Source organism: Saccoglossus kowalevskii, chromosome 1, assembly GCF_978046115.1.
Source record: "Saccoglossus kowalevskii chromosome 1, keSacKowa6.1, whole genome shotgun sequence".
Classification (NCBI taxonomy): domain Eukaryota; kingdom Metazoa; phylum Hemichordata; class Enteropneusta; family Harrimaniidae; genus Saccoglossus; species Saccoglossus kowalevskii.
In genome coordinates, this window is record NC_140641.1 from 43,789,721 (window position 1) to 43,850,668 (window position 60,948).

A 60,948-nucleotide genomic window follows, 5' to 3' on the forward strand; every position below is an offset into this window, starting at 1 on the left:
GTTATGGCTTTGTTATCATAATTAAAGACTAAGACTAAAGACTAAAAAAACACCTGGATTAGGGGATAACACTTTTGGCCATATATGCCATCACGCAGGTTAAATAAACCAGGAATCTACTGTGGTAAATGGTTACGTACTATGTCATGTCAGTGGATGGAAAGGTTGTTTGTTGTCAGTTGGATATACTTCAGTAAGCTCATACAGTGCCGGATCAATTTGTTTTTGTATAATATAAAAAAACTTAGTCTGGTGATTTTAAAGTTTGGACCCCCCCCCCATAAAAAAATCCTGTATCCGCCCCTGTCATATAGTTTCAATAAATGGTTAACAAAAACCTCCCCGGAACTTATTGATTGGTGCACATCTAAAAGTAGTACCGCGAACATAATTTATTTGTCACAAAATGATTCTTTAACACAATACCTCCCAGATCAGTGATACAACGCTTTGCCTGTTGATCAAGCAATAACAACATATTAAATGTAATATTTGTCTGCACTGAGGGCTAGATCACTTATGAATGACAAATTTGGAAACAAATCAGTCCTTATAGAGTAGTTGGTATTCGAAGTGGAAAACTGGATCTTTTGGCAAGTAGGGTTGTGGTTCAATCGGATGCAATGGAAACTATGGTTACCAATGTTGAATGTGAATGTCTAATATTATAGGTAGCGACATTTGTGGATTTTATATGGTGAAAAACTGAAATTGTTCAAAGCAGATTTTGGCGATTCATACTAAAGTTACATAAACACTGCATCCAATTTGACTACCAGAGGAGAACCTTGAAGAGTTACAATCTGCAGTTATAGATCATTCAAAGTTATTAAGTACTTGTTTCGTCTATTATTATCTTTGTCGTTTGCCTCACAAATCCCATTTGTTCCTATATGCAGAAGCCGAAAACAATTGTGGGCTTTGGAAGTAAAAATGTTATCTTCAGGAATGAGCGATGCTTCGCATATCCAAAGAGTGGATGCCAATTAGTTTGTTTACCTGTTTACCTATTTACATATGCTGTTCAGATATCAGCGAATAGCATGCTAACTTGGCTATATGTGAAAAGCTAGTTCTGTATTTGAAATGCAAATTTGCGTTGTTGCTTTCGAATTAGAAAAATAATATAGATCAACTGTCACAACAGTATCAGTATTTTCTGCATTTTAACCTGTGTTATGAATGCAATTTATATATAATTTGTTCACTGTATTGACATAAGATGTGATTGTATACCTAAGTGACATGTTTTACACAAACAAATTTGTATTTAATCCCGCCTGGCATGTAATATATCAGTAGATACCAAGAAAAAGACAATTATGAATTCAACTAATAATATGCATCACATCAAATAGTTTTATTTGCCTAATAACATGTATCCTTTCCATGGTTCTCTGGAAATTGACTGATGACAAACACTGTATTAATAGAACACAGATATAGTCATGGCGTCTGCAAATGTAGTATCTGAAAAATACAATGGGAACAAATAAAACCGTTATCTGTATCTGCACATTCACCATTTCAAGTAACACAAAAATCCACATTTTCTTAGTGATGTTTTACCTGTCATGCTGTTCCAATTCGAAGCCGTGTCTCTTGTACTATACAGAATAGTTGGTCTATTGACTGTCCGGTTTTCCCAATCACAAATATCTAATACATTTTCTATTATCACAAACCAGCCTGAATCATGTTGACAGTTTGTTGTGTTCTGGAAAGCTGAAAATCCATGGTCACGTCTAGCAATAGAACACGCAATGTCAATGTTCCATTTATGTTCACCTTGAACAATGTCTTATTCACATGGCAACTCTAATTCACATGACAGTTCTAATTATTCTCCATATATTTAAAATAGCACACTTCTATGCATGATGGAAATGGGGATCAAAACTATACCATATGGGGATGTGAATAACCAACCCATTCAATATATATGATTAAAAGCTGTAATATTAATGGTGTGAATGTTAAGGGGGTTGGTCATTATTCAAATTAAAGAAAGGTTAAAAAAAAGAGGAAATTCTAGGGATATATATGGAAATATTACAGAGATTATACATATTGCGATATTAGTTTTAACATACATTTAATATTGCAGCAAAATTACATTAACTACTCTATACATCATCACCTGCACCGTAATAACCACGTTTTAATGCACCGTAACAATAACCACGTTTTAATGTACCGTAACAATAACCACGTTTTAATGCACCGTAACAATAACCACGTTTTAATGCACCGTAACAATAACCACGTTTTAATGCACCGTAACAATAACCACGTTTTAATGTACCGTAACAATAACCACGTTTTAATGCACCGTAACAATAACCACGTTTTAATGCACCATAACAATAACCACGTTTTAATGCACCGTAACAATAAACACGTTTTAATGCACCGTAACAATAACCACGTTTTAATGCGAACAAAAATACTTTTCCAATACTTCTTCACTAATTACTAAATGACAACGTTTTAAAGCATTGATACTGTCAATCACGAATGAATTTTACTTGACTCTGTAGAAGTGATTTATGTTATTGCTACCTGAGACCACGTACCACACCATAGCACAATGCATGATAGGATCTGCAACACCTTTACTTTGATTTGAAATCTATCGTGATTGTCAGCTGTCCATATGTGTCAATGCAGGCAGGGTGAGATACGTAAATGAAGAAGAGTTTGATTTCTATTTAAATTTCACTTGCATTGTGATTTTGAATTTGATTGAATTTTGATTTTCATTTGCATTTTTTAGTTCTGAATCGCATTGACCTTGAATTGTTATTTGACAATTTTACAATTCGTTTACCTCTGGTTGCGGGTGTGATACTTGAACAATAATGAACGAACGAACAGCCAACCCATAATAGACACGCATAAGCTGGTATTGATAATACATAGCAAGTCAATAGCTAGCAGTCGGTGAATTTTATGACTTCGCGAATACTTTGTCACCAACTGACCGTTGATGAATATAACAAGATGCCATGCTATATTCCAATATTCCAACTTTCTGAACAATGGCTGCAGTTAAGGGGCGGTGGTCGTTGCGTTGCGCATGTGCAACATTTGTGTTGATAAATGTTGATTTCCCGCAATCCAATACGCTCTTCTAATGGAAATCACAAGTATGACGTTTGACCTGGGCGCGACTTGTACTAATTACCACCAGTGACTCATTCGATACCTTCTAACCAGCTAAAATAACTAGTTAAAGTTTGGTAACGTCTCAGTTTGTATACAAAATCTGTGTTACCAATCTTTGTTTATATGAGACCCTTATATCTCGCGCATGCGTGGCGCGCCGACTATCGCCCTTTAAGATGCGCTGCATTTACTGCTAGTAGCCACCGAGACAAAAGTGTGATCACTCCATTATTTTGACGTTGAAATACATTTATACGGTTATGGTAGACCCATGGACTCGCGAAATATTACGAAGACATCCAGGTTAGAGTATGTTGTACGCTGTTTTCACCACTACTCTATGTCTATCCAGTCCATTGGCGGATCTGGCATACGCCTACTCGCCGACCTACCTACGCCTACTCGCCGACCTACCTACGCCTACTCGCCGACCTAAACTTGGTAAGTATTCTCCAGACTTTCAGTGGCGTGACAAATATTTCAATCCTAGTTGTTATTTAGTTGCCAACACCCGAATTGCCAATGCTGCTAAGGAGGAGGGGATGATGTAGCCAGTACGACGAGTCTGACACCCATCACTTATTAGTCGTCCGTTCACTGAAAAGTTAAACGGCGATAATCGTCGCGCCGTGTGCTGTTCGATATGGAACTCATATCGACGTACACAGCGCATGTAAAATACATGAAATTCGAACACTCGCTACGCGACGACCACCGCCCTTTGAACGCCGTAAAATTAAAATTATTGTCGTATGAATGTATCGAATCTAGTTTGTGATCTGTGATTGAAATTACATTATTGAAATAAATAACGTAACTTTATTACACAACTTAACGTTCTTGGGAACAGTAAGGTAACTATAGCAATCAAATGTAAAAACATAAACTCAAAAAGTGAAATGAAGGAATACAGATAAGTAGTAAAATCTGTCAGTTCATTCTGACATTTTCTCTCAATGTTTTGTTAAAGGTAATGACATTGGTAATCCTGCTTTAAAATGTCTGACACATAATTTAAGTCTCACAAGTGCACTTTAGTATATGGGTTGGCGGTTTGTCTATTATTGCTGAAGTATTACGTCCGCATGAAAACACGAATATAAATGAAAGTAAGTGCCAACAACTCAAAATTCAAACTCGCTTACCCGTGACGATCTCCGACATTCATAACAACTGATGAGTTTTGTTGCAAATCAAGCCATGTAGAAGTAATTATTCGTTCAGAAGTATACCAACTATTCTTGCTGCTACCATTAGCATCAAATACAATAGAGGAAACTTGATCGTTATTTTTGAACAAGGAGAGTTTCACCTATTAATGCAACATGTAATACGAATGCTAATACACATTTTTAAATATCGTAACATTTTATTTTTCCACAATCTACCACTCTCACATATTGTTATCTGTCGGACGATTTTTTGTATTATCGTTTCTTTCAACTTGTACTTGGTGAAATAGAATAACATCCCACCCCTACACATATATACACGTTGCAGATTACCATATACTTCCTAACCGTTCCAATGAATTACGTTTGCTGATTGTTTCCGATGACATACTGGTGAGTTCGATTAATTTGTTTATTTGAATACTACTTACATATTGAATATTCAGCGAATCCCACTCCTGTACGCGGACGCTCTTATAATTTCCTGTCCCATTTATAGATTTATCAGATGTACTACCCGTGGAGTCCGTACTTAACCATAGTTTATGTAGATTCACACCACTCTCAGAAACACCCCTAAATAGAATGTCCCATTCTATATATATATATCGCGAAAAAAAGTAAGAATTTACATTTTTGTTGAGATATGAATTCGGTGACACAAACAATAAATCATCATATCAGAATGAATGTAACATATATTTGCAACATTTGTGGAAAAAAAAAACTAGTTATTGTATATTAATAAATGAATACACTTTTACAATGAGTCGCCCCTTGTCGGCACCATGGCGTAAAAAATGTCGTTCAAATGGAGAAATCTGTATGTCTGTTTAGTTGTTCTCATTTCTCTTTATCATGCTGTAAATAGCGTCAACTATATCCATTTACGTTGCTAGAGGGCGTTAGTTGGTAATGAATGGTAGAGCATGTACCTGTTATGTCTGCGTATACCTGTACTTCACATAGAGACATTACTGTCTCAGTTTCACTAAATTTCTGAACACCAACATAACGTCCGAGCATTCGTTGACAGTCGAATAAGTATGTGATATTAAATACGTCAATGGTTTCGCCACACTGTCTATTTTCTTTAATTGTGGTTGACAATCCAATATGTAATTCACTATCTAGTATACGATTATCTGCAATGATAAAATGGGAAGTGTTAAACACGCACTATATATATATATGACTGTATTATGACAAACTATTTACCACATATTTTCCTAGGAAATATGACTTGCAGAAACAAAAACTGATATTATAAGTATTAGTCGTCTTAAGTTCCATGCAAGATAATTTCACATTTTAAATGTCCGATGCTCGTCCATATCATAAATGAACAACCAACTGAACATATGAATACTTACTTATCTTATTGGCACTGTGCATTCTATTTGTAATGTTTACCCATTTAATAATATAAACATCTTGTAAGTCTACCATCCACCATGGATTAACAGTTTTATTCGTATGAGTGCATGATGTATTTGGGTAATTAAACCATTGATAGGTATTTCCGTCAATTGCATTCTTGGCATATCCATTCCATCTCCAAGCTGTATTAATCTGATGAGCTGTTTTACCTTCGGCAACTTCATTGTATTCTATCACTGTAAATGTTGGAAATTATTATTAAGTTTATTGCGAAACATAACGGTGGGGTTAAATGCAATGGTCTATTTCATCAACAATAAGATATGAACTCGTAGTTCACTACAGGTAAAGCTACCTATCAGGCATGACTTGATTCCTAGCTATGGTGTGTTTGCTACTAACACTCGTACAATAACGCAAGGTAAGTTACGATGACATGCCATAACCTAACACTAGTGTTTTATGAAAGACCATGTACCTACGGGAGATACATATCATCATCTGTCGCAACATAAATCATATTATTATACATCCGTCACCGTAAAGCCATAAGTTACAGCGTGCCGTAATTTTGCGGTATTTCACGGGGTATTTTAATCCTACCATTTTAGGAAATGCGAATTCCAAATATGGAATGATTACGCGCGTAAGCGTCCTCTAATAAAAACAAACATGACTGCCACCAGAGTTTGACCGGACTCAACAAAATGAAGTTTGCTGATTCTGTTCTAAACTTTTTTGAATTTCGGCATTCCCATGGTGTATCCTTGGTAGGAAAAGATGTATAATAATAAGGTTATTACGAGAATGCATCAAAGTATGCACTCAGACAGTACGCCGCGCATAATCAGCTGTACTGTCTTCGTGCATAATTTGAGGTATTATATTATTGCCATTCTGTCTATGAGTTACTCACTGTTATTTGACTTACCTATATCGCAATTCAAACCACGGGTACCCTCGGGACAGTTACATATGTATAATAGGTAATCATTGGGAACAGAACACGACTCTATATGGGCATCAGAACAGTGTCCTCCATTCAAACATGGTCCACTTGAACAACCTCTTTGATACAAATTAGCCTATAGAGTATAACACAACGGAACAATCCCTTTAACATTGACAAGATAATAAAATAAAAACCTAAACTTAAAGGAACAATCTCTTGGTAGTGGCTAGTTAAAAGCAATTGATAGGAACTCAACATAAAAGAAGAACCAACTTGATAGTAGTTAATTGATAGACGTTGATAGAAACTAACTTATGGAAACAATATACTTGATAGTGGTTATTAGAAATTCATAGAAATTATTACCAGTTAAAATGTTTCTGCAGGAATATGAGCTACATTGATAATGCTGTATTGTCTCCTAATTGTTTTTGAAAAAGCCATTTCTGGTAATACATTTTACCTGTCAAAATTCTGAAAGTTAGGCGTATCATGGTCCCTAATATTCGCGGTGAGGTATCAGGTGTGTATGTAATAAGGTGTCTTAGTCCACGCCAAAAATAAAAAAAAAACATGATCAAAACAATAAGTTACAAACTGACTTGCGCCCTAACAATGCAGAGAAATAATTCTCAAACAAAAACCATACAAAAAAATATAAAAGCATCATTCTTGAACTTTGAACTGAGATGTGATGGTTATGTCAAAGGCATAATATTAGACGTTCACGCTCAAAGCCAAGTATATTGAAACAGTATGACATAACTCTCATGTAAATATCATTATTGCAATATAATAATTGCAAGAAAAATATTGTACACATATTGTCATTTTCAATTAAAATGTATTTTGTATGTAAAGCAATGGACATCTTGTGTTGTAGCATCTTTAATAATTGGGCTAATCACAAATGGTTGCTTAGTCTATGGTGTACGGAATACTGACTGTAACATAAAAATATTCGTTGTGAACATACCTCATTATAATCGCTTTTAATATCCAGATAGATATAATCGCTATCGTTGTACAGTTGTATATTTTGGTTGACAGTCACACTTTCGTCATTTAACTCACATACGCCTTGTGTTAAATGGTAATTTACAGAAATGCATCTTGGTAAATTGGAACAAGCAAGTCCACAACTCAGTATCGTTCAAAGTCTCCGTCTTTGAAACACATGTCCAGAAAGGTAGTGACCATCGCTTTCATACTGTGTGTATGGGGATTCCACCTTTCTCTCTGCTGATGTAGGATATGAAGACATTATGTTTTATAAAATATTTGTTGTTAAAAAAGAAACAAAACGACACATAACCTAACATAACTGAATCGCTTTTATTGGCAGCAACCGTGTCAATAAGACAACTATTATAATAACTAATCACATAGGGCTGACAATTTATACAATCTCCCGTCCAAGAAAAAGAAGCTTGCTAAAACAACGTACAAAATAGGGTTAATTTTGTGCACTGTGCAAATGATATAGACATACGGGATAGGCCATGTTGTGATCTCAATCATTAGTTAAAATACTAAATATGCCCATTTTTGTGATGTATACCATAGTGCAGTCATTGATGATTGGTGCCGCTTGGCTTTACTTGTTTCGTTGGTACAGATTCATGTCAATGAAATAAAACAATTAATAAAGATATGATCCCAAAATTATCCCACACAATCAGAAGGTCACGTCCTAATTTCAAGAACATGGAACACGAGTCTTCGTGATGGGTGATATATATATATAATATCAGGTATATATTAAAAAAATGGAAAATATATATTCAAAAAAATGGAAAAGTATGTGATCTAACTAACAATGAAAAAATCACTGTTGGAAAATTATGTGAACGACAACAATAAATGTAGTAATATTGGATGCTGTATGGAATTGGGCATATTAGCATTTTTATCAATTGTGTATTACAGAGTAATAAAATAACAACATATTATTAAAAGAGGTTAAAAAATGTAAGTAACTTATTATTGAAATTAAACTGGCACCATATTTAGAAAATCAACTAAACTTTATGATATTAAAGTAATTAAGCCTTGGTTGTCGCAAACTATAAAGTGAAACATGAAGACATGACTGCCACTGCTCGGTCAAAGGCTACGCAAAACGTGTAGAATACTTGAAGATGTAAACCATTTTATTATTTGTGTGTTGCTGAACTTTAAAACTGTATTAATTGTATTTGTGAATTTGTATTTATTGATTAATTATTTGTGATTTTGTGGTTTTCATTCCATTTCAACAGGCATCCTTTCTATCAACTACCTTGTCACAAAAGTAGGCAGTCAAAATGGTATTGGTGACAAGTTTATAATCAATTTAGACTTAAGGTAGAGATGCAGGTGCGTGGACACTTGGCTATAGACTGTTACAATTTTGTAAAATTGTGAATAGTGGAAGATACTCAAAAAACGATTTTAAAATATAGATAACAGGTGCAAACATTCTCTCTTTTGAATGCTTAGCAAGATTTAGCAAGACCGTACATAAATAATAAAAAAAGAAACATGGTGAAAAAAGAAACGATGGGATCTCCATATTTGCACTATATTTAACATTTAACAAAAAGATAATAGGTTTAAATTTGGAACTGTTACAGCCATTTTAATTATGAGCATTAGCAAACTTCTTACTAGGTGAATTGTTATGCAAATTAGCATATATCTCCTTTTAGTGCACATCCCAGAACTTTAAAACAAAAAATAGCTCCTAGATGATTTGACTTTTTGTTTTGAAATTTTCACAAATGATTGACAATGTGTTTATCTTCAAAACGCCGTTGGGGCATTGTTGTTGGTTGAACAGTGTTACAACAATCGTACAGACAACTAGCCTGGGTGTAAATTTATGCATAAACTTGAAGTAGTAAAATTTGAGCTGCTGCCCTGCAAAATTGACAACTGGTAGACAGTTTTCAAGACGGCACTTTCTTCATAGTAAACAGATGTACCCATAAACCAATTTTGACAGGAAACAGAAGCATGGTTTAGAAGCTATTTTTTTTAAATCACTTTTGACCGAAAAAGCACATAAAAAAATACTAACAAAATTTTAAAATTCATACAATAAGCTTCCCGAAAATATATAGTTTTGTGGACAAGGTAGGTCATCTTGGTTTCCTAATTAACTAATAAAAATACCTGTCAGGTAAACTGCATCTCTACCTTAATTGTTTTGTCTTCTCATTTGCTATTTAACATACCCTTTTGATCAACTGGCCAATACGTATATGAGTAACATATTGGTTGGATGTAGTGAGGCGTGATGCGAGTCATTCTGCCGAGACAGTTTTCATCTAGCCTATGTCTCTATATTAAACGTTTTGACTAACTAAAGTCATATAGTGTGGTTATTTTCGCGTGAAAGTCCATGCATGTGAGATCTATGTACAAGTCAATACAGTTAAAAAACAAATATATACATGTAATTGAGATCTACTCACCTGTTGCAATAGACACAATAACGACAAGCGTTTGAAAGAAAAACCACAGCGACATTGTGTCCACTAGCATGGACGTTTTCCAGTGAACAAATCTAATCAGTGCATTCAGTTTCCTATTAAATGTTCAATCAATCTGATTGTCTCCTTGTTCGGAAATTACGATTGTTCAAGGCAGGATATTGAAAAAATAATAAACCAACAAACTATGCATATTTTAGGTATAACTACACATAAGTTGTAATATTGTGTTTCTTATAAGATATTATATGTTACTGAAAAAACGAGAACATATTTAAAACATATTTAAAATTTACCTCAAATGTATCAAAAATGTAGTTTTTGTTAAAAATAGTTGGATGTTTATACAAGTGTATCAATAAACTAGTCAAAATGCAAATTAGCATATATATTTCTAATGAACGTTTTTACATTCACAATAGACCACTGATTATTTAGAGTTTTCAGAGTATATCTACTACTGAATTTATTTTTCTTTAATGCATAACTTAATGTGAAATATAAATAACAGCATGTAAACAGCCGTCAAAAGAAATATACATTTTCCACATAAAAAAAACCTCTGAAGCAGTTCTATCACAACATTTGTCAAAGGCTCTATCACAACATTTGTCAAAGGCTCTATCACAACATTTGTCAAAGGCTCTATCACAATATTTGTCAAAACCTTTTTCTATAGTCCTTGTTGAAAATTGAATATATTCTTTATAAATAGGGCAATTGATGCTAGATAATAATACACTACATACTGAACAAATAACTTTCAAAATTCCTTCTTTTGTAATAACCAGTGTGTTCATTTCTGTCAAAAACAGTGATACAATGATTACTGGAACCCACGTTACATAACTAAAAGATGTTTGGAAAAGAGTTGACCACATACTGTTCAACATGTGGCACTCACCACATATCATTCATAATGAAATGTTATCTGTAAGGAGTCCAAGGTTTGCATAAAATAATTGACATTAGTTAAATTCACGACTGTGACTCAGACATGGTGGAGCAGGATGTGCTCACTCTTTTCGAAACACCTGACATCACCTCTTGGCTTGTGCCTTGAGGTCCATGTATCTCTCTCACTGATTTGACAGTGTGTTGTTTTTTTGTTTTTTTGTGTTCCCTGTGTGTTCTCGGATTTGTAAATATTGCCTTTTAACATTGGTTGTTTGGATTATAGTTGGGTATTGTTGCTTGGATTTTCCATATAGAATAATTTATGTTCGAGTGTTAATTGTAGCCGTTCCCTACTTTTTTTATCACATAGTGTGGTAGAAAGCTGGCCCTTATAGTCAAATTTCACCACAAAGATCTAATGTCAAGACATATTGTGGACTGTAAACGGAAGTATGGTATGAACTGGTGATCTTTATTCGGATTGTGACATCGGGAAGACGAGTCTATAGACGGAGTATAAAGTTGTCCCTGGGCGTTGGCCAAACGACCAAGTCTAGAGATCATACAAGTGAACTCAGTAATATGTATCTGTGTGTATTTCTGAGTCTATCTAAGTCTGTCTGAAGTAATATGTCTTTTTATGAGGTAAATCACGGGATCAAAATTGATTCATCAATGACTCAAAATACCTTTTACGATAGGACAGTGGTTCAATACACAGCATAATCACGTTTCCCGAAAATACATTAAATAAAAATACATTGAATAAAAATACATTGAATGAAAATACATTGAATAAAATACATTGAATAAAATGTTCATTTTCCAGGCATTGTAACTATCGAGATTTGACTTTCAAATACGGAAGAACAACTGTAGAAATTGTTTTGCGCATGCAGCAATCCAAACGCAGCGTCTTCTAAATCCTACTTATCGTAATCTGCTGTAATCCGCGAAGTTGAATCGCAAACAGTGAAGCTAAGTCGATATATCCTGAGATATGTTATTTATCATATTTTGATTCAGAAAATAAAAAAAAATTATTAAAATAAAAAATTAAAATTAGTCACGAACTCGGGTCGTTTCATGCATCATGTTCCTCTAGATGTCAATTATTGTGCGATATAGTGGTCGGCAACTGAGATAAACTAAAATTAATTCAATATATGGTCGTCCTATATCTCAGGTGATTATTTTGTCAATTAATATCCGGAGTATTTTGGGAAATTGGCCACGTTCATGTCGTCCAATAAGATTGAGCGATTACATGCATTTAATCTCGTGTACATAAGCAAGTAATGGAAGTTGATTGGAAAGAATACACCCTCTCTGTTTCACTTGTATGGCAGACAAAAACTCATTTCATTTATCAAATACAATTTTTTTTGTGAATCTTCATCTATCTGGCAATGCAAATGGAAAATTTCCAATATTGTTTTTTTCAGTGTAATCGTAATGTGTTCTGCAGTCAATACTTCATTTACTGATTCGACTATGTTGTGTTATGAAATTATCGGTCATTTTTATGTGTTCAACAATATATGGTTGTGTATGTTATTTCTACTTTTCTACTGGTGCAGACATCTTTCTATTTTGCACGATTCCATAATTGTTAAAACAGTAATTTGGGTATTCACAATATGAGCGCTTAAATTTGGAACTTAACTTGGGTTGAAACACGGGGTGCTTGGCTTTTAACTCCCAAACTGCAATTACAATTGCCTACGCCTTTGTTAAAGGGCGGCAGTCGTCGTGCCGCGTCCTGTTCGATATGGGACTCATAACGAGGTATACAATGCGTGTAAAATACATTGTTTATTTACATGAAATTCGAACACGCGCTGCGCGACGACCACCGCGCTTTAAATATCTAAGCGTATGTTATATGTTATCCACCAATATTAGTCTGCAAGATATGGACGAATAACATAGGTCTCGACTCTTAAATGTGAATAGCCTTCCAAATGCTAAACATAGTATTGTTTACCAATTGGTAGGATATACGCCCATGATATAATTGCTGATTCATTGCTTAACAAACATCATAGAGAAGCAACATATACGTGATTCTTTATCAATAAATAATTCCCATTATAGTAAATTGTTCATTTTTCTTTTATTTAACTTGACTACACAAATACAATAATACACATACACACTTATACTGTGTTCCGACAACTACACTGTCAACTATTTTACTATGTAAGAATTAAATTATACTAAATAACCATAATCATAACCAAGATAGAGTATAACGTATATATTTTAATCACCTTCTCCGAACAACTATTATCAGGTTATCATGTTGAAATAGCTCTGGCTACTATAGTCAAGGCTAACTTGACAGCAATTGACAGTATCTAAGGATGTATCTAAAACTACTGACATTCTCAAATAGACTATGTCAGCCGATGTTACATGTAGCCATGTAATAAACGAATATATTAATGCTCAGTTTAATAAGTTATGGCGTGCCATAGTAAGCATTCCACGAAATTTAATCTGCATCAACACAGACGAACCATGCAACATTGTCAAATTACGGTTTTACAATTCACACCGGGTAATAAACCAAGTACACATTAATGGGTTAATGTCACACAGCAAAGGCAAATACAGCAACAATGTTAAATGCTAAATAACAAGTTTATATAGATAAACTAATATTATCACAATGGCTTGGGTTTCAAGAACAAATAACTATCAATAACCTAGACAGCTTTGAACAACACTAGAACATTTAATTAACTGTCATATAGCGCATACACGGACCACACTGCCTTGTCTCATAAACCTTACATCAGTAAGTACAACTAATTACTTTATCTCATAACTAACTAAAGACATCAGTAACAGAAAATTGCTTAATTAGACACATTCGTATCGTATATTATTAGTCAAATATTATGTAACATTAATTGCCATTCATGAGTCAATCGTGCATATTCTTCATTGTTCATGACAGTTACAATTTGTGATAAAACACAGATATAACCATTGTATCAGCTTCTTTTCTGTCTGAAAGAAAATAAACACTGTTGTTATTTCGGTGACATTTATGTATAATTACTATTCAATTTATTCGAAACGTTCTATAAAAGTAGGGCCAAATGGTATGTTTCACCGTTTAAGACAAAGAAGGTTAAAAATAATTACGTATTTGTGAGAAGATAGACGTTCAGTCAATGTAATAACACAGTTGTCAACCCAGTATTGATGTGTTGTTATTATATGATGTATATTATTTACTCTTGCTTGATATCGTACATAAATTGTCGCAAACCTTGCTTTGAATTCCAGTTGATGGACGTCTCTGTTCCACTATATAAAATAGCTGGTCTATCAATGACTGATATTTCCCAAGGACATTTAAATGTATAGTCATCTAGTACAACAATCCATCCACGTTCAGTGGCGCAGTCATCGGGATCTTCATGAATTGAAAAACTGTGGTTTCTGCTTGGGCTAGTGAATTAATAAAATGTTATAACACATGCATGAACTGATATTTGCTGTGTTTTTGTGATTGTGCTTAAAATACGATTCATAAATATTTGTACTATTTCGATTCAAAACATTTTTTAAAATTTCGATACTATGTACCATAACTTATTGACCTTTGATATTTTTACAAACCTTTTCAATTACATGCAATTGAAATCAATGGACAGAATATATCTGAACCCAAATGAAAACCACCATGTGAATAAAAAATATATAAAAGACTCGTACCAATCAATTGTTGCGGACGCATTTTTCATTAGATCATGCCACGATGAAGCAAGTATTCGATTAGAATTAAACCAGTTATTTGCGTTGCTATCAACGCCATCAAATAATACTGTAGCCACCTCGGTGTAATTCTTGAAAAGTGCCAATTTTACCTGAAGTTAGAGTGTAATGTGTCTGTTATATGTAAATGCAAGCACACAAAAATCAATGACCAACGTCATATGACATTGTGACTGATGTATCTTGCACGCATATTTCGTACATTCTACATGTCAGTTTAGATATGTGCATTGAATTAGATTCTAATGGCTACCTTTTTACCATAATGTGAAATCTTCACTATCTTCAATTGTTCACGCTTTTACAGCATTGTCTCAGATTCTCCTACCTAAATCATATATTTCTCTAATAATTCATTATTCCTGGACCTGTAGTACATAACCAGACTTTTCTCAAAAAAGTATTCTTTCATCGAAACTATTATACGAAGGGTTTTATAGAAAGAACGGCTAGCCCTAACAATCAACAAGTATGTAGGCACATGTGATTAGCACTGGTGCCACATGTGGAGCAAGATATGCTCATTCTTTTCAAAACACCGTCCATCACAACCCACATATTATTTACAGAGAAATTTTATTGTTTGCGTCAAACTGGGAACATTTATTTTTAATATAAATATACTTCAACCTTATTTAAAACGAATTCTCACCAAGGTAATGTCATCTACAAGTTTTATAAATCAGTTATATGAACTCCACGGTCATCTTTCAAATTGTTGAAGTTAAGGTTAAGGCTTAATTAGGTGTCATTGCTAGAAGATTCCGCATATATCATCGCACTACAAATACTTACATAGCTAATATCAAGGTGTTCCCACTCCGTGGTCATATTGCTCTTGTATTGTGTGCTCGTGTCGGCATTATTGCCAACTTCTTCTGTTCCCATCCATAACTGACTAAATGACGTAGTAGTATCATTGTTGCTTACACCTCGAAAAAGCATCTCCCATTCTGAAATTATTATCACAGTTGTTACAAATAAATAATAATCTACTATCTACTAATCCAATACTATCATTAAAAATGCTATGAAAATATTAGTTACGTAATATAATTTTTTTCTTTTTTTTTAAAAACAAATGTAGCAACAAATGTGAAACAGAAATTGTCTATGATGCCATGGCCATCTACTCATGTTCTTATGGCGAAATACATTTTCTTATTACTCTATGTTTAAAGGTTAAAGGTCAACTAAATAGGTGTATTGAAAAGAAATCATTCTACTTAAGTTACTAGTATGTAATTTAGTTTACGTTTTAAAATTTTGAGTTACAGTAATTGAACGGTATTTCTATAACAATTGCATTGGGTTGAATCGGGTGATTGTATATGACATCAAAAGAAAAGTTCTTGAGAGACTGCTCCAAAATGAACATTTCCCAATTTTGCTCGGCGTGCACTAAGAGCCACACAGTAACATAGAGGTATCTACGTACATTGGACCTCGTTCTCTGTATACACATGAATGAAATTGAAAATTGCAAACTCCCGAAATAAGTTTTATTTTAAATTTGTTCATAATTTCAATTTTTCTTTGCATTTCCGGTTTCTCAAGACGATTCGTGGGCTCAAATCAAAACAGTCACATGCATGAAATGTTCAGCTTGTTATTCACTTTGCCCTGCTCCGAAATATTAATAACCATCATCACAGTGTTGATGCCAGTTAAAATATGCTAGTATTGATAATGGCTGACCAAATGTATCAAAATACTGACTGAAGTACTGACTTTAAATGTATCATACTATATAAATAGTTATACTAATGGCGGAAGTATGTTGTTATATGAGGGTAATAATCAGATTAATATGTCAAGCCCTTTTCATATTTTTCATATTTGCAATAAAGTGTTGCTTTAATATTATCGTGATATTTCAGTACATAGTTTACTAACCATAGTTCGTTTCGTCCCACAGTAATATATGTGTGTCTTTGAATCATAGTATTTTTGTTGTATGTATGCGGAATGTTGTTGACCCATGCATGTTGTATACTACGAAAGGATTGTTAAGGTAGTTGTAATCGGAAACAACAGAAATGCATATACCGGCATATCACCAATAATTATTATATCGGGCGTGTTTCAATCCATTTTATTATTATTTTGTTTGTTAACAGAGACGTGTATAAACTCCACATGTAATACGTAGAGTATGTCTCGTAAGCGACGTTTCAATATCAAACTTGTAAAATGTTGAATAAACTGTTTTATAAACAATTTTCGAATTTAAAACGTCACTATCACAACACAACACAACACAACACAACACAACACAACACAACACAACACAGAAAAGGTAGGTCAAGCGATTTTTTTTAAGTAGGCCTAATTATAGGAGAGAATTGGCTTGCCTGTATCATCTGCGTATACCTGAAGCTCACAAAAACACAACGTTTCGTAGACTATTCTTTGTACACTAACATAACGCCCAATCATAAACTGACAATCAAGTATAACATTGGTTAAAACTTCAGATACTCGTTCACCACACATTGTGTTCTTCTGAAAATTGTTTGATAATCCAACTCTTACTTCGTTGTCAAGGATACGTTCTGCTGTGAATAAATAAAACACAATATATGTAAATATTTGATAATGTGTAGTTCATATAATCATGTTTTGTTTATTAGATTTTGGGGTTTCAAAGAAAATCATGTAATCATTCAATATTACTAAACTGACTGACTTAGATGTTCTATAATTCAATTAAAGATTTCCCAAATGATTTTTGATCAAAGTGCACCATTGTAAGACTTTATATACAATAAATGTCATGTTTCTGAATCTGGTAGATGTTTTTGAAATGGCTTAGGATCAATTAGGATGAGAATCAAGTCAACACCTTTTGCAAATTGTTTGCTTTGTTCTAGAACTGTTATGCATATCACGTTATATCGGTAATAAATTCGTGCAGAATCACTGAATGCCTATAAAAGTATGAGACTTTTGTAGATGGTTCGGGTCGGATAAACCCGCCTAATCCTTTATCTTGTACATAAATCAGCAAAATGGCATGTCCACTCAAGTATTCTGCCTCAAAGGTAACAACTATATGAGGCCGGCTAGAATTGCTCACAGTGTAATTACGTTCTTTTTGTCGTTCATAATTTTTAACTAATTAACAACTTTTCGTCGAATGAGCATATCGAATATAATTGCAGCATCTCTAAAACATAAAATGCATCATATATATGTAGGTACAATTTGTTGTATGTAAAACTTACGACAACAATCGATTCTGTTTGTTATATTGATCCATCTCACGATGTAGCTGACTTGTAAATCCACCATCCACCAAGGGTGGTTATAAACTTTGGTATGCATACATGATTTATTTGGATAAAAGTTGGGATCTGTATTTCCATCCACTGCTTTGTCAGGGGTTCCACCATGCTGTATGCTAACTGATGTAGCTACCTTACCTTTAGCCACTTCAACGTAAGGAATTACTACATGGAATAATAATTACACATGAATATATGAACATCGATTTTAAATTATTCACACCAACATCAGATGACTTATTGTGGACATTTTGTTTGACTAAAAACAATTGAATACATGAATTGTGTAAAATATCTCGTATGGCATTAGCCCTTTCTCTGTATTGTAATATTCTAAGAAAAGGGCCAGTATTTGAGAAATAGACAAACAAACTGAATAGAGACATCCCATAATACCGTGTTTTCGATTTGTTTATTTAGTTCATGTTCTTACATTTGTATATGAAATTTGCACCTCAGTGTTCGTAATCCTTCACTAATTGTAGAGTTCATAATTCATTATAGCCAATTAAAAAAATGAGATATACACTTTTGATAATATCATTTTTGATTTGCTTTCTACTGTATACTTGATGAAGATGGGGATCGCATGGCGTCGCCTTCGTATCTACTCGTTTTGAATTTAATAATCCATTTGGTGATTTGCTTAATTATAATTTCTGTATATTATTTAAACGGTGCGGCCATATCCCGCACGTCGACAGTAGTACAGCTAAAACACATTTCTTTTACATTTAGAATTTTAATTTTACTATTAGTGAGTTGTTTTAGTTAAAAGTACACACGATACACGCTAAAATTGCTGCTTAGAGATACATTTTTATTGGTTTTACACTAAAATTATAATAACGCACGAAACACCATGAATCCTTGGGCGAAACTGGAGCTCAAAAGTAATTTTATTTCGTATACATATTTTGAATCCAGCGAATGTTCGTTGCCCAGGTAATTTGCGCCCGTTCATTGTCCGTGAGTAAATTAGCATAATAATGTTTAGCAGTCTATAGACTATATCTTAATCCATCATGTAATACAGTTTAAATAGTGACATTCATGTATGATTTACAAAAATTGAAGTGCTTCTGGCTCAATACATTCGTACTTCCCCTCTATGCGCCATAATAAAACATACAATCTTAATTCACTAAATTATTGTGCGTTATTGTTGGTAATGATCACATTCGACCCTATTGTAAGTAGCACTGTTCGCTTATCTTCGCTATCCCTCAATCTATAAATACAGTAGTTTTGGTCCTAGACACTGATCTCAGTGAATATATCTTGTACATTTAAAAGTATAATATCCTTAGCGGAAAGCAATATATCCACCCAATTAACTAGACTTTCAATTACAACAATGGTGAACATTTTACTGAAAAAGCCTCTATTATAATTGGTCACATTACCCGTATCCCCTTGGTAGTAAGATAGAATAATATTTTTACCAGTTCCTAGCTTTCATTGCTCTGAGAATCTCAGCTTCTATAATAGGACAGTTTAGGGGGTATACCACAGTGTATTTGTGATCTCACTGAATATGGTATATTGGAATACTGCATGATATATAACGTAAGACTATAATATATTGAGCATACATGGCAGATATTAACAACTGTTGCAACACCACTTATTAACATCATGTATATAAATTGCATTATCGGCGCAACAGCAGTGTAATATCTACGTAATTGAACACAACATGATCGCGCTCATATCTGGTGACGCAATTTTTAAATATGTCTTTACATTAAGACTTTTATGTCTCGCAAGCTGATATGAGTGCGATCTGCAGTCACGGTATAATGAAATATACCAGTCTGAAAGGTCAGCTACTGACCCTTGTAACTCACAACTCACATTTATCGCAGTTCAAACCACGGAATCTTTCGGAACAGTTACACGTGTATAACAAGTAATCACTAGGAACAGAACACGAATCTATATTTGAACAGTGTCCTCCATTCAAACATGGCCCACTGGAACAACCTTTTTGATAGTGATTAACCTATGGGAAATATAGCGTAGTACGTCAATATATAATTAGATAATACATTACAAACAAGCGAAACTAGATACTATTAATTTTTGTGGACTCGACGCGAGTTTTGTGACCCGAGGTAGTACAATTGATTCCATCCAATCGCGTTTAAGATAATTCAACCATTCATAACGCCCTAAATGATAGTAACTCCATGGATGTAAACACTTTGTCAGCACTCATATTTCGATGAAGTAACTCGACGTTCTTCCTTCCTACGTAAAATAACGGCCGTTGAATTGATATTACTTTTAATGTGAATGAATGTCATATGTAAGGTGTATGAAATCACTTTTTAAGTAAACGCCAGTTATTTATTCGAAATACAGATACAATATAAATGTAGAATGTAATCTTGTAACCACTTATAAACTTGTCTTTTGTAAATAATTTTGAAAATTTTGAAATATCTGTAAATGTTTTGAAGTGATAATAATATGCAGTGCACTCTGATTGCTTCAACAGACTGTGTATGTGTACAAGATAAAACACACCTTATTGTAGTCGTCTTCAATCTCTAAATAGACATATTCGCCATAGTCCAGTTGTATATTTTTATCCAAAGTCACACTTTGATCATTTAACTCACATACGCCTTGTGTTAAATGGTAATTTGCAGAAATACATCTTGGTAAATTGGAACAAGCAAGACCACAACTCAGTATCGTACCAAACTTCTGTTTTTGAAACACGTGCCCAGAAAGGTAGTGGCCATTGATGTGATACTGTATGTATGGCGATTCCACTTTCCTCTGTGCTGAGTATGTATTAAAATAGAATATAAATATATCGGATGGAAATCGTGAGCAAAAGTAATCCCCTTTTCCTGTGCCCAATCGATTAGGCGTATATCGATGCCTTAAATATATCATGCAAAAATATTTCCAGCGTAATGATTAGTGTTGTTTAACCAGACATATGGTCATTTTTTATGTTGATTTGAGCTTACAATAACAATTTACAAAATATCTCATTGTAGAGATATCAAAAGAAATTGTTCTCGACAGTTATATTACCTATATACAGTTATATTACTTATATAAGTTTTACAGATTATTCCAGATGCATGACTTGTATTTGTCTGGTTTAAATATATTATGGGTGGTAAATATGGAGAGGGATAAGATGCTCATGCATTTTGACAATACAGATTTATCATACAGTGACATTAACTGATATACATATTCAACTGCCAATATAATATTGGCAAGGATACCAGTACAAACAGAACTTGTCAAGAAAGAATATGGCATCAAAGACCCAAACTCTGATTAATGGAGACTCTATATTGAGTCATTGTTACCCAGACAAAATAATCGCCGATTTTGGGAAGTGTCCAGAGATGTCAATGCAGAATGTATACATCATTATATGGCTGCAGACAAACAGACAGACAGACATACACTTGTATGATAGAGTTCGCCTCAATAGTTTTGGAACAGCCATATTAGCCAAAAACTATTAAAGATAAAATAGGACTAAAATTTGAACCATATTACTTCATCTTATCACTCCCACAGGTACTGGGGTACTCCACAGGGCCAAAGGTCAGTTAAATACAATTCAAAATGAATAAAAACAGAAAGAAAGGAATTAAACCAGAGGAAAACGGCCCTTTCTATTTCATATTTGAACATACAAGGATAGGTAAAAGATAAAACACAGGACCAAAATGTTATTGATTATCGGACCATGATATATATAGATTTGGTTATCAAAATAAAAACATAAATATTGCAAATTACTGGTTGTTCGTAAAGCAAAACAAAACGGCGGTGGGGTAACCATTCTCAATTAAAAGTGGAATTCAAACTATGAATACTGGAAATGAAGACATGATTTGGTTCCAATTAGGAAAAAGGTTTCTCAATTTATCAAATTCAAACAAATCAGATACTTTCTTTGAGCAACTGGAAACATTTTAAAGTGAAATAGATTCAATGGGTTGTGGGAGATATAACTGCAAGGACTGGATGGTAGTAAAAGACATGTTCTATGATATGTTCCAAGACATTACGCAATTGACACTAAACTAAATCGTTGTAGCATGGACAAAAATGACAATAAGTATGGTCAACTTTTAATTGATCCGTGTAAGCTTAGCAGGATGCGAATTCTAAATGGCAGAATATGCGGTGATATATAAGCTAACTACATGACATGACAGAGTTAACTTAGCTACAAGAAATTTAATCAAATTATTAGAATTACTAGCAACAGGTATATTAAATAAAATAAAATATGCGCAAAACGAAAAAAAAAAAAAAATCCAAAATGGTTTGATAAACAATGCGATTTGTGTAAACGTGATTTTATGACTTCAACAAAGTTAGTAAATAGATATCCTTTTGATATGCAACTTAGCCGAATGTTTTATTCAAAATTATAGGGAACAGCCAAGCAAATACAACATGTTTACATGTATAATTCAATACAGTGTATGAAAATGTACATGAATTGATTGATTGTCATGTAAATAAAAATTTATATAAATTGTATAGATGAGTATTTTTAAAAGCACACAATAAGTTGTTGTTATCGTTAACTGACATTAAATGTACATATATATTTGAGATTTACTCACCTGTTGCAATCGACGCTGTAATAGCAAGCGATATAAAAAGGCAATACATCATCATTGTATTAACTGAATAGAAAAGAATGTCATCTAAAAGTTGTGAACTCAACGAATGTGTGTATTCATTTGCAATTTAAAGTTCAACGAACAATGGGATCAAGATTAATCAGGAAATGACACAGGGTATTAATCAATATTGATAAAATGAATAAGAAAGTAAATGTTCATTAAATTCTAACCACTGCTACAATTGCACTCACTAAGTTGAATGCTAATTTGTTCAGTATACAAACGTGCTATATATCGGGTCATTGTTCATATCCGTGTTATATCAATTACACAGAGTATGCTAGGAAATTGACCACTTTCATGATAGAGTAACTATGTAAATAAATAAATAGTGCATACAAAATGCAGTAATGTAAATGGTCTCTGTTTTACTATATGAGTAGATGACGACAATGTTTTGGTATCCACGCCAGGTGAATCGTGTGTGACAATACAAATCGGGCATTACCAAAATTGTTTATTTCAATGTAATCGCAATTTGTTTTGCAGTCAATGCCTGGTGGCGCTTACACTTCTTAGATATACATATGCTACGGATATTAAAATTGATTTGGCAAAGTGTACATTGACTCTTACTCATAGTAGCACAACACTGACAATAACAGTAAACGTTTTGTAACACTCATTATAATAATCAGTCTAATTGTTCCACTAATAATTATAGCCGTCATTAATAATTATTTTTACAATGTAGTACACTTGACATGTTCTTTGAATACAAAACATTTGTTGGACATATTAATGTATAAATGATTATGTATAAATAACACACTGCACAATTTGACATGTTCTTTGAATACAAAACATTTGTTGGACATATTAATGTATGAATGATTATGTATAAATAACACACTGCACAATTTGACATGTTTTTTGAATACAAAACATTTATTGGACATATTAATGTATAAATGATTATGTATAAATAACACACTGCACAATTTGACATGTTCTTTGAATACAAAACATTTGTTGGACATATTAATGTATAAATGATTATGTATAAATAACACACTGCACAATTTGACATGTTATTTGAATACAAGACATTTGTTGGACATATTAATGTATAAATGATTATATATAAATAACACACTGCACAATTTGACATGTTCTTTGAATACAAAACATTTGTTGGACATATTCATGTATAAATGATTATGTATAAATAACACACTGCACAATTTGACATGTTCTTTGAATACAAAACATTTGTTGGACATATTAATGTATAAATGATTATGTATAAATAACATACTGCACAATTTGACATGTTCTTTGAATACAAAACATTTGTTGGACATATTAATGTATGAATGATTATGTATAAATATCACACTGCACAATTTGACATCTTCTTTGAATACAAAACATTTGTTGGACATATTAATGTATAAATGATTATGTATAAATAACACACTGCACAATTTGACATGTTCTTTGAAAACAAAACATTTGTTGGACATATTAATGTATGAATGATTATGTATAAATAACACACTGCACAATTTGACATGTTCTTTGAATACAAAACATTTGTTGGACATATTAATGTATAAATGATTATGTATAAATAACACACTGCATAATGTGACATGTTCTTTGAATACAAAACATTTGTTGGACATATTAATGTATAAATGATTATGTATAAATAACACACTGCACAATTTGATATGTTCTTTGAATACAAAACATTTGTTGGACATATTAATGTATGAATGATTATGTATAAATATCACACTGCACAATTTGACATGTTCTTTGAATACAAACCATTTGTTGGACATATTAATGTATAAATGATTATGTATAAATAACACACTGCACAATTTGACATGTTCTTTGAATACAAAAAAATTGTTGGACATATTAATGTATGAATGACTATGTATAAATATCACACTGCACAATTTGACATGTTCTTTGAATACAAAAAAATTGTTGGACATATTAATGTATGAATGATTATGTATAAATATCACACTGCACAATTTGACATGTTCTTTGAATACAAAACATTTGTTGGACATATTAATGTATGAATGATTATGTATAAATATCACACTGCACAATTTGACATGTTCTTTGAATACAAAACATTTGTTGGACATATTAATGTATGAATGATAATGTATAAATATCACACTGCACAATTTGACATGTTCTTTGAATACAAAACATTTGTTGGACATATTAATGTATGAATGATTATGTATAAATATCACACTGCACAATTTGACATGTTCTTTGAATACAAAACATTTGTTGGACATATTAATGTGTAAATGATTATGTATAAATAACACACTGCACAATTTGACATGTTCTTTGAATACAAAACATTCGTTGGACATATTAATGTATGAATGATTATGTATAAATATCACACTGCACAATTTTCAAATACGGAGAATGAAATTTGCAAGAACACTGTTTTCGATTCAGCTGCCAGCATCCACAGGTCTGTGGATGTTTCTTTTTGCTAGTGTTTCTTTTGACTATTTGTTTTTGGGAGTCTGGAATGGACCCTTGGTCTGTTGTCTACATATTGCTGAGCAGGTATTTCTTCAAAACACATTGCAACTAATTTGAGAAGTGCTTCTTATATTAATCATTTTTCTTGTCACTCTAGCTGGTTTACCATTGTCTTCTTATCAGCATGGTTCAAATATTCAAATGCTTGTCAGCTCCTCGCAATAACACTCATTAACGATTTCAAAATAACTACTTCTCGTTGCACGCGGTTTGCTTTGGAAAACAGACATTATTCATGCATTCAAACCTGGACCCATCCACCACTTTCACATGACTGCGGGACTAACTGGCAGGACAATTTCTATTTTTGTGTTTTTGAGTTTTTCTCTAGCCAAAAAAAAACAACTTTCGTTCGTCTATCTACTCTTTACTAGATCATTTTGTCATGGTCAATGTACCAACTTACTACACTGGGAGAATGATGGCTATGGTAGCTCTCATCTTCTGCTGCTTAAAAATTCCGTAGACATCTTCTTGATCTGTTTAATGTTTTGTGTTCGAAAAACTAATAACTTTGCATTTAGAAATGTTGAGAGTATTAAACCACTTTCTCAAATCTGACTGAAGTGTAAGACAATCACCCTCCATACTAGCAGACTCAAGTATCTTACTGTCTTCTTTATACATTGAGCAGTGCAAATTTGCATATAGCTCTGGTAGATCATTGACAAATAACAAAACATTAGTAGACCAATCAGCGAGCCTTAAGGAACACCTGAAGGGACCACGCAAGGAGATGCATTGCCATTGACGTGTTTCATTTTGAAGGTATGACATCGTTGGCATAATATCTAGTAGTAAAATAAGCCCATTCACTCATCCAGACCTACAAAGTAAAATGCTCGACCAGGCTAAAGTCAGTACACTTGAATGCCCCCGGACAAGACAGGAAACACTTGTTTTTATTGTTGATGTTCCATGTCAAAGAGTCCACAAAAAAAATTCGCAGCATACTCGTAACATCTGGTGAAGAGAAGGTCTAAAAACAAGGACGAGGAGCGTGGGAAGAGGCGTTATACGTTGAGCTCGTACGTATGCATCAGCCATAGTATCTATATATCGTATTATTGTAGCCACATTTCTTCTGACATCCATAAAATACTGTAACGACATGGAAACTATTCACATCATCAATAATGTACGTCGCCAGCAGTTATGTAATTAATGCAATGACCAGTGATTACCACTGCTTCATGTTTTTGTCTGCTCAACCCTGGTGAGTTATTGTGGAAGCTCTCTCTTATTTTCAGATCCCGTGTTTTTAGAGAATCATCAGCACACACCTTGCCAGATTCCCCCAGTTATCATGTTTGTCTAAGCCTGAACGTGGAAGCATATCAATCCCATCACTCAGAATATATACAATCAAGTTGTGTTGTTCGCCACCACAGGTCGGTAAACCACTTACGATATTTTGGTCTACAGTGGTATTACACATTTGCATCTAAAATTCAACGCCATTAATGTTTACTTGAATTTGCAATCTATTAATCACATTTCACAGAATAAATTGATTTCAACTCCAATATGTATTTGGGACATTATGGTGAGATGAACACTGTGTTTTTTGTTTTTGATTAACTCATCGAAAAGAGGACTAGTTCTGTCACGGATTTGATTTACAACGTTGATTATCTTCGGCATGGAGGCATTTGCATATTCTTATGTCAGGAAAGTAGTCTAACCTAGTTGCTCCTAGTTGATGTTTATGAACTTATATACTGTCACACTAGTTAATTTATTCAGCATAACTTGCTTTATCAATGTTCCTGTTATGTAAATTCAGTAAAGCCCATATAGTGAGTACCGATGGGATGACACGTGTTCGCACAGATGCCAACTTAGTGTCAAATTTAAAAAAAAGCACATAACCTAAACTAAAATATTAAAATGCTTGTTATCAAAATAGTAGTTGTGTCTGTTCATATAACTTGTACAGGTACATGATTTGACTCGATCACAATATCATTTGTGAATTTTAGTTATTCTAGTGTACCAAAACAATTATATAATTCATCTTATTGCAATAAATATTTAACTAAGAAACTGTAACATATGCTCATAAATGCGTTAGTGCACTCACAGTTACCAACTACTTTTGACAATAACACAGAAATTATTCACCAAAAAACAGAATTTTTGACAATTTTGTCACCAAACTGATAGAATTGTATTGTATGCATGTTACAATCAATATAAACACTAATAGTTTTTGATAGCTAATACATTTCGCATGAATAAATTTGCATATATACACTCATAAGAACAGTACACAACACAATCAAGTCAATTAGTTCAGCATTTTTTGAAGAAGTCGCTCACGTACATTTTTGAGCTAATAATTTCATTTTTGTATTGTAACCACTTTAGATGGTTTTTAAATTAGGCTTCTCCGACCATCGCTACACCCACAGTCTTATTATATACTGAAGGAAAGTTTCAACATAAGATTAACTTAAATATAAATACTTAAATACTTAAAGGTTGCAGTATTGTTTAGGATCAACAGCTCACATGTTTATAGATATTATACACATACATTTAATACAGGAATTGTATAAATAGATGTTGTACTAATTGTATTCAGTTGTGGCAAATTTGCATAAAGATATGACATCAAAGTTTTATCATATAAGATTTGTCGACCAGAAGTAGCTTTAACAGCTACCAAAACCCACAAACACACCGATACAGTCAATATACAAACCAATGAATAACCACAGACATATTGGGAAACGTCAGAAACAAAAAACACAGACCTATAAATACTAACTTTCTAGGATCTTTATTAAATAGTAGTAGTAGTATAACTAGATAAATGCAACCATTTTCCTATGGAGACAACACAGATAATACATTGAGGGGCGTTACCTTTCTGATTGTAAATCCTTGATGAATACGAGTTTAAATTACAATAAATGCATTTGACAGGGATATTTTAAAATCACAACAGCAATTGAAACAACTTGCTGCATTATAAGTATGACATCCCTGTCAAATTAATGGTTCTGCTTATTTGACCCCGACTTATTTGGCATGACAGGTCAATTCTATGACGTCTTCCCTAGAAATGCTAGAGGGCGCTATAGCCAAACATGTGTCTTCATTTACACAATTGAAACTTATATATAGGTAAACGATAATGTCTGCATGTCCTGGAAATGAGTGTTCCGTGTATCAATATATAGTACAAGTATGATCAACCATAATATTTGTTATAACTGTAATACACTTCGTTCACAGCTAATAGTTAGTGGTTAAAGAAATCCAATACGATTGCAAGTGTCACATTCCTTGCGGAAAATACGATCATGGCGGCAAAATTATGTGACTATTTACCATTTTACTGCGAATTGAAATTGTAACTACATGAAATAATTGGGGAACTTTATTGACGGACATTAGCATGCGTTCTCCATTAAGAAATACTGCCTGGTTTAACGTCAGTGATATGTGCTAAAGACTTCAATGAATGACTCTTCACCATAGCAACATTATCTAGTTTGACGCTTTGTAGGAATGCAGCCAGAGTGTATTTTACTTTTACTTTATTCAGATTTTAAATATCCCAGAATTCCATAAATGATCAAATTAATGTTAAAATCCCCACATGATAGTAATCAGTGACTAATTATAATAAGTGTACATGCACAATGTAAAATATTTTTAACTCCAACTAAAAATCACAACTCTAGTAAAGAAAGAGAGTAAAGTGGAGAATGTCATTATGTCTGCTTATCCATTAGAGCAGCTGGGGTACAAAACTCACTGTAAAAGCGTTGATATCGAAGATCAGATATAAATGATGGGACATATTGATGAAATAATGTCATAAAATGTGTGTCATAAAAAGAACCAACCAAATACCGATGTTTGGGTTCCTTAGAAATAATTGCGTGAGTCATGACATCAATTACATCATTACAGTTTGGTAAGGTTTGTTTTAACTGCTCTACTAAATACTGCACATGGGAAGTGTAATGTTCTATCCCATATTCTCGTTTGACATCATCTGTCATTCCATCCCATAATTCCTCACATAAACGATGAAATATCTCAGGGTTACTATGACCAATGTTGGTTGCCCTTGCGTATAGCCCAGGTTCTATCATGGATACCTGTGAAATATGAATGAATGTCCTCAATGTAGATGCATCTCGTTACATACTATATGGGCGTTAATAAAAACACATAGCTTTCAAACTTCATATCAAACTTTATTGGTTGAAAAAATATATTTGCATTTTACTAAAATGTATATGATACATGAATATTTCACAGTTGGGGTTTCTATTTATGGTACCTAATTGATAACCAATAATATAACTGTATGCCTCTTTATGTTGACACTAAAAGTTCTATGTAACATTACCTTAACACCCCATGGGTACATTTCATTACGTAATGCATCACTAAAACTTTCCGCTGCATATTTCGTCATACAATACATGCCATTACCGGGTGGAGTCCATCTCCCAACCATACTCGTAACATTAATTATACGTCCTATTCACATAAACAATATACTAATATGATATGATATACTATATTGACAGTATTATATGTTATATTCATATCATCTAATGTACGCATTAGACATTATTTGGACGGAATGTGTGGCTCATTCAAAACTAAAAAAATAAGACAAACGTTCTCTTCCCACAAAAGACTCGATTTTCGTATAAAAATTTCCATATTAGTTTCATCGTTGAACCACAAATTTGTAAATACTTATCATAAGTACAAGTGTTTTTAATCAACTCAAAGGAAATGGACGTAATACCTTTAGCTCTTCTTACAAGTGGTAAAAATGTTTGAGTAATTCTAACCATACCATACAAGTTAACTTCGGCCAATCGTTTATGTACTTCTACCTTCCCCCATTCCAGTTCACCCCATGTCCATATGCCAGCATTATTCACGACTGCCCAGATCCCTGAACAAATATATAATGTCAATATGTGAACCGGATATACTGACTACAGTCACACAGCAAAGCACACGTAATACCAAATTATTGGAATGTGAGAACAACTACAAAACCATACAATGGTAATACCAAACCATTATGGCATGTGGAGAGCCACAAAACTGCAGTAACCACGATGGGGTTTGTAGAAAAAAAATCAAAAATCCTTGTGAAAGCGACTACAAAAACGAGTAGAACTCACCAAATAAGTGGTATAACATAGTAAACATACTCTTAATCTGAAAATACTCATACTCGTACGTTTACTATCAGTAACCTCACCTTCTTCCAGTTTTAGAATATGCTCTTCTACCACCTTCCTTGATATTCTTACTGATTCGTCACTAGTGACGTCAACCTGAACTATTCTTAATCTATCTGAACAGTGTGAGATTAACGACAATGCCCCTTCACCATCTGTTATAGAAACACATTCGTATGACTGTTACCCCTTGGTAGTATACATATTAGTTATGAAAATATTTATGATATAACTTACATGATGTCAACTGTGAGGAAATATCGATGTCATCAATGTTATGGTATATATTACTTGATACATTACATCAAATATGTTATCACGTCATATTAATTATATTCATAATACTTATAAGATGAACAGCGAGCACGTGTACACAATCAGTGTAATGGGAGATAAACCATGGTTTCACTGGTTAGAATTTAAAACTTTAAAGCAGCTGACCTGAAAACGTGTTGTTAAGAGGGTGGGGATATTTTAGCAGGTCATCACTTCTAAGTGGTTATCGTCAACAGATGGTGGAAGTGAATGAAGAATGAATTGTTGGTGAGGGAAATCATGTTTCCTTGCATAGAGCAGAAATACTAGGTGAATGCACTTTTAATGCGCTAGATGAGGCCTTTCAAGTAAAACATGGTCTAGCCCTATCAGGGGTTGGAGGAAAACTATAAAATATACGTCTATATTGCCCATTCAATATATAATATTGTGTCACTAAGTTTTTTAATGGTCTGTTATTCATTATTGAAAAAAACGTTTTTTTCCAATACAGCTTGACACTGTCAGTGGTTTAATTAAATAATCTGAGCTATATTTCAATATTTCTAGACAATATCCTTCATATCCAGATGCTTTGTCTAGGTTTTAGCTTACTAATTTTAATACTATTGAATACTATTTAATGCTATTTTAACTTCGTTTTCTGTTATCTCTTGTTTACCTCACCTGAATTATATTTGAGTTCTATATTTCCTAAGGATTTAACTGTTGATGATATTTTATTGTGTAAGCATTATTACTTAATTGTTTATAGTTTTTATTCCAGGCTTCAGGTGAAATTGGATTTGATTTCTTACTAGATTCTATAAGTTGATTATCTGCCAGAATTGTTTTGAGTTTGTATTTTTAACAATTAGGTTATGTTCTGTATTTTTTGTTCTTAACCATTTTTTTTGTATTTTCGATACCCTACGTATCAAAAGAGTATTTTCTAAATAATTCTACTGTGTTAGATATGTCATGAATTTACGCGTATCTGTTAATCGACTTAATTAGCTGATTGTTAGCGAATTGCTGTGTTATGTCTGTCATCGTTTAGGCCTATTTGAAGTTTTGGACGGAACTTGGCTCAGTGATTTGGAACTAATTACGAGATAACCGTAGCTATTCGGCCTATTAATTCTGACAGTTGGTATTCGTAGTTATTATTGTAGTGAACGATTAATCAAAAGATATGACGTGTTCAGTACTTAGTGTGATTGGCTTTATGATTGACGGTTACGCCCTAGAGTCTTTTTACTGCTTTGTAATTGGTTAGAGTTTTGAAAATGAATACAGAGAGTTTGAGTTGGTCTTGACGAGTACTCCACGAGAGACGCAGTCTAAGTCTAGTCCTGGAGAGCCTTGGGGCGAGTGTTGGCGCAGTCTAAGAGAGTCTTGGGTCAGCCTTGCGATAGTCTTGGGGATTTTTCCCCAGGGCGCTGTGTCTTATAGAGTGCTCAATTGACCGACTAAGACGAGAGCTGAAACGTATTTCGTTGTGTGTGTCTTATTTGACGGTTAAGTTAAAGTGACTTTCCCGATCCCATACCTCAAGGGGACGTGACATAAAGACGAGACGAGATTCCCCCCTGACACGTGTGGAGAACCCCGAGGAGAAGAATTCCCCCCTGATAGATAGGCCTTTTTGAGAATTATGCATTCTCTATCATACCATTTCTTCTTATGTTTCTTCTCAGTTTTTCTATTTGTCCTTCTTCTTTTGAATACATGGTAGACTGAATGACCAGTAATTAGGTTAAAATCAGTTACTGCCTCACTATTTATTAAGATTTGATTTTTTTCTTCCTTGTTTTTATGCTAGCTTATCTTGATATTCAAAACTGATAATTTGTCCTATGTGAAGATCTTAGTTTCATTATTTAAATAACTAATATTATTTGTTTTGATCCATTAAATTCATTTACTATAATCATGCAAAATATTGGACAGTGATCCGACGTATCAGTAAAACCATGCGCTTTGAAATATTTACTATTTTTTAACTACGTCTTTAGAAGTTAATGCACAATCTACTGTACTCACACCGTAACAATTATAATTGCATTCAGTATTGTAAAAACAGTTACACATAAAGCTATATCATGACAGTTGAATCACTATCTGTGTGTATTTTTATAATGATATTATTCAGATATTAATATGAGAATGATGTAAATGAATCATTGCAATAATCATAAGTAAATCAGTTCTACTATTCGTATTACTGAGAATCATAATGTTCCCACATTTGGATAATTTACATACAAAAAGACATTCTGGCCTGGTTCGCGTATAGTTTTTTTAGATTTTTTAAGTGAGTCTATTGTATATGATTTACTTAGTAACATGCATGTTATAAAATGCAAAAGTGCATATCGTTGTTGACATGCAAAATATTTGCGGCTGTTATTTACCAATATCAAATTACCTATTACGTACAGAATAGAAATTGATTTGTATATCACATAATGTGAGTTATGAAGAGTGTAGTTCATTACGGATATACAATTATACTGGGTGAAGTGGTCGTTGACCTTTATGTTTTCTTTACGAACACACTCGATAAGTTATTTGAATGGCAGAACGTTGGCTTCTGGGGGAGGAGCTACAAATGTGTTGAGCCAATAGCCTTTTTCAGTTTGTATTGAAAATGTATTGAAAATGTATTGTATTGAAATTGATGTTTTCTAAATATTGCTATTCACGAAAACCCCGATAAGCATCATATATGAAATAATAAATACCAACAACAAGAATGCCATACTCACCCCCTAAAAGGCATCCTGCAAAAACAACCATTCCGATACTATCCAACCTTTTTGCCAACTCATGTCCAAATCCAGTATCACATCCAGTGATAAATACTATTTTTCCTTCAATAGATACCTTACCACTCCTCAAAAGTTTCAGAATTAGACAACATATAGTTGTGACACCGGCGATGACACATATCACGTACATACAGACAGTGAAGTTACTTACAAACTGTATCGCTAATAGTACAATTATCGCAATAAACCCCCCAAAAAATACACACACTTCCTTCGACATAATGTCTTTATGATAAGCTAGCTAACTGAGCAATGAGGTCTATACAGATATGGTAGTGACACGTCACCGAACAAACAGACTACAGACTGGTAAAACACGTCATTCACGAATAAACAAACTTTAATCCGCCAACATGTGTTACCATTCACCCAGTTATTTATATCAAAAAATAATGGATTATGGGATACCCCCACATATGTCTCTCTGTTCATTCAACCAATTGTTACAATAAATGGCATTTTAGTGAATGATTACAAACGTGTTTTGGTAATGAAAGTGTAGTTTTACCTTGTATGCATTTCATATATAATATACACTGATTTAATGAAAAAGGTTGTATGGTATATTATATTCACTTGTCATAACACAAAGAATTATCTCTGAGCACTAGATGAAAGCACTATGTTGTATGACCTTTTGAAGTGATTAACACTGACATTAGCATTACATACAATCACAAGAACATAGTAGAAAATTAGAAAACAGGTGCGAAGTGATTTGTATTAGAGAATTCACGGATGTGACTGATACACATAACAAGAAATATATATGCTAATAAAACCAATATATATATTCGCCAATGTTTAGCATTTTGACAGTGCTGTAATATTCCAAAAAACTGCCAATAATATCTCAAAATACACACTCATTTAACTGTGACCAATTAAACTAGCAATTCACATAAAGGAAACAACATGGTATCTCTTAGTAGTAACCAACCAGTCGATGGATATCAATAACATCTAGATCGTGAAAGATATTTGAGCTAATGATAATTAAAGGTGTTTTTCAAACTCCCATTATCTGTTCTAAAGTAATACTTAACCGCCAAAATCCATGAAAATGTATGAGTTGAGCGAAAAGATAAAATCTAAATTGGTACTTCAACACGATATCACTAGAACTCAAGGCAACATAAAATAATCAAATAATCTTAATGTTTACAGAATAGAACAAAAGACAAAGATACATAGGACAAAATCAAGCTGAAATGTGGGAATTCATTTCTGCCGATCTTGGATCTGACCGTTATAACGAACCTATAAGCTGTCTAATTCCCACAGCCCATTATCGTGAAATGCAATAAATAAAAAGAAAAACTTAGTAAGAAAGCAAGTTTGCAAATACTGAAGATCTCCCCCATCAAGTGCGAGAGAAGAGAGAGAAATGAAAACTCTGACCATTCCACGCGGCGTTAAAATGAGATGGGAAAGTGGTCAGTATATAGTACAATAAGCTTATCATAAACATGACAATATTTATCTTTAGCAGTTTAAAGATATGGGTGTGGTTACGGCCCTCATCGGAAAGTATGAAAACGAAAGAATTGTGTTCAGTGTACGGAAAATCTTCCTGATTTCCAAAAAAAGATGCATTTGTTATTGGTTCCGATAGTAATGATGAAACTTGTCAAAGTAGATGGTAGTCGGGGTTATTTCACTATTTGTACTAAAGATTATATTTGCAGTGTTATTGATTATGTATTAATGAATTTGGATAATTACTTAATAAATTAACATTACTCAGTTTTCTTCAGTGTAAATGTTCCTATTTGCATACATAACAATATTAGTCCAGCGGTAGATGCACTATTAAGAAGTAAACAGTACACAGGGAATGAATAATACAGAAATTATAAGCACGTAATATTTTTGCTGCAGCTTCTTATTTGCTGGGCATAATTTACCTCTGGAAAACACAATACATTATCAAACAATTATAATAGGTTTATTAGAAATGTTCACAGTATGAACAAAATAGTGAAACGTTCAGTTGATAGATGATATTTCATATTAAAATCTATTATAGAAAAATACATGTTCTGCACATCAAGCTGTACTGTGTATTGAAAAAGCGTGAATCATTGTTTACGTTTAAGTTATTTACAGTTGGGTTAATTGATGATATATGTTTGTTGAGCTTCTTAACCATTGGCCTGCGAATCAATTAGCTATCCACGCCATTAAATAGAAACTTAAAACGTTATGGTGACCAGCCATGCAGCAAAGTGAGCAAATGGTGTTTTTTATACATTATAGATGAAACATAGTTTATGAGAACTCTTATCTGGGAAGTTTACTGTCCGGTTATAAGGAACATAACTGGAAACATACGGCACAGGCAACGGCAATGTGCCAAGTTGTTGCCATGTAAGTTAAACTAGTGTAAAACGTATAACATTTATTTTAAAACAACACATTGTGGGTTTTTTGTTTTGGAAATTAATGAAACAATAACTACAACGTTACCCCAGGCGTCGCTGTTGTTGACAAGATATGCTGACATCTGAAAGCAAGCCGAATGAACTGTTGATGATGAGGTATGTGGTCATCTGTAGGCAAGTCGACTTAACTGCTGATGTCGAGGTATGATGACAACTTTCACGGCAAGCCAACTGAATTGTTGGTGATTGGGTATAATGACATCTGTAGGCTCCCCGACTAAACTGTTGCCGATAGTAACAAGGGGCACTAATACTAATATATAGTATACTAATACATCCTACTAAAATGAATATCACACTACCGGGTACATTATTTTTAAAAGTTGTGTTGAAGTCATAGTTTTGGTGCTTTGTCTTGAAATGGCGCCAATATGAATTGATCTGCTAAATAGATATACTTGATTGTGCTGATGCTGCACGTTATACACGATTTTTTCATTGAAATGTAGCCTAGCCAGTGTTAGCATGCATGTATTTTCTGTTGATAAATGAATTAATATATTTTTTAGAATAAGTCTGCTGTTGCTGACGACAAGCGAATGACGCCCAGACGAGTCTGACTGAAGTCACACGTGTTCGTAATATTGCTAAGATGTTGTGTTTTGTTTATGCATATAAAGGCAGGACTTGAAATTCACAGAGGCATCAAAAACCATTGCCTTGATTTATAGATTTAGGTCTTCAATATGGGTGCTCTCTTTATTGATGTGTACACATGAATACATCATTAGATATTTTACATCAAATAGTGTTCTCTCATCAATGTAAAAGTACATGTTTCAGAGCTTGTATAAGAATTTCCTGGCGGGATGATCGTTGACAGTCGATGTTTGACTGACCATGTATGTATATACAAGTTAATGAATCACTTATATTATGGACCACGACAATGTGTCACATGTTCTAAACGTTTCTTTTCAAATGATTTAAATTTTGTTTTGACAAATATGAAGTTTGTTGTGACTGTGACATCAGAAATTGCGTTACCTAAAACAGAAAGTTTGAATTTACTGTGACACCTTAATTGATGACATATTCATCGTAATCATGAGAATGAAGCTGTTATTATTGCAATTATTATTTCTATGATAAATTATTATTTGACACAGACAAATTTAATGGTGCCAGTAATATACATTTATTTCAGCAAGCTACGATGAATATAATAAGATTGCAATAGTGGTTAAAGATCCTAACCATTTAAAATGACTTGTCAATATGTCCAGCTGTTTGGTTGAGTCCATATACGATAATGAGAGAATTTTATCCTATGTAAAATGTTACATAAAAATGTTGAGTGCGCAATGTTCTCTGTATATGACAGTGCTTGAATCTAGCTACACCTTCCAATTGAAATGGTGTGACAGGTGACAATTTATAGTGGGTGTTCTAAGAGAGTCCAAGACAAATAAGAAACTCAAGGATTGTGTTGAGATTGGTGTCAGAGAGAGTGGTAATTCCATTAAAATCACCATCTTCAATGGTGACATAATCGTGCAGAGAGCGACATTCTGGATTATCATTCATACAGATGCCAGAGTGGGTCCTCTTATCATCCAGTGACATTTGAAAACCACCCATGTTGGCCCACTACATATTGGATAATTCTAGGTGGATATAAATATAAACGAGTTGGATGACAGGTACAGTCTTGCATTAACACTAAATAGTTTAGGCCTTTTTCACACATGCAGACGTTTTCAAGTTCTGGGTTGTAACCAACACACCTATACAGTTCCGGCCACAACTGGATTCCCTTCAAGTACCTGCACTCCAAGTTTATCTTAATGTGACAGCAGCGAGTCAGTATTTTAAGGAGAAATGATTACTATAATGCCTTGTAACAGAGACTTGTCTCTTGCAGCTGATAATTAACTCCTTCCATTTGATTACGTATAGTAATAGGTATGAGTATTGTTTTCTGATATACTTTATGGTCTATTTAGGTGAACTGCAAACTTTAACAGACACTGGCTGTTTGGGTGAACAGTAGGTATGCAACCTTCAGATTTAGAGCCACAATGAAGTTATTCGACCTGACATAGTCTGATGTAGTGTAGTGTGACGATCTGTAGGCCAACAAATTGATTCTCAAGTCCTCTGATTCCTGTGGTCATTTTAACATATAACGGTACTTGAAGGGAATCCCTTAACTAAACTCCGGTGCTCTAATCATAAGTTACACATTGAGACCGGTAGATATTATGGAACTCCAGTGGAAAATAGAACCTGCCAAATATGTATAGATGCTGTTGAAGATGAAACTCATTTTCTGGTAGTATGTCCAGCATATATTCGAAAACCGCTTTTTGATCAAATTAACCGCATTGAACCACAATTCGAGTTCCTTTCGCCTATCCGTAAACTTACATATATTTTTTCTCAGGATAACCATGAAATCATCCAAAGTATTGCAAGATTTGTATACACAGCTTTTCAGATTAGATATAATTTGTTAGTGTGAGTTCTCCAATAGATGAGTTGTATATGTGTGTGTATGTGTGTATATATATATAATACCTTATTTTTATTGAGGCGATTAAAGTCACGCCTGTAACTTTCGCATTGTAACCTGTTCTCCCAGGTTAGTGGGGTATATTTCTTTAGAGAAATGGAAATAAAATAATAATAATAATAATATAAAGTGCGCATGTGTGAACAGTGAACAATTTCGTGCTCTTGAGATTTTCACGGGAAAACTACCTCAAATTCGTTATACTATATCATTATCCACTAAAGAATGAAGTGCGACGACTGTAATATAAAACGGGGAGTGCATTTGTGCCACGGAGATTTGCAATTGTGTGAAAAATGCAAAAAGAAACGTTTCCAGCACGATGGTCACTCGGCAATGACAGGCACGGCGGTGAATACCACTGCAATAGATGATGGTAACAACAGTGAAGCCAATATACTAACAATTCTACAGGTAATACGTGGAATTAATGAAAAGTTGGAGAAAATGGGTGCCTTGGAGGCAAAACTTGAAAAGGTAGAAACATCTATGCAATTTATTAACGCTTTGTTTGAAGAAAACAGAAAGAAATTAGAGGAGGTGCAGGCTGCTAATCAATTACTTGTGGAAGAGAACAGAGTCCTGAAATACAGAGTCTCGGATTTAGAATGTAATCATAACGAATTAGATCAGTATATAAGAAGAGAAAACATTGTCATTAGTGGTGTGCCACAAACAGAAAGTGAAAATACAGATGCAATAGCTCTGAAAATCGCTCAGATCGCGGACAAAAACATCACCATGTCGGACATAGATGACACGCATCGTATCGGAAAACGAAAGCCGTCGGTTGGTCAGCGTTACAATTCCCCCTCTCAAATTATTGTCAGGTTCACAAGTAGAAGAGCTCGCGATGCTGTGTACAAGGCCAGCAAAAACCTGTCAACCGTTAAAACATCGAGTCTCGGTTACGAAGTTACAAATGATATATATATAAATGAGAACTTAACGCCTATTGGAAAAGCTTTATTTACTAAGGTAAACACCAAAAGGAAACAGTGTGGCTGGAAATTTCTATGGACACATTATGGCAAAATTTTAACAAAGAAAGACGAGAATCCACCAGTTGTCTACATTCCAAACGAAGACAGTATTTGCAAATATGTTAATGTGACTGTTTGCAGCGTGAAAAGCTGAATTATTCATGGATCCTGACGTAACAGACTCATTGCTATCCAGTAATTACAACTGTGAATCTTATTCAATCGAGCAATTTAACAACAGTGAGTCATTGTCAGTAAATTCCTTTTCTGCCTTACATTTGAATGTTAGATCCATGAGTGCACATATTGACGACCTTTCAACTCTTTTACACCTTTTGAAAATGAAATTTTCAGTCATTGGTCTCAGTGAGACGTGGTTGCACAGTAATTCTGACACCTTAATCTATAATCTGCCATCTTACAATTTTATTTCAAATTGCCGCATATCTACTTCAGGAGGTGGTGTTGGTCTCTGTATACACGAATCATTGCCTTATACTGTTATTGACTCAGTTATTCTAAGTCATTGTGAGTGTTTATTTGTTGTAACTACATTGGACAACAAACAAGTTATAATAGGTGTAATTTACCGTAAGCCCAATACCTCTGTGCAAAATTTCCTTGATAGTTTTGAGCATTGTCTTGAAACTTTTTGTGCCAATAAAAAATGTATTTTTCTTGGTGATGTCAACATTGATGTTGCTAGCAGCAATAATGCGCATGCTGCCTATGACACAGTTCTCAATGCCAATAATTTTCAACAAATTATACACTCTCCAACTAGAGTAACCGAATCAACATCTACAACAATAGATCACTGTCTTATGATTTTTTTTGATTATTTTATTGAAGCCGGTACCCTAGAGGCGGATCTTAGTGATCATTTTCCAATTTTTGCTGTTTTTAAAAATTTACATCATATATTTAACACAAATCCAACAAATAGTTACAAACATGACTTTTCTTTGTTTAATCCTGAATCATTCAAAGCGGATGTTGCAAAAATGTCATGGATGTCAATTTATGAAATATCAGATCCAAATTTGGCCTACGGCGTCTTTTACAAACTGTTTAATAACATTGTCTCTAAACATGTCCCAAGGATTAAAACTCGTTTTTCGCCCAAATCACTCAAAAAGCACTGGATTACTAAGGGACTGCTTGTCTCCATTAAAAATAAACACAAACTATTTTCTAAAACAAAACGACATTCTGTCAGCTCAACAGTACATAATCAGTATAAAAAGTACCGTAATATTCTCTGTAAACTGTTGAAAGCTGCCAAAAAGTCGTATTTTCCTGACAGATTTTGCACCTCCGCTGGCAATAATAATAAAACATGGCAGGCCATTAATGAAATAATGAATGGAAACATGTGCAAAGCTGAGACCCATCAAAAATTAAAATCAACCACCAAACCAGATGAATTTGTTACAAACGGTAAGGATATTGCACATTTGTTTAATTCTTATTTTGTTAACATTGGGCCAAAGCTTGCTTCGGAGATTACCTGTAACACCAATTTTAATGACTACCTTGGCAACAGACAATCAGAGTCATTTTTCATTCGCCCTGTCTGTGCACACGATGTCTTAAATGAAATTGACAAATTTGACATTCGTAAATCCATTGGTTATGACGGTATTCACCCACAACTTGTGAAAGTGGCTGCTGAATATATTGCCGAACCAATCGCCTATATTATAAATTGTTCCTTGTCGAAAGGTGTATTCCCTGACAAACTGAAAAAAGCACGGGTGACTCCCATTTTCAAGAAAGGGTGTGCTTATGAAGTTGGAAACTACAGGCCGATTTCCGTTTTACCTGTCTTCAGCAAACTATTCGAATCATTCGCCAATAAACAGTTGTGTGGCTTTATGGACAAATTTAAAATTCTTTCAGAAAATCAGTACGGGTTCCGAAAGCAATATAGCACTAAACTCGCCTTAGCTGATCTCACAGCTGAAATCTCAAAAAGAATTGATGAAGGTTTTGTCACACTTGGTGCTTTTATAGACTTGAGAAAAGCTTTCGATACCATTGATCACAGTATTTTGCTAGCTAAGCTACAACAATATGGGATTAGAGGGTCAACTTTGAACTGGTTTAAAACTTTTTTGGACGGTCGGCAACAATATGTCATTATTAAAAATAATGATTCTGACTGTGAAACTATTTTCACAGGGGTACCACAAGGGTCAATCGTAGGCCCTCTTCTTTTTTTAGTTTATATTAATGACATTTCTAGATCATCCCCCTTTTTTCATTCAGACTATTTGCTGATGACACCAGTCTATTTTATTCCGTAAAAGACCGTTCTGTAAACCTTCACAACACTCAATATTGAATGAAATAAACTTGCTACCTGGTGTAAATCAAATAAATTAACTATAAACATTGACAAAACAAATTTCATGATTTTTCAGATAGCTCAAAGAAAAACAACTATTGAGGGCGTATTGTCAATTGATGATTTGTCATTAAGAATGGTGTCGTCAGCTGTTTATTTAGGTGTCACGCTTGACTCAACACTTTGTTGGAGACCCCATATCAATAACATTGTTAAAAAAAATCAGTAAAACAATTGGGATAATCTCATACTTGAGGCATTATTTACCAAAATCCATTATGATATTACTTTACAACACGTTGATTCTCCCACACATTGATTATTGTATAGAAATATGGGGACACACTTTTAGCACATATATTGATCCAATTTTTAAATTACAAAAAAAAGTTTGTCAGATTAATTTTTTTCTCTCATTTCCGAGCAAGTACCACACCACTTTTCCTGCAACTTGGCATTCTTGATGTGTATAAATTATGTAAGTACAATTTGAAAAATGGCCGCCATGCACACTCTCTGGATCATTACGCCTTATCAATATCACATCCATACCATACACGATCAGTAACCTCCGAGAAACTTGTCACACCACAAATTAATTTAAGTTCAACTAAGAAAAGTCTGACATTTTCTCTTGTAAAACATTGGAATGAGCTCCCAACTTCGTTAAAAACATTAACTTTACGAAACTCGTTCAAAACGGCATTAAAAAAATATCTTTTAACTAATGTATAAATACTTGCATTATTGCAGTATATGTATTAGTATTGTCTATTTTTGTTTTCTTCATTATTATTATTTATGAGAGTTTGTAGTCTCTTTACTTACTTATGTATTTATTTATTTTTAACTTAACAATATAATTTGTTTTGTGTATCACTATTCACAACAACGTACATTTTAACAGTTGAGTATGGTTTTGGGGCCAGGGACTAGATTAGTTCTGCTAGAACTACCACTCTGGTCCCCACCAGGAAAAATATATATATTTAATATTCATTCAGATAAAGTTCCCTGTACAATTGTCTCTTTTTTTTCTGGTGAAATAAATCTATTCTATTCTAACTGTCCCTGATTATACTGATGTTGTCTGAGGGGTGCTGGCTAAGCTAGAATGATTGTGGAATGCCAGGTGTTGTAACAGTAAATGATGTGGCTTCTTCTTGAAAGTATCTGAGACAAATAGCCACAAAGCAGTGAATTCTGATTTGTTGGTGTCAATTTCATCAGAGGTGTACCCACATGAAATCTATGCCACACTGTACAAAACTCAAACTGGATGTGAACACCAGATTCATACAAATGCTGGATGTAAATACTGGCATGGATCACTTATAAAAAGTTTTACCACAACATTGCAGTAATGCATAATATGTGACAATATGGAAACCAACCAAGGTTTGACTGAATCTGTAACAAAGTGACGCCGACAACCCCTGTGAGCTTTCCACAAAAATGGGTGACAATGACATTCTACTGAATTGCCATCGATATATTTGTAATAAAAGGACACAGTAAATGTGTATGCATTTCCATAATTTTAAATATAACCACATGGTGGGAAATAGCCATGCACCTTCGGACTTGACACCCATGTTTTCCAAGAGATCAAGGTCAATGAATTTAATTTGACAATACATCTCAAAAGAAAACCTGAAAGACCTGGTGAGATTTTAAGGTCAATGTCACCAAAATGATTTGGCCATACATAACTATAAGGCTTAAATTGTGGCTCAGATTATTGATATTGAAAATTTTTTACACTGGTGTTTAGTTGTAAACTGGGACACTTCTGTCATGTTTATTTGAAAATGTATAAAAGATTGAATTAGATTTACAAAATCAACATGCAACCATGTCACCCATCCAATACATTATCAAAGAGATGATAAACCCATCGTTTCATATTGATTATAATATTATAGCATTATCAATACAAGTGGATTTTATGATTGCTGCAGACTATTTGTGATAATGTATCAATCACCTGTATCATGAATATGAATACAATGTTCTTTATGGAAATGAATAAAAAGAAGAGAAATTTTGTGGTATTTAATACTAATATCAGCATCAAATAAAATGATCTATTGACAATAACAACAAATTTCAATATCAAAATCAGACAATTTTGTGAAGACATTGCCACCTGCTCTGTACACTGCATTTGGTTACGGCATTCCATGCATGCTTCTAGATTCTGTAACTGATGCTACTGTCCTGGTGGCTTCCTGGTGGCTTCCTGGTGGCTTCCTGGTGGCTTCCTGGCTGGCTTGCCTGATCACATTGATAAACTAAGGTTAACGAAATAGGAAACAAGTATTTGTTATGCTTTTTGTAGTGAGTAGTAATATATATTTTTTTACAAAATGAGATTGATGATTTGCATTTTCACTGTTGTTTCTCTTTCTAGTGTTCCAGCAAGATTTGCTTGCTTCTCCTCTAAGTTTTTTTTTGGCTTCAAATTATTCGTTAAATCACCAGCCTTCCGTAGCATTTAAAAAACTATTACACAAGCAGGACAGTTGCAAATAACATCTATCTCAATGGCTTGAAAACACTCATTGGATGGGGTAATTATGGCACGCCAAAACTGTCTTATGTGGATATATATCATTATACACTGCATACTCGTTATTATACAATGCATGCTCGTTATTATACAGTGTATAGTCTATATTATACGGTGCTTACTCGTTATTATACACTGCATACTCGTTATTATACACAGCATACTCGTTATTATACAGTGTATAGTCTATATTATACAGTGCTTACTCGTTATTATACACTGCATACTCGTTATTATACGGTTCATACTCGTTATTATACACTGCATACTCGTTATTATACAGTGTATACTCGTTATTATACAGTGCATATACGTTATTATACACTGCATACTCGTTATTATTCAGTGTATAGTCTATATTATACGGTGCATACTCGTTGTTATACACTGCATACTCGTTATTATACACTGTATACTCGTTATTATTCAGTGTATAGTCTATATTATACGGTGCATACTCGTTGTTATACACTGTATACTCGTCATTATACACTGTATACTCGTTATTATTCAGTGTATAGTCTATATTATACGGTGCATACTCGTTGTTATACACTGTATACTCATTATTATACACTGTATACTCGTTATTATTCAGTGTATAGTCTATATTATACGTTGCTTACTCGTTATTATACACTGCACACTCGTTATTATACACTGTATACTCGTTATTATACAGTGCTTATTTGTTATTATACACTACATACTCGTTATTATACACTGCATACGTGTTATTACACACTGCTAACTCATTATTATACACTGTATACTCGTTATTATACAGTGCTTATTTGTTATTATACACTACATACTCGTTATTATACACTGCATACGTGTTATTACACACTGCTAACTCATTATTATACACTGTATACTCGTTATTATACATTGCATACTCGTTATTATACACTGCATACTCGTTATTATACACTGCATACTCGTTATTATACACTGTATACTCATTATTATACACTGTATACTCGTTATTATACATTGCATACTCGTTATTATACACTGCATACTCGTTATTATACACAGCATACTCGTTATTATACATTGCATACTCGTTATTATACATCGCTTATATTATTATACACTGCATACTCGTTATTACAAACTGCTAACTCATTATTATACACTGTATACTCGTTATTATATATTGCATACTCGTTATTATACATCGCTTACTCGTTATTATACACTGCATACACGTTATTATACACTGCATACACGTTATTATACACTGCATACTCGTTATTATACATTGCATACTCGTTATTATACACTGTATACTCGTTATTACACACTGGTAACTTGTTATTATACAGTACATACTCGTTATTATACACTGCATACTCATTATTATACACTGTATACTCGTTATTATACACTGCATACTCGTTATTATACATTGCATACTCGTTATTATACATTGCATACTCGTTATTATACACTGTATACTCGTTATTACACACTGGTAACTTGTTATTATACAGTACATACTCGTTATTATACAGTGCATTGTGTGCATACACATTGTACAATTCAAATTCGTTAATATACAATGCATTGTCATTATTTTATACATCATCCCAGAATACAATGCAATATGTCAATTCAGTGTGCATGTGCTAGTTGTACTGTTTACTGAACTGCATGTTTGAGTAGCTTTTGCGCCACGTAAGCAGCAATGGAGATGGAATCCTCTATGATAAATATCCTGGTCAGTCTCAATTTGCAATCATTGAAAAGTAAGTTTGAAAGGGAAAGAATAACACCTGATATAATTTGTAAACTGTCCATTCCACAAATGGAAACACTAGGTGTCATCAATTCAAGCGATATGATGAAACTAAGAGTTGCATGTTCAACATATGGAGGACAATCGCCTATGATACAAGGACGTGAATTCTCAATCCCTAAATTTGTTTTAGAAAACTTGCTGGATGAAGATTTTACCATAAAGGAGATTTCAACGATTCTGACTGTTTCCGAAAGTACAGTTTATCGACGAATGTCGAAATACGGTTTGAGTAAAGTGAATTTTACAGAGATATCTGATGTTGAACTAGATGCTAAAATACTGAATATAACAAGAGATTTCCCATACTGTGGAGAAAACATGCTTAGGCAATTACTTCTTAGTCGACATTCCATAAAGATTCAACGCATGAGATTAAGAGACAGTGTACACCGAGTAGACGAGGATGGAGTCATCAGCAGAAGGATTACACAACTGCATAGGAGAGTTTATAATGTTAAAGGCCCTAATCATTTGTGGCATGTGGACACAAACCATAAATTGATTCGATGGTATATAGTAATATTTGGTTCAATTGATGGGTTTAGTCGTTTGCCCACTGTTCTAGCTTGCCTCAATAATAATAAGTCTGATACTCTTTTGCATCACTTCAAAATAGGTGTTGAGCAGTATGGTTGCCCAAGTCGTGTCCGCTCTGACAAAGGTCTAGAAAATGTGGGTATAGCTGATTTCATGCTTTCAGAAAGAGGGGTAGGTAGAGGAAGTATGATAACTGGCAAGAGTACCCACAACCAACGCATTGAACGACTATGGAAAGACGTTTTCAGTGGTGTACTGAGTATTTACTACCAGTTGTTCTATCATATGGAGGACTGTGGTGTTTTGAATCCTTTAGACACCAGGCATATTGTTGCATTGCATTACGTCTTTCTGCATAAGATTGACGAGAAATTGGAAATTTGGCGACAAGCATGGTCACGGCACAGAATGAGAACCACGAGAACTTCACCTCTCCGTTTGTGGGTTTCAGGTCAGCTCCAGAATCCAATGGGAATTGAACTAAGGTCCACAGAAATTGTTAATTATGGGGCAGAGGGGATTATCTATGATGATGAAGAAGACGTAGACCCAAGACCAATTTTGAATACACCATCATATGAATTGTCACCACAATGCAGGGATCACCTTGGTGCAGCTATTCCAAGAGACTGGACTTCTGACAATTATGGGGTGGATATCTTCATGTTAGCTATACAAATAATCAACAACCATAATGTAAACCAAGGTTATAGGTAGTAACATTTAGACAACGGTAGTATGTTCCTCTATTCACGGTTACTTTTTTAGTAACCGTGCTCTATTTAAGGATAAAACGAGGTTGCCATAATTTCGGTACAATACATTTTTGGGAAGGGATGTCTCCACTGGGTACATGTTTATTAAGGCTATGGACCTTGCACATGTTGGTATTGTGGCACACTATTTTACAGTTTCTGTTTTTTGAGAACAATTCGGATATTGTTAATGAAACCCTATTTGCTCTTATCACACGGCGGCCATTACTGAATATTAATTGATTTTCATGCCTTGCTTTCGTCTTGACATATTGGTGGCGGATAATATGTATCCTTTCGTTGCATGGAACGTGAAAGCAAGGCTTGAAACACAAATTAGTCAGCAATGGCCACCGCATGATAACAGCTAACTGTGATGTCATTTGTTACATTTTTGCCAAACAGCATGCGAATGATGTCAGATATATTTAGTAACTGTAGTGAACACCACCATATTTGATCTTTGGAAATGAAAATAAACAACTGTGCCCGCCTATAACGTTGGAGTTTGATCCCAGAGTGTGGAAACTAATTTGCATAATAGTGGAAATGTTTATGGTTATACAGTAACTTTCTTAAGTGTTCTGATTTCAGCACAACTTGATAAGAGCATCTTGAGTGATGGTTTACTATACATGGGTATTAGCGGAGGTATTGGTCAGACAAAGCCTCCGTTTGTATTTTGGGTGACATTGACATTTTAAACAGTCTGCAAAATAAAATAACATTTATCATGCTTATGTTCAATGTATGTATCAGTTTTGAAAAAAATCTGTCCATGCATGACTGATAACTGGTTCCGGAATGGTGACAATTTGCGATTTTGATGCATTTTTTACTTCCGTGTGCGAAACGTAAAAAGGTCTGTATTTTACTAATTTGGTGATATCTTAAGAACCGTTGAACACACTTGACACTTGTACATAGATGCATTAGGGGTGATGCACATGGCTGATTAGGTTATGGTTAAAATATATTCAAATTAACTTATTTGCATAATAATTAATCTAATTATAGCTATTTTGGTGATATCTCAGAAACCATTCAACACATTGCAATAAAACTTGGTACAAATTTGGATAATGTGCAGACGTAATTACGTTTTGGTTGAAACCAATTTTCATTAAATCATGTATAACGGCCAAATTTCAGCTAACTGTTCTACATGGTTTAATGAAACTTTGTAAATAGATGCATTAGGTTGATGCACACACCTGGTTAGTTTAAGCTGGAAGTTTATATGCAAATTAGTTATTTAATTTGCATAATGATTATCCAAATTGTAGCTACGATATTGATCTCTTGAACTATTCTACATATTGCAGTAAACCTGGTACACAGATTGGGTGTAGGCATGATTAGATTATAGTGGGAATTAGCCATTTTTAGCAGTTTCACTGATATTTCAAAACACCATCACAGTTTCTTAATTCTCTGTTGTCAGCAAGTACACTCAAGTTATTCAAAGATGTATATAGGGTGGATGCAGTGTAGTTTTTCCCCCAATTTGTCTTGTCAGCAATTATACTATTTCTAATTCTCACACAGCTTTCTTTGTTTTGTTTTAAAATGGCTGCCATTCGACCATCTTGAATTTTACCATGTAAAAAATTTACATGCGTATCCAAAGTTGTATATGTGTATGATGTTTGAACTTGATCGGTCCAGGTATGTCTGAGGTACAGGTGTTTAAAGTCTGTGTATAACAGATTCCTCTTGCTCCAAGACCATGTATGTGGACAGCAAAAGGTATAATGCAATGAATGCAATTTAATACAAATGCATTTTAACATGTTCTATAATGGTTAAATGAAAAAAAATGTATTCATTCAGGGCGAAGTAAGATTGTAAACTGTAATTCGTAACACAATCATGCATAATAGCTTTGCTAAATGGGCTTGAATGAAAATTGCTGCTACATTTTATGTCAACATAATATACTTTATTGTATAACCCAAAACAGAAATGTCAAACTAAACTAAACTAAACTAAAATGTTCTATTACATTCATATACTGTAGAAATAAAAATTATTCACGCAATTTCATGTAATTTTCAGAAAATAAAATTGGCTTGAAAATCAGGTTTTACAAAATGCACCCCACTTTTTCAATGTGCGTTAGGATTCTAAATATGCTTGTGATTCCTTGAAGTTTTATGATACTAGACGGTTATTGTAATGCAATAAACAACAATTCAATTGTGCAAAATGTATGCAAAAATATTTGTGTGAACATTTTAAGTTCTACATATAACACTCTACATTGTTGAGGGAATGTATTGGATTTAGTACCTAAAATCTATGGACAACATATGGGTATGCTTAGGAAAATCAACCAATGGTTTTATTCAATACAAACATTTCAATTATAATAATGTAATTGTGTTTTTGGAGTGAATTAGTGTGCATTGACAAAAAACATCTTAAACAAGTCATTGTTAATGACACACTCCCCGTCCAGAATTTTTTGATCTGACATATCAATTTGATGCTAATGAAGTCATTGAGATTAGATTGAAACCATTAATAGGAGATGGATTTGTAAAAAAATACGATTTAGTGCTTTTACGCGAGAATTGGACATTGGGCAGTCACATTGAATCAAATTACAAAAATAATGTTCATGTTGATTTATCTATTGGTATACTGTCTTTGTACAAAATTTAAAGAGAAATGTTTATTGCATTCAAGATAAAGTAGCATGGGTACCATGAAAAACAAGATGGCCGTCAGTTGGCTATATATGTTCGAATCACGAAAAAAAATGATGTGCACCTACAACCCAATATGTATGATCATCATACCAACTTTGATTCATATCGGCCTAGTCATCTCTGAGAAACAGCTCCAAACATGTAAAAATGATGATTTAGCACTTTTACATGAAATTTGGGCATCGGTCAGCCATATTGAATCCAATCACAAAAATAATGATGGTGTAGTTGTATCTCTTGGTATACTATCTTTGTACAAAATTTAAACAGAAACGTTCATGGCATTCAAGATAAAGTAGCATAGGTACCATGAAAAACAAGATGGCCGCCAGTCGGCTATATTTGTTCGAATCACGAAAAAAAATGTTGTGCACCTACAACCCAATATGTATGATCATCATACAAACTTTGATCCAAATCGGCCCAGTCATCTGCGGACACGTTTAGGTATCAGAAATAGCAAATTTTACATCCAAAATGGCCACCAGTTGGCCATTTTTGCTCCGATCATAAAGTAACTTGACGCGCATATGTAAGACATTATGAATTATTTTCATGTAAAGTTTGAATGAAATCCGTCAATGGGTGTCCGAGATATAGCCTCGGACGTACGTACGGATGGACGAAACTAACCCAAATTAATAGTCCCCGTTTTCGGACTTCGTCCGAACGGGGACTAACTATAACAATCCACAAACTATAAGCTAACTTTCTCCATTTGTTTAATGAAAATTTAGATGAGGATGTTAGAATTTAAGAGTAAATATTTTTTTATTTTTTGCTGAAATTCAAAAGAAATGTACATATATGTTCAAAGTGAAGAGTTCAGCATCTTGATGCATAAATGTTAATTAAAGAAATTTTAGCAGTAGTGAACAAGTGGAACAATTTTTTGGCAGCCTGGATTACCATACAAAGTCTAACAGTTAAATTTGAACTTGAGAGCATTCATGTAGCTTTGTTGGGATCATGAGACTATTATGTGAAATACTTGATGGCCTGAATGTGTGTACATTGAAAGAACAAAATGAGAATGCACCAGCAAAACCATCCCGTAGAACCCAATTCAATCGTCTTAGCAAATTAAAATCAAACACTTATTCAAATGATTGTGTTTTGGAAGTGCTGAAAGTCCCAAGACCCCAATAGAGGTTTAAGAATGGTACAATTTATAAACAACTTTAAATACAAAAAGATGTTTAGGATATTTTGTATGTACCAGTAATAAACATAGTGATATGATGTATGCACAATTGTCATTTGTATATCCATTAGGGATAACTTTTTGACAACACATTAATGGGAAACTCTCATATATGTATTAAAATCATATGTTACCATAGAATTTACTTGTAAATGCATAGTCATATAAAGTATGCATTTGTTCAGTTGATAACAACTCATGTTCAATACTAGGTATTGGTAATTTAAGTTTATTAATGCATGTATCTGCCTCAGGTAGGAAGGACTCTTTATATTCAACAAATTCTATCGAAGGATGTGTGCCAAAACCCAAAACTGGCTCTTGAACTGATCCTGTTGCAAATGACAGAACATCCTCCAAAGTAACATGATCTCTTCTATTACCTAAACAACAGAAAAAAGTTGTTACTAGCAAATTATTGAGTATGCAGGAAACTGTAATGATACATTAAGCACATTTCTGCAGTTCCTGGGATTGCACCATTGAATCATGGAAATGTCATTTGAATGAACAGCCCACTGCTCATTATGTATTCAAAAGTTACTGCCAATCCTACATTGTATGTTTTAGCATATTATGTACACATTATCTCTACCTTGAACGGACATATTTGTAACACTTTGATTTGAATAAATCTATATGATTGACAGTCATTTAGAAGAATTGTATCTTGTTTTCTCGTCCACTTTTAGATGAAAATTACACTTTAATCTTGTTCAACTAATAGTCTAATGCCAAAATCATATTCTACAAATATTCATGAATGTATGCAACAGAAATAAACAGTCCTCTATGCATTCTGATAATACAATCCATTATTCCAACCAGATGTGTTAACATTAGGTGTGATTTTCATACTGAAATCTGATCACCAAATTTTCCTGTTACACTCAAAGCTATGGTTTAAAGCTCATTCCAGAAGCTAAATATTATAGCAGTAATAAGACCCAAGATCAAAAAAGGCTTAGAACGAGCGCCGTGCTGAAGATAATGAACATAAATGTCCAAAAAATTAAAATCAATTAATAATAATCATGCAAGTTGTCAGTTATCAGTGCACCCCTTCCCTCCATCACACACATGGTAGTCCCAATGTGTGCACAATTTTTCTCCTTAGCTCTAAAGCTTAGCTATGGTGGATTGTTGGATACTTACTTGCAAGTTCACGCAAATATTTAATAAAGACAGCATACACTTCCCCTTCAAATCGCCTTTTATTTGACCCAACTTCACTGAATTCAGGGACCAACAGCAATTTTAGTTTTGGGAAGGTCAATGCACTAGACGGATTGTGGATAAATAAATGTTGCATGGTCGGCAGCTTAATACATAACTGAAAAAAAGAAAATAAAGAAACAAGTCATTGTCAATGACACGTCCTCCTTCAAATTCTGGGTGATACTGGCATTGAGGACATTAACAAAATGGTATCAAGTCTTTGTGCTTTGAACAAAAACAGTGTGAATGTCATGTCCAGTCACCCGTTTGTTGCTTTAGTATGCAGCCAAGCAGTGCAGTAATTCTTCCCAACTAAAGCACACTGCAAGTGCAATTATACTTGTTCACCAAATAGAATGGGTTTTGTAACCAATTTTGATTAATGTATTACTTAAAGGCATGTGCAGCATAAATGTCATAAATGCACTCTAAATCAAAGAGTGCAAAAGTTGAAAACATACACAGCCAGATATGCACATGTGTACCCACCATGTCCTATTTTATCTTCCTGACCTTACTAATGCATTGTGAGAAAGTTGTTGCAAGTAAGTAATGGGCTTTGCAACACTGTAGCAACAAAGTATCAGTTGTTCAAGATATGCAAATTAGTGATCTCACTATGACACCAAAATTATGTTTAAGAAACATATAAACCATTTTTTGACAAAAATTAGAATCATGATCTAAATGAATATTAAGCATATGCACGACAAGATGTATGTGTGTGAAGTTTGAACTTGATTGATGTTGCAGATATGGATCCAGAACTGAATTCGGTCATTTTGAACCCGATCCACGCAAAAAATATGACATGCATCAAGGTCCTATTATGTTTAATGTATGTACCAAATTTGAACAAAATCTGTTTATGCATGCCTGAAATCCGTTTCCGGAATGGTGAAAATGTGCGATTTTGATGCATTTTCGGCCTTAAAATGGCCGCCATTCGGCTATCATTAATCGGATCATGAAACAAATGCATGTGCATACGTCCCATATAACGTGTAAAGTATGAGTGAAGTTTGAACTTGATCGGTCCATGCATGTTCGAGATACAGGCGAGGACGGACACACAGACGCACGCACAGAGCACAATCCATAAGTCCCCGTTTACGGACTATGTCCGAACGGGGACTAACAAGTCATGACATAGCCACTATACAATTCAATTTAATGTAAGTTTACAGCACATGTATGTTACATGATACATGTCACAGATTTTGAATCGATCTGGTATCTAGAATGAAAACTGGAAACAAATACATTTCCATTCAGGGCAAATACTATGTATAACAACTATACGTTAGTTTAATTATACCTGATATATTCCCAATTTGTCCAGTCCTTGCTTTAATTGTTGAATACATGGACAAGAGGAATCTGTATCCATAAATAGTTCTTGTCTTATATCTTCAGAAAGAAACTGCGGTAATTGTCCATTTTGCAACATACTGAGAGCTATACCAGAATACAAACAATAATTAGTACATGATTTACTTGAGTTTAATATAGGCGGCTACTCATAAATGAAAATACCCAGAATTTACTAGCAATAAAATCAATCAAAAAATCAGATATCAAATGAGTGAAGACAAAAACAAACGTATTGGGTAAAGACCATGTTCTTCTTTTTGCACTGAAGAACATGGAATTATTCTAAAAATAGCAATTTTTGAAAGATGTTAGGTCAATTTGCTCAAAATACTATACACATGAAAAAACGCTGTTTTGTGTTATCATGGAAATGTATTTTAAATGATTTTACATAATAAGCCAAAAACATAATACTATTTATGACCAACTTTTTCAAAATTGATGTGTACCTGACTTCTACCTTTATATACAATTGAACTGCAAGTCACCAAAAGTTGAGAAAATACATGCATTAGCTGTTAGTATATTCAGAAAATTGCAATAAAATGAGTGGTCATCAGTTATTTTTCCATGGTAACTGAGTATGTAAATTATTAATCAAGTGATAGAGCAATTCATAAACATTCCCATGATATTCTATGTATGTACTAAGTCTGAATGTAATGAAGCCTAAATGGGATTTTGCTGTAGTTTTCAAGAAGTTTAAAATATCAATCAAAGAAAGCTTAGAAAGAACTCCTGTGTGCTTGTGAGAATCAGAAACAGTAATGTTTGACAGCACAAATGGAAAACACTACATATCACCCTACATACCCATGAGCGCATAAATCTTTGAATAACTATGAGTGTACTTTTTAACAATTGATATATGACAACTTAGATAATTAAAATGCACAAATTCCCACTATCATCTAATAATGTCTATGTATTACATCCAATGCATTTGTTTACCAAGTTTCATTGAAATATGTTGAACGGTTCTATAGATACCAGTGAAACAGCTGTAAATTAGTTAAAAATATCTAGAAACGTTCATGAGATATCACTGAAATAGCTACAAATTGGTTGATTAGTATGCAAATTAGATAATTTGTATAGATTGCCACTATAACAGCACCGAAATAACCTGATTAGGTATGTGCATCATTTCATGTGTACCAGGTCTCATTGAAATATGTTGAATGGTTCACTAGATATCAGCATAGTGGCTACAATTAGGCTAACCAAAAACTGAATCTGATCTGCCCATTATCCCAGACCATCTACATACCAAGTTTCATTGAAATCCAAACCATTCATCATCCATAAATACAGGTTTTTTACATCTAAGTGGTATCATTCAAATTGAACTAACAATTTTACCATATATTTTTAGTTGCGATTCTATCAAGCTGTTAGGAATGAAGGGAGGAACTCCTGACAAAATAACCTTAGTAGCTGGTTTAGTCAAAGGTTCAACATGAACGAGAATATCTCCAATGTCAGTAATACTGGCAGCACAAACTTGCTCGACAGAGCTCAAAGAATCAAGAAACACAATAACACTGCCGTTGGCTCTTGAAGCAGACAGACAGACAGACAGACAGACATGGTAACCACAAAGACTCCCTTTTTGTGCATCGCACACGTGAGACAAAAGTGACAATCATATGACACAAGTAGATTAAGAATAAACATACCCATGATTACACCAATAGTCATATAATCACTGGACATATACATCTTCTTCCCATTATCAAAGTAGGTCTCTTTAATCTCTCTTAAAATGATAGCAAAAAATTCCTTCCTAGGACCTCCATAATCCTTGGCTTTCTGAATGTAATGAAAGTAAAAAGCAATATTTAGGCTATTAATGTTAAAGAATAGAGGAATATGCTAATCAGTGTTTACTGGTATTGTGCTAACATATATCAAGCATAAATACATTATATGTATTATAATTGTCAAAACAAGCATCAAAGATGCATAGTCCCGTTGTGATTTTAATGGCAAAGCTGATCAGTAGTATTAGAGGAATGCAGTGATTTTTCACTGCTGGTAATCAGTAAGGTGTGCTTTTGGTTGAATTGTGATATTTTGAATCCAACCTGCAAAAAAAGGACATGCACCAAGTTCTGAAATAGCCAAAACAGCAGATTTTGACCAAGTTTTAGCATGCCATTTGGCCATCTTGAATGACGGCCATTTTGAATCCAACCTGCAAATCGAAGAAAGCTAAGAAAAAACTCCTGTGTGCTCTGTGAGAACCAGAAACAGCGTTGAAGTTGACGGTTCATGAGATATCACCGAAATACCTACAATTTGACTAATCATGCAAATTAGATAATTAGGATTGATTTCCACTATAACATAATCAGGTAAGTACATCACCCCAATGCATCTATGTACCAAATTTTATTGAAATACGTTGAATGGTTCTTAAGATATCACCAAAATAGCCTAAATTTACCTAATTTTTATGCAAATTAGATTATTAACATGCATACATACAGACAGGGTAACCGCAAAGACTCCCATTGTGTGCTTCGCACATGGGAGAAAAAAAAAAAGGATGTGTACCAAGACCCCATTTTGATCAATGTATGTACCAAGTTTGAACGTAATCCGTACATGCACGACCGAGACTCGATTCCGAAATGGCCAAAATAGTGGATTTTGACACATTTTTAACACTAAAATGGGCACCAGTCGGCCATCTTGAATCAGATCACAAACAAATGTATGTGTATATGTATCCCAAGTAGTATGAGGTGTGTATGAAATTTGAACAAGATCGGTCCAGGCATGTGCAAGATACGGGTTCGGACGGACGCACGCACTGAGGTCAAACTAAAAGTCCCCATTTCAGACTTCGTCCGACGGGGACTAATAAGTTATACTTTCGAATAACAATATAGTGAATAATATCTCTAGTTTATGTCTGCTTCTATTGGGAGGAGATGTGGTATTAAAAATCATTGAATCTTCAGTAAAGCGACAGGTGGCTGACTAGCAACTTTGTGACTGAGGTGGCTCTCCAGGGTGAATGATGCCATGCACACCTAACTAAGTAACCTTATACAGAAATGCCCCCTATTGTTTCAGACTATCATCTGGTGGGACTAAAACACTAAAACAAATTTACCTCTCCATAAAATTCCACCTCTAGTGTAGTTCTTAGCTCGTTTATATCTAGCTGACTGATCTCAGACATTCCAGTTTCTTTTAATGAAACTCTATCGACACAGATAATAGATGTATCTTCTTCATCACACTGATCCATTGTTTGTATTTCTAAGCTTCTTCCCAGCATTATTTTGGACTGGTAAAACCTTAGTATTTCTACTGGATCTCTTACATTATTTTGTAAGCAATATTGCACTGTCAGTTGTACAGTTTCATCTACAGTAGATGAATCTTCTACTGCAATCATCTGTAAATATAGTCAGCCCTAACATGTTTAACAGTGTCAAGTCTTTTATTATTCTGGATACTGACTACTGAAGTATGTGATATTTTCATGTTAAAGGTTGAAGCCTACTTTTGAATTAATGACTTAAAATATATCATTATGTATCATATATCTGTTGGTGTTATGTGCTAAATCTGTACACAATTAATGTCTAAAGTACATGTCCCTGTAGGGATCCCTCATTATCAACTACAAAATCATTTTGAATGGAATCACTTGTGATCATATCAGGAAGGTCTGGTACATAATTATAACATGTTCTAAAAAATGAGAAATTTCATTAACACTAAAAACATACTTACAGGGTTAATGACGTCTTCTCTTATATTTTGAATGTCCGATTCAACTACATGTACTATATTATCATGTGTCCCGTTATCACTTGTCCTGAAGAATAAATTATTTATGGCCATTTGTATATATATTTAAAAAAATTTGAACAGAAACTGAATCTTTTCAATAACAAAATGTAATGAAAATCTGCAAATAGAAATTGCCAAAAGGGACTTCATAAATACATTTTACCAATGATTTATAAGTTCATGGTGTGCAACTCAAAATAATTGTGATATGTGATATATCAAGGATTTGTATAGACTTGCATACACTCTAGTTTGTTTGTTGGTATGTTTTCAATAAAATCAAATATTTAAAAAAAATTATGCGAGTGAGTAAAGGGCGAAAGACGGGTTACCACGAAACAAACAAAAGACTTGTGTCCCTAGTAGATGCCCCTGGTTGTAACAGAATCAAGACAGAAGTTTGTTTATGAAAATTGAACTCCAATTTTGTCGTTAGTGGAATATTAATAAGCCTGTTAATCATTGCATCACGGAATGAACCCCAGACCGGTGACAATCATCACCGGTATTGCTAGAGGGCGTCTACAAGGGACAAAAGTCTCTTGTATGTTTTGCGGTAACCATTATGCGGTAACCCGGCTTTCACCATTAACACACATAATATTTTTAGTATATCATTTTATTGAAAAAATACCAAAAAACAAAACAAACGAGAGACTGTACAATGCTTGGAAATGTTTGATAGCATACATGAGTAAGGTTATCGCCATAACACGAACCATATCTTTCACAGACTCATTCAGGAAATGAATGTATGTCTTTCGATTTTGTGATTATATTTGTATCTTTATCGCACATCACACCAGTATTACATATCCTCTCCTATAAATCCTTGATATTATGAGGTTATGACCTGATATCACTTGTGAATAGAGCTGGTTGATACGAGTGACGTCATGGGGTAGATAATACAGCCCATGACGCCACGAGTATCAACCAGCTCTACGAACAAAGGATATCAAGTGATAACCTTTTTATCACATGACCAACGTTGAGTGTCAAAAGGACAGAGAAATTATATTTTTACGGAACTTCTCTGCGGCCACCGATGTTTTTTGATAATCGGCTGAATATTACCCTTCTTTTAGACGTCTTTCCAAAATAAACAGCGTGCGGTTCGAACACACATAAAACTATGACTTTTAACGTGAATATCGTGACGTTTACCGTACCATATCAGCAGTGATCTTTCACGATAAATGCCACAACTGGGAACGATATGCACCATGGCCATGTGATTGCAAAGCAAATCATATCACTCAGACTGTTAGAATGGCGAGCAGATGAGAGAATTTTGTATGTAGGTCTATGTCTAAGAATCACTTACTCATTAATAACGACGTCTTCTTGTACGGCAGATACCAAGGGTATATTTTCATTTGTCTATAAATGAGAAATACATACATTTAGTATGTTAACATGTACAAGGAGATGCCATACTATTACCATGGCAATCACACTATGTAATGATTATTAAATATACATGTGATGTAGTGGAATCAAAATGTCACATTTAATGTTTCACTGTTTATGTTATGTGTGCTCGGGAATAAAAAATACTGCTGTGTTTTTCGGATGTTTACAAAATTCACATTTTGCACTACATGCATTCTAATCAAAGAAACCAGCTGCCCAGAAAACATAGATTAATATTTTATTTACTTTACCTGCTTTTCAGTGATTTCATATTCTTTTGTTTATTGTTGCTGTCTACTTGTTGCTAATAATATTTATTGTATTTTTTATACTTTATTGTACCTCATTTAGTTAAGATCCTATTAAGAATACGACTTCAAGTCATTCATACATTCTGTCTGAAAACTGAATTACCGACACCTTAATATTGAAACTTACCAAAGTCATAGTTGTGATATTTTCATCTTCACTGTCATCAAATACAGAGGAACACGTCCAGAGATGATCACGTAATTCCCGGACAAGGACTTCTTGATTGCAACCTCTACATATTTCTTTTAAGGACGAACTTTCTGCTTGTTGTTCAATTGGTTCCGTGCTAAGTGTCGTTTGGATTGGTCGAATGTAGATTTTTGCTTGGGATCCCATGTGCGCCTTTAATTCACTGACAGACCACGATCGACAGCTGACTAACGTCAACTCACGACAATGCGGTAAACACTGCATCAGTTCGAATCCACCACAGTTACGTAATTGCGGGAAACCTTCAGACTCGTCCGATATTTTTTGTATTACACTTTCTTCATCATCATCGGCCAAAAACTGTATTTTTTTCGATCCCAATCCCGCTCTGTGAAGTACTTGCCTTTCAGTTACTGACGGGGCTCTTGACGACGTCCTACTTGCAAGGCAAATGAGGTGACTAGTCCACGTTCTACGACGAGCGGCACTGGATTGGACGCGTTTCCTTTTCTGGCCACGGGCGTTAGATGACCCCGAGGAGGAAGAGGTACTTGGCGAGAATAAGGATGCACGCTCTAGTGCAATTTCAGCAGCGCCATGTCGACGTGCACTGGTGCTCGGTGTGTCGTCTTTTTTGTTGACAATTTCGCTTACCATCTCACGTAACCGAACCTGATCGCCCATCTTACTCACCCCAAGTCGAATTAACTGACCATCAGTTAAATTTGGCACGGTGTGTATATCTATCCGTTCATCCCTAAAACGCTGTGTTAGGTTTCCTAATCCCAGCCTCAGCATAACAGTTTCAATCTCTCGATCACGATCTCGGTAATCTACTTGTGCCGCCGACATTTTAGAAATCACGTGTAAACGCCCTCTGTGTTGGATTACAAACCGAATTGCATTTTGGGATGATGTGTATAGTAACGAGTAAGCAGTGTATAATAACGAGTATGCAGTATATAATAACGAGTATGCAGTGTATAATAACGAGTATACAGTATATAATAACGAGTATGCAGTGTATAATAACGAGTATGCAGTGTATAATAACAGGTTTGCAGTTTGTAATAACGAGTATGCAGTGTATAATAACGAGTATACAGTGTATAATAAC

General features: G+C 34.0%; 2 protein-coding genes across 2 annotated transcripts; both read right to left on the reverse strand.

The window, feature by feature from the left end:
- Positions 1 to 28,109: 28,109 nt before the first annotated feature.
- Positions 28,110 to 33,983, reverse strand: LOC100373240 (D-beta-hydroxybutyrate dehydrogenase, mitochondrial-like). The gene is made up of 5 exons (XM_002741272.4): positions 33,605 to 33,983; positions 30,599 to 30,733; positions 30,131 to 30,283; positions 29,720 to 29,853; positions 28,110 to 29,465 (listed from the first exon to the last, which is right to left on the reverse strand). Exons 1-5 carry the CDS (start codon positions 33,885 to 33,887, stop codon positions 29,073 to 29,075), a joined length of 1,098 nt encoding a protein of 365 aa, XP_002741318.3. The 5' UTR covers positions 33,888 to 33,983; the 3' UTR covers positions 28,110 to 29,072.
- A 15,567-nt stretch (positions 33,984 to 49,550) lies between these two features.
- On the reverse strand, positions 49,551 to 60,675 carry LOC144348601 (uncharacterized). Its single transcript, XM_085502407.1, has 7 exons — positions 59,808 to 60,675; positions 59,281 to 59,336; positions 57,894 to 57,978; positions 55,820 to 55,952; positions 54,085 to 54,224; positions 52,704 to 52,881; positions 49,551 to 51,931 (listed from the first exon to the last, which is right to left on the reverse strand). Exons 1-7 carry the CDS (start codon positions 60,627 to 60,629, stop codon positions 51,672 to 51,674), a joined length of 1,674 nt encoding a protein of 557 aa, XP_085358533.1. The 5' UTR covers positions 60,630 to 60,675; the 3' UTR covers positions 49,551 to 51,671.
- Between the last annotated feature and the right edge of the window lie 273 nt (positions 60,676 to 60,948).

Bases quoted from the DNA above. Each gene is read 5' to 3' on its own strand.
- LOC100373240 (XM_002741272.4), bottom strand. From the start codon at position 33,887: ATGTCGAAGGAAGTGTGTGTATTTTTTGGGGGGTTTATTGCGATAATT. The intron at 29,854-30,130 runs GTATTACGTCCA...TTATGTGAATAG, and splicing joins ACTTGTAAGAAGAGCTAAAG to GACGTATAATTAATGTTACG. The intron at 29,466-29,719 runs GTAATGTTACAT...CATATTTCACAG, and splicing joins TGTACCCATGGGGTGTTAAG to GTATCCATGATAGAACCTGG.
- LOC144348601 (XM_085502407.1), bottom strand. From the start codon at position 60,629: ATGCTGAGGCTGGGATTAGGAAACCTAACACAGCGTTTTAGGGATGAA. The intron at 57,979-59,280 runs GTAAGTGATTCT...TTTATTCTTCAG, and splicing joins GAAGACGTCGTTATTAATGA to GACAAGTGATAACGGGACAC. The intron at 55,953-57,893 runs GTAAGTATGTTT...CATTACATTCAG, and splicing joins GAGAAGACGTCATTAACCCT to AAAGCCAAGGATTATGGAGG.